This window comes from Lissotriton vulgaris, chromosome 11, assembly GCF_964263255.1.
Source record: "Lissotriton vulgaris chromosome 11, aLisVul1.2, whole genome shotgun sequence".
Taxonomy (NCBI): Eukaryota; Metazoa; Chordata; class Amphibia; order Caudata; family Salamandridae; genus Lissotriton; species Lissotriton vulgaris.
Window position 1 is genome coordinate 1,017,793,183 of NC_141699.1, and position 66,244 is coordinate 1,017,859,426.

Below are 66,244 nucleotides of genomic sequence, written 5' to 3' on the forward strand. Positions count from 1 at the left end.
TTCAGCCATCAGTCAGATCAGGGGATCCTGGCCTCTAATACCTCAGATGCTTTTTTAATGGTTTCTAATGTTTTTAGAAGGCTTTTTCACAGCTCCTGGTCATTGTTGCTTCCATTTAGAAGCAGTAAGCTATAAAGTGTCCATGACCTGCCCTTGTGTGCTGGCACTTGGTAACTCATTAGACCAAGCTCTTCCTTCAGCTGTACCTCGTGGCTCTCAATGCAGGCTGAATTTTCTACCTGCACTCCACAGGCCCCACACTTACTGCCTACTTACAGGGCACCTGTGTGTCCATCAGAAATCAGGATGGACCTCCTCCATTGTTAACAGTAACAGGATGAGTACATGTAAGTCAAGGGTACCCTCGCCTTCAAAATCCCCAGCAAGTCAATTCTCTACCATCAACCAGAGGGAGAAGTCAGGCTTGTTCTACAAGCTCTTGAGATCGAATACAAAAGTAATGGAAATACAAGCCTAGAGTCTAATGCAGGCAGAACTTCATCAGCAAACTGGTTCATCCTTTCTCTTCTGTGGTTTCCTCATCTCTCAAAGTCTCAGCCTATGTGCAGGGGTTTAATATTGGGAATGGAGAGTTATAGATGTGTAATGTGAACATTTATGCCCAGTCCAGAGATTTCACATCCCCACTTTAAGTCTGATTGACATTTCCTGGGAGCACTCAATGGCCCACCTGCACATCATCTTGTAATGTTTAAGGGCGGCAGAATTAGCTGATGAGCTGTAATACTTCTCCACGAGGACAATCCAGTGATATGTAGGTCTGAGGTCAACTATATTCTGACTGCTTGGACTGCAACAAAAAGGTCCTCGAAAACTTTGACCTATGTATCTGAGTAACTATGACAATATTCTTCCAAGTATATTTACTAGTGTTTTTACCTTTAATTTGGTAGGACGAAATATAATTTATACAAGCTTGAGATGTTTGCCCTATCAATTGACAAGAATGGACAATAAGCTAATGTTAGCTTCCTTTTTATTACCCTTTTTAGCATTTTTCTATTTAAACAACATAAAAATGGTATTCATTTTTAGCATAAATTTTATTATTGACTAGAATGTGTATCGCGGAACTAGATAAGTGGAATGTGGTGATCTTACATTTCTTGAAATGATGTTTTTTGATTTTTAATACTTTTCTGTTTATTATTGTACTAATATTATTGTTGTAAATATTATTGAATATATATTCTAAATAAGTAAATAAATAAAATAAACAAAACCTCTCTCTGTAACTTAGATGTGCCCTTAACTGGCAATGCAAACCCAGCTCCTTCTCACCAACACTTCAAATTGAAATCCTAGTGTCATTGATGCCATAGGTGTGCCAGTTCCCCCTTTGCACCCATGAGAAAGAAATGCTTGTTGGTGAGTGTCAGCTAATCGCCAAATGCAGATTTCTTCCTGCCCACTTCCTCTACCAGGAGTACATTAATCCACCATGGCAGGCAAATTGGGCAGGAAAAGGTTTAGAACTGCCAGATGATCAGCAGAGTAAGTTTTATTAGAATTGGCCCAACAGAATTCAAAACTCAAGTCTCATTAGGGCTGACTCAAAAAAGTATCATAAATAGCTAAATACTTTGCAGTTCATGTATATGACCAGATTAATATGCAATATATTTGGGTGCTTTTAAACATAGAAAACATCATGCCAATGACTTTTATATGTTTAGTCAATCAAATATTAGAATTTCTGCCATTTTTACCCAAAGTCTAAATTTTGGTAAACACTATAGACTTACAATTTAGTGTAAAAGAAATGGATTATGTTTGTTTGGATGCCAATTTAAATTGTTTGGCCTATGTACACCATAATCATTTTATTCTGGGTCTGATGTGCAGCAGGGTACCTGTGCACAGATACCAGGCCGAGTCACACAACAGGCGTCTTCTGTTTGGTTACATATGTGTGAGCAAGTTTGCACAGGTGTTTATGTGTAATCAGCTCAGGGCCTCTTAGTGGGCCTTACCATGAGTTGGCAGTGGTGGTTGCCATTCAAACCATATTGACGGAAGCTTATGGTGGGTGAGACTGCATTTGGGGCTATGGTCACAACTATTTGAGAATATTTGTTTAGCTCTTTGGTTTGCTTTCTTAAAACAGTGTTAAGTTTTAAAGCATTCAAGTATGTTAAATTTGGAGAAAGAGGTATAGGAAGTTTCTGTAACAATAACTGAAATGAATAACATTTTCTCGAAAACTTAATTTTTAAAATTACATCTAAATGCAATAATCTTTTCTGAAGTCATGATTTAGAAAGAGCCTAGAGATCGGTGCCATGGTCAAGAGGGATTGGACTCTAAGGCAAGCAGGCAAAATAGCCTCAAGAAACTCAAGACGGGTAGTACATGAAACCTATGAATTAGGTGACACTGCACCTTCTGCACTAATGATAGCTATTTCCTCCTGAAGGCAAGGATTTGAACACATGACACACAATGATTAACAAACCCAAGGTAAGAAACTGGATTACTAGTTGGGGAAGTGAAATTAACCAACTCAAGCATAAATCACAAGCCTTGCCAGGTAGAAGTCATGAGCAAACCCTAAATTAACCTTGATCAATCCTGCAGTAGCTTGGCACAGAACAGTCAAGCTTAACTCAGAGGCAATGTGTAAAGTATTTGTGCAATACTTAAGATAGTAGCATAGTAAAAGTACCACACAAAAGGATCCCACACCAAATTAGAAAATCCAGAGGAATTTAAAAAAAAAAAACCCTAAATGACAAAATTCCAATCAGTTGAGACTAAGATATGCAATTTTCAAGATCTCAGTGAAAATAGTGCCAAAAAGCACAAAGCGCAAATTGTGGATATCTGATTGTGCTAGGCCAGGACAAAGTCACAAGTTTAGGCCACCCACAGTAGAGAGTGGGTGGGTTACAGGGACCCAGTTATGCCCACTGAACTAGAGCCCCTTTGTTCCTAGTGTAGAGCTTTGCGAGGTCTCGAGTTGAGGATGAGTCGCTCAGTAAGGGTGATGGGTCAATTCTGAATGCTGCAGGGCTGCATTGCGAGGTCCTGCATCACTGTCAAGGACCCTGTTGACAAGGGCTTGAAATGCGAAGTCTACAGTTGAGGATTCATCTCACAATTGAGGTGATGCGTCAGTTCAGAAGAGCCGCAAGTCTGTAATGAGAGAACCAGCTTGGCTATCTAGGCTGCTATTGATGAGAGATTTGTTATGCGAGTCCCTGCGTCGGGGATGCTTTGCACAGTGTTGGCTCTGATGCCGGCAAAAAAGTCAATAAAGAGCTGGGTGAAACCTCACCACAGAGGCAATGCATCAGTTCTGCTTGGGTGTTTTGCCGCAGAGCAGAGGAGATGCATTGGTTCAGCTGAATCCACAAATGGGCTAGCAGAGCACATTTTAGACCACATCAAAGAGGACAGCACTAGGATGGCATCCCTTGGCAGGGTTGAACTCACAGATGAGCAAGTTCAGGTGCTAGGTTCAAGGTTGTCCCTGAGGCTTTAGTCATGAGGCCATCCAACTAGTCCTTGGAGTCACTTTGAGGTCCTGGGCTTCAGCAAATGGAGGGCCAGTCCTTCTCACCCAGGCAAGAGGGCAGCAGGCTGCAGGTCAGGACAGCAAGGCAGCAGTTCTTACAGAGCAGCAGTCAAGCAGAGTGGCAGTTCTTTCAGCCACACAGTTGTCCTTTTTCTTGGCAGAGTTTCCACAGGTCCAGAAGTGTACTCCAGATTTGGTGTCTGAGGATCAATATGTGTACCCAAATGTGCCTTTGAAGTGGGAGAAGCTTAAGCGCTGTACTCAGGTCCGCCCTACCATCCTGCCAGTGATGGCATATCAAGGCACACCAAAACTCTCTTTTGTGGATCACTGTCTAAGAGGAATATGTAAAGTCCGACTGTCAGCTACACCCAGTCCTTTCTCCCAGAGACATGCTGCAGGCACATAATGGCTCAGACAGGAAAATGCCAACATTTTAAAGGTGGCAATTTCAAGACAGTAATTTAAAATCCGAATTTACCTTGTGAGATCATTTTTATTACAATTGCAAAGACCCTAAACCTGAACTGGTTACCTTCACCCATTTGGATATTATAGCTCATTAAATGTAATACAGTAACTCCAATGTGGAGTTAGTGTGGCTCACTGGTTAGAGCAGGCAGACCCTGAAGCAGAGGTCAGACCGGGACCAGGGTTCAATTCCCGATGCGGCAGGGTGTTGAGCTCAAATGTCCACGGACTCGATAATTCTCGCTTCGGTGCCTAACCTAATCATGGGTTCACACTCTGCAACTCTGGGCATTAAGCTTGCTTAATCTCCACAATGGCCCCCGCGGCGGGATGCCTGGCTTTCACCTTGGGGATGCCCTGTAGGGGCTATCTCACAGGGAAAAACCAGGACGGGTTCCCAAGGCAAGCGCGGAGATACCCCTTCGGGGGTCGATTCTGGCGCTATATACGAATATAATAATAATAATAATAATAATAATGTTATTCTGTGGGAGATCTTGTGCTGATATCTGATTGGCTGTCAACACTTCATCAGGGATTTTAGCCAGCCATCTTGGGACTCAGTTTCAGCTGCGTCCCAGAAAAAACATTAAAAAAAGTGAAAGATATGAAAGTATTGCTCTTGTACGCAGGGAGCTGCATTTCCAGCTACTTCCTGTAATATGTGAGGTCATAAACGGTGCATTGCGGGGGTGTACGTTCTAATTAGCTCAGTTAACTATAACTGCTGAATGTATATGTTTTTTTACCAATTAAATCTGATCCTAACTATAAGGTCCCTATAACCTTCATTTTTTTCAGTGAATTTCTTTGTTTTTTAAAAATTCTATTTCCTAACTATAACATCCCTGTAACCCTTGTTTTTTTCAGTGAATACATACAGATAGATAGATAGATAGATAGATAGATAGATAGATAGATAGATAGATAGATAGATAGATAGATAGATAGATAGATAGATAGATAGATAGATAGATAGATAGATATAGATAGATAACTTTGTGTGTGACGGGATTGAGCAAATTTTGATTTCATGTATTTGACCTTTGGGATCAACTGAGACTTATATTTGGCTAAATAGAGAAATAAAAAATGGTCTGAGTGCCTCAAACAGTGGTGGAATTCTTTAGTAGATGTTTTTGCTTAGGTCCATTAAAGCTAAATCTTTTCAATGAAGGGAAATATCCAGGTTCATCTCAGTCTTACACAGAAGGAAATAAAAATGTTAATCAAAATGTAAGGACTCCGAAGACTATGTAGAATACTAGTTAGTCAAATCAAACACAGCAATTTAGTGTGTACAGGTAACAATGCATATAAAAAGAAAGTTTATTAAAAAAAAATGCTCGCCAGGTATGATTTCAAAATTCAAAGCTGGAGGAAGTGTACCGTATTCGTCACAGTGCTTTGTTTTTAATAAAACATATGTCTTGATTTTACTGACACCATGATGTTTAACTTATGGGTGTACACACGCATTAGAAACTGATTAAAATTAACAATGTAATTCTAATGCAGTATCTGCATATATTTTTCAGCTATGGAATACAGTTGCGGCCGGAATGACTCACGGGTGGGGTGGGGTTGCATGGGAGGGGGGGTTGTGCGGGGATGGGGGTTAATGTATTTTTTTTTAATTCAACTTATCTGGCCGGGTCCCACGTCTTCTCTTCTCTCCTGCTCTCCAGGAACAGGAAGCAGAAGCATGCAGCCAGGCTCCCTCCCTCCCCTAAGCTAAACACAATGCTGCGCAAGCATTGTTGTGATTGGTCAGGACGCCGACCAGCCAGGGGCTAATGGGGAGGCATGCAGCCTACATGGAGAAAAGGCAGACTGCTCATGACTGGTTTAGGTGGCCCTAGGGCGCCGACATAACAGTCTTTGCACACTTGGGAGTAGGCAGGAACACCACTCCCCCCCTCGCCTGCTCCCAGAGCAGCCCCAACTCACCCACCCGCCCACTCCCATCCACCCGCCAGCTCCCATACAAACATATAATAGTAATAAAGTAAGTTATTATCATTTTATGTTTCTGCTTCCCGCCCCTGATGGATAGGATTTTTACTGCAAAAGAAAAAACAAAGTGCATCCTCTTGTTGAAGTAGCATTCCTGAAACTACTAAAGAAATGAGTAAATACTTTATATGTCTACTCGCAGATACTCTCTGTATGTATATTAACATGTGAAATTAAATTTAAATGATAAAACTGTTTTATAATTTATAATTGCTCGTCCTGATATGCCTTTTAAGAAGGAAGATGCTTTGCTGCAAGAAGTGGTGACAACAGTATCCATCCAATCTGACAGTTTTAAAATGCAATTCCAGGCTCGATGTAGGAAACCTTGGATACATTGAAATGGCAGTAACTGAGATATTATTAAGATTAAATTAGAAATCAAAAGTTTAGACAGTCAAATGCTAAAGAGTGGACAGGCATGATTACAACAACATTAAAAGTACTGATTGCATCTCATATGAACAGTTGCATTGCAGGCCATTGGAAATTTCCATCAGTGCACACCCATTATAGTGTTGGTAATGCCGTACTACTTTCGGAAAGCTGCATACATCACTTATCATTGATGCAATATACCTTGTCCCCTCATAAACACTCTCTGTACACGTGATATTAACGCAGAAGAGAACATTTTGCAGGTACCATGTTTGTTTAAGGGTCTCTTAGGTAATAGGCTCATTATATGTAAATTAAACTTCAGTAAAATTACTAATAACTCAACATTTCTCAAACAGTGAGAACGTAAATAGTTGCCACCCTCTAGTAACACCATCCCTTTGCGGTTGATTTGACACAACTGTGCCACAAAGAGGAGGTGCAATCTGCCTCCCTAACACGGTGCTGTGCCTTCTTATGTGAAGTTAGATTAAATGCGTATTTACCTAGTTTAGCACCAGACTATTTTATTGAGTTTCTATTTTTTGTGCAATTTATTTTTGTTCAGTTTCTTATGGCTCTTTAACTTATATGTGGCGTTAATCAATTTATATACTGCTTTAATTCAGATTTGTAATACTTTCTTCAGTTAGCAGTTTGTTTTAAGTCTTCCAGATTGTTCTGATACCATTGATAACTATGACATTGCCGTCAATGTCCCCATTCTCCACCAAGATATCTTCTCTTTCTCAAATGGGTTTTGTAGTGGGGTCAGTTCATTCTCTCTAACCAATCTTTCTTGCTCTCCCTTCCCTTTGGTAACATTGGCCTTTGAAAACCCATGAAGTGCTTCTGAGGAGCTGGCATGCTGAAGGCTTGGCTAAAGCAACAATGGCTGAGGCCATCCATGGCCAATTGTGGCTAGGGCCATCCTGGGCAAAACTGTGTCAGTGGTAGCCAACATGCTAGTTTTGGAGCCCAGTGCACTATCTTACAGGTCTTGCCCTCTTTAACTTTACTTACTGTACCTACAAAGGTGACTGAATGTCTAAACCTTCTTGATCTTAACAATGAATTTAGCTTTAGGGTTAACTGTATTTTGACACTTAGTGTAAGAAAAGTGTTCCCTTTCCCTCTAAAATGATTAAAGATGTGCCCGTCAATGAATGTGTCATGCTTAAACACACTTAAGAAAGTTCTGATTTAATTTAAGAAAAATACCTTTTTGCTGAAAGTTGACTTTATGATGGCACCGTCTCTAAGATTCCAAAGACAGTGCCACCTGGAAATAAAGTTACACTAAACCCTAGATATAAATACAACCACAGTTCAGGAATAGCCATCATCATCTTTAATGTCAGTTCTGGGGCAGATATCTGAAAAGGGTCTTCAAACACATATTTAATTAATCTCTTGAATGTTGTTGGCCTTTAGCAAATAATATTGGGCTCGTTCAACAATGTGAGCCATACCTTCTATCCCATTTTCAACTCAAATCCATTTTCCCGTTTTATAATTGTTTCCCCATATCAGAACACTTTCAAGTAGTATGTTTAGGGTTGACTAAAACCTGATAGCAAAAAATATCTGTGTAAATTAGAATAAATACCTTATTAGCTCAAAACGTGGCATCATCTTACTGAAGAGGACACAAGACTTAGCACACATGACTGCTTGTCTCTGCTTTTCTTAGTGATTTAACAGGAGCTCACTCAAGGTCAGGGTTCTCCAAAGTCAGTCCTGGAGGGCGGATTCATGGCATATTTTTTGCTTATCCCCATTTAGATAAACATAGGTATCTTTAAAATCTGGCATGGATCCGGCCCTCCAGGACCAACTTTGGAGAACCCTGCTCAAGATCTTTGCCAATATACCAAGATTGAAAAGAGTGAATCAATGCCTGAACAATGGTTGCCAATGGTAAAATACATTCTCAGGTTTATGCTCAAGGAGGAAGAGCACAGAACATGCATGCTATTTTACTGCAAACAACATACACACATTAGCTCAAAAGGTATATTAATGGGGACTAATGCTAGCTTCCAATACATACTTTTTTTCTAGATGCATTCACAAGCCAAAAACCAACTGTAAAAAATTGGATTGTTATTTGAGGTCGCTGATTGCCAACATTAAGAATTAATTACAATTCCAGTCAGGGTGAACCATCATAGCCACTAAATTAACTTGAGCTCAATGCCCCTGGCCACTATAGCACAGAGCAAAGAGACTAAATTTAGGGTAATGTATACAGTAGTTATGCAATACCAAAAGAGTAATAAAGTAAAAATAACCCAACAATCAAAATACCAAACCAAATTAGAGAACATAGTACAATTTAATAAACACAGTGACAAGAGGATCCAATGGGGGAACTGAATATATTATTTTTAAGTATAAAGGGTACCAAAAACCACATAGTGCCAGTGAAAGTTAATGGTCACAGTAGATTGGGATCATAGCATGATTTCAGGTGACCCTGATGATGTCCAGGTCAGCTACACCAAATGGATTGGTCCTGGTGAAAGTCTGGTAGTCAGAAAGATTTTAAAAAGTCAGTCTGTTCTGGAAGAAAAATATTTAGAAGTTTCCAAACGTTCTTCTTCTACTCAAATAATCACAGGAGTAGAGTTCTAATGCGCTTAGAAACTCCTAGGGTGTCAGAAAGAGGCCAACAGCAGAGTCCTGTTCAGGTCCGATTGCCATTGGCCAACTTAGAACTTCCAGGAAATTACCTCTTGCAGCCTGTTCTATTAATGTACTCACAAAGGAGTTCAGCCAAGTGAACCTTTGAGCCCACTTCTTTGTCCTGAGAATTGTCTAAAGACCAGTCCCTCATGATTCCTCTCAGATTACAGTCAGCATGTTCAGACCTCTTCTGATCTTCTGCTTGAACAGAAAAGTTTCTGGAGTGGGTGCCTGAAGGTGCCACATTTATGTCTGGCACCGGCTAGTGGCTGGGGTGACTTCTAAGCATGGGCGGAAAATCCGTTACGCTCGCGGATTTTGCGGATTTTCGGTAAATTCGCGATCCGCGAACGCTCGCGAATTTACCGAAAATCCGCAAATTCGCACGCAGCGGATTTTTTTTTCTTGGTGATACAATTTTGCTGCGTGCGGCGTAAGTTCGCAATCGCGATCATGTAGGTGCGGCGGGCAGCAACAATCTCGCACTCGCGAAATTACAAAATTTGCAATTCTGCACAAGAAATCCACTAGCAAGCAGCATAGACCTTCTGAAAATGATGATTTTTATCAGAATAACTCCTCAGGTTGACATTTGCCTGCCCTTTTTTGGATTTGAGGCCTTTTGACTTTCTTTGGATCACTTTTGGATTAGAAATCAACTTTCACAAGTAAGTTTGTTTGGGGCATTACATTTGCTGTTCTGCAGAAAAACGAGTTATGCTAAACTGAAAGCACTCAGCAGGTGCAAAAGTTCAAATTCATCATTAGTAACCATTCCCCGTAGTGCTTCCTGACTGTGGCCCCTCCAGAGTTCAGTTGCTAGTTGCAACAATTGTATGACCCTGCTCTGACCCTCACAGCCGGATCATAGAATAGCTACAAGTAGGCCACAAAGGTCCTGGAAAAAAAAATTGCACTGCAACAGAAAGCAAATTACAGATAAGGAAGCAGGTGCCAGACTGGAATTTAAAAACAGTGACACATTAATAAATCAACCCCAAATTAATTCATGTCAGTTGAAGCAGGGCAGGTGTGCTTGCTTTTTCCCCCCATAATCTACAGTGATGATGATGAACCAGAGGGTGGCATTGATGTACCAGAAGGTGGCATGGGTGAAACAGAGGGTGGCAGTGTTGAAACAGAGGGTGCTGTGAACCTGTGATGATGAACCAGACGTAGAAACAACATAGTCGCGACCGTTGCGTGCCGACAAGTAAGTTCGCGATCGCGAACTGGCACAAAATCCTCGCGAACTGGCAGAAACCCTTGCGAACACTATAAACACAAAAAAATCCGCAAATTCGCGAGAATTCGCGGATTTTGCAGATTGCGAGTTCGCAAATACGCAAATTTGCGAACGCCAGATTCGCAAAATTCGCCCACGCTTAGTGACTTCTAAGCACTCCCTAACCAATGAGATAAAAGTTGTAGGGGCTAAACTTACTCACTTTTTCAGTAGTTCCTGTTTTTCCCCTGCAAACAGGCCGAAAATGCCCTGTGTCAGGGTATATTCAAGATGGCAAAAGTCTTTGACCACACTAAGCTCGGGTTCTGAGGGTAGGGGGTGGGCCAGTGTCATAAGGAATCACCACTGTCCTCCGACATCTGACACTAAAATCAAGTTTGAAGTAGGCGCTGTCCCAACAACAAACACAAGGGCGTAAATTTGGTAAGACAAAAGTAGGGGACTTTTGCAACGGGGGACATAAGAATTGTTTTGGCATCCTGTTCTCCCCCTTTCAAGTGCACCCCAAGACTTACCAGTGGCTCAACAAACTTGTTAAGCATAATTTGACAATGCGGTGTTACAGGATGCCCACAGTCCCAACTGTTAATATTCTGTAAAGTTTAGAGAAGTCATCTCTGCTGGTAAGCCTCCTGTTTGCTCGTGTGTTGGGGGGGCATTTCACACCTCTTTCACATCTATTCTTGGGCTAAGTATAGGCTGGAAGTCACTGATCAATTAATTAAAATTAACCTCCATAAACTTTAGGCAGGGAAAAGGTAAATCTCTAAAAGTGAATTGTCCTTAATATGTACTAAAAATACAACTTCCTCATTGAACAGGATTTTTAACACCTATTAAGCATATTATTATTTTTATTATTAGTAACATTTATTAAGCGCACAGCCAGCCCCAAAGGGGGTGTCCTGGCGTTATGGACCGCGGCAGCAAGAACCTCAACCTTAGAAGTCAGAGAATAGCCATGTCTTCAATTTGCCTCTGAACAGGGATTCAGATTTCAGCAAGCGGAGATTGAGTGGAAAGGAGTTCCACAATTTTGACGTGATACTGCGAAGGCTCTGCCTCCTTTTCTAACCCGATAAAATCGAGGAGGGAGTAGAAGACGGAGGTGGTTTGATCTGAGATCACAAGCAGAGTGGACTAAACTCAGTCTACCTCTGAGGTATCCTGAACCCCTGCCATTCAGAGCCCTGAAGGCAAGGACCAGGGCCTTAAACCGAATATGAGAGGCTATCGGGAGCCAGTGCAAGTTCTTTAAGTGAGGGGAGATCGAGTGGCGGTAGGGGATTTTGCAGATCAACCTAGCTGCAGCATTCTGAACGGCCTGCAGCCATTGAAGAAGATATAATGGGGAACCCGTATATAGACTATTGGAGTGGTCTAGGTGAGTGGTAATAAGGGCATGCAATACGGTCTTCAGTGCATCAGCAGGGAAGTACGGTGAGATCTTTTTTATCATATTTAACTTGCCAAAACAGGCGGAAGTCACTTTGTGGATCTGGGTTTTGTACAATAGCTCATTGTCGATCTGAAAGCCGAGGTTTTGGGCCACTTTCACTGGAGAAGGGGGAGGGTTCAGCTCAGACGGCCACCATATGGATGGTGATAGAGGTAATGTTTGATTAAAAAACAACACCTCCGTCTTGTCCGTGTTTAATTTTAAGGTGTTTTGGGTCACCCAAGATACTTTGTTGGATAAACAAGCTTTAAAATTCTGGAGTCCATTGTCAGAGTGGTCTCTAAACGAGAAAATCAGCCATGTATCATCAGCGTACGAGACCACTCTGACTCCAAAAGCCTCACTAACCTCAGCCAAAGGTGCAAGGTACACGTTGAAAAAAAGGGGACTGAGAGCCGATCCCTGTGGGACTCCTCAGTCAAGGGGCTTTCTATCTTTAGAGAAGTAGGGGCGGCACCATAGTTGTTGCGTTCTTTCTGATAGAAAGGATTTTATCCAGCCCAGAGGTGTGAAGTGAATCCCTACCTTATGGAGCCTGTCCAGCAATATAGGGTGGGAGACGGTATCGAAAGCTGCGGACAGATCGAGGAGCACCAACATGGCTACCTCGCCTCTGTCCACGCCTTCCCTAATAGTCTCTGTAACCTCTAGTAGTGCTGTCTCCGTGCTATAGCCGGACCTAAAGCCAGACTGAGAGTCATGGAGGAGGTTGCACGTCTCCAGGTGGTCAGCTAGCTGTTCCTGTACAATTGTTTCCAAAATGTTTGCAGTTTTGGGGAGGAGGGATATAGGCCGGTAGTTATTGTGGACTAAAGGATCCGCCTCTGGTTTTTTTTAAATGGAGATCAATACAGCCTGTTTCCATGCTAGCGGAAAGTGACCCGACAAAAGGGAGGCATTCCATAGTGTGATAAGAGGTTGGATGATGACTGGAGCCAAAGAGGTGAACAACTGGGCAGGAACCGGGTCAAAGTGTCATCCCGATTTACACTACTGCATTTTTACCAATGCAGTTTTAAACTAACAGAGCATATTTTCACTGGGGGGGTGAGTTACTCTGAGCTATGATCATTTCACTGGGTGAAACCGGGGGGGTTAAAAGAGGAAAAAATATCTGCAATTTTATTATGAAAGAAATCAGACAGCCCATCGCAGAGCTCTTGGCTAGGTTTAACAGGGCTAGAGAGAGCTGTCGGTTTGGTGAAATCTTTCACAATTTGGAATAGAGTTTTTGCTGAATTATCTGCAGTGTTAATTTTATGAGCAAAGTGTTCTTTCATAGCAGACTGTTTTAATTTGTGAAATTTTTTCAAGGCAGATCTATAAGTGATTTTAGCGGCAGGGTCATAGGTAACTCGCCTGGACCGCTCCAGTCTTTTACATTTAGATTTCTCTTCACGCAGCAGAGGGCAAAACCAGCGGGCAGAAGGTTTTGTACGAGCCGATGAGATGGAGTGTAAAGGGGTAATAGTGTCAATGGCGGTGGAAAGATTCTTATTGAAATTCTCAACATCAGTATTCAGACTGTCTGAAAGTTGCCAGTTCCAAGTGGTCGTCACCGGTTCGAGCGCCACACAGGTAATTTTATACAATTTTCTCCCCCGATTCTCCGTCCTACTGTAAGATGTCAGAGGTGGGGTAATGGTCAAATTAACCTGGACCAAATAGTGGGCAGACCAGGTCAAGGGGAGAGGCGGCAGAGTAGTGAGGGCTGGAAAATTCGAAAAGACAAGGTCCAAGGTATGACCTGCTTTGTGTGTGGGGCCAAGTACTCTTTGGTCTAAATTTATGCCCGCAATCGTTTCAACTACGGACCTTGCTTTTGCGCATGACCTATCATCTACATGCATAGTGGTTTAATTATTTTTTGTGCTGATCCCTTTCCAGAGTTATCAATGTAAGTATTTTAATCTGCACTCTGGTTTTATACTTAGACTGCTAGGCCTGTCCCGTGGAAATGGCTTTTTGGGTCTTCTTACTGTAGAGACATAGTAACAATAATTTCCTACACGTAACACTTTTAAATACCATGCAACCTACTTTGGGGCTACACGGCCCAACTAAGGGTGGCTTACTAATATTTAAAAGGGTAGGCTCTTACCCATCAAAAAGGGCTATTGCAACAGGTCACGCTGTAGGTTTTACACTGCAGTAATCAGACTACAATGGTAAGCTGAAGACATCTTTTCTTTTGTTACACTAGTGAATGGCACAATAAGTGCTGCAGTCCACAACCGATAGTTAATTTTCCATGCCATGAGTGTATTTACGCACCATTTTCTATGGCCTTTCATAAAGGCTTGCAAATACACATCAATAAAGAAGAGATCTGTCCAGTTCCTTGCACACTGGCCCACCCGCTGATTTTTATTTCCCTTCCATTTCAAAATATGCGAATAACAACAATATACATTTATCAGTCACCTCTTTTGATTTTGTCATCTGCCGCGAAGAGTCGACCACAGGAAATCAACCATGAATAATCTAGGGATATTACACAATCTCAGGACCCAGTTGTTATTGCTATTAATACTAAGAGGAGTACTATCAAAATGTTTTTCTAATTCATTAAGACTTCTTTGAACACTAAGGTTTATTAATAATTAAGACAGCAAGGCCATCGGCCAGCTACAAAACCTCACTCTCAGTCCCACCAAGGACTTGGGGAACACAATGGGTAATATTCATGTACCCTGGGAAGCAACTCACATATTTTGAAAGGCAGCCAGAATCCAGCCCAGATTAAGACCACTTCTCAGTTAATTACCTTAATCAAATCACAGTCTGCATCCATCAAAATCCTTTTAGTATTGTTAGAAAATATGGCATCACTAATCTCAGGTTATTATCTGGTTCTCCAATTTGCTTCACCATACTTCAGAAGATTTCTCTACTCAGACTAATGAACAAAGTTAGGAAGTCAATTAAGGGGACATATACTGTTGCCCAATTTCTTTATCCATATTTTTTAAGTAGTGTACAAGTACATAATATTGCCTGTATCTCAACATTTTTTTTAATGTTGTGGGTTCAAGTGGGACAATACCATGTTTATCTGCTGAGGCTAACAAATATACTAATACATGTTTGTCAATATTCTTTAAAACTCTATCCAAAGGGGGGATTAACTGAACATTTAAATGATTTCACCCCTGCAGATATGTTATGATGTATCCAATATATCACTGTCTTTGGCATAAGGTATAGAAATATATGAGTCTTAAATTCCTTGGTTGATTGAAATAGATGGCTTTTAGACATTTTAACCCATTGTGTGTGCCACTTTTCCCAACAGTCCACTTGCAATTTTGTTCTCTAGAACTTCACTTTAGAAGAACTAATACTTAAAACATATTTTTTTATTTCATTTCACTTCTCAAACGTTGCAATTGTGTGACATTTTCATCAGTCATTTATTGTTGATAAAAGTGTTCCCTTTATACTAATGGTGGGTAAAAGTGTTGATTTGTCTTATCAATATTAATATTAATTCTCCCAACACCCTGTGGAATGTAAACAATAGGGGCTGGCCATGTTTGTCTGCTTTTATATTGGTGGGGAGATATATGTCCTTGAAAAGACTTGGGAGTAATGAAAAGCTGGTGATCATACAAAGGTGTGCATAACACAGTATGCATAACGTCTATTATGAATGTTTATTTAAGATGTCTAGTTTCTTAGCAGGCTGTTGTAACCAATGGTGATTGTGAGTGTGTCATTAAAGTGCCAATTTGAAGCTTTGGTGCATCCAGTCATTTAAAACAATTGTTGCCTCATAGTGGATCTTAGTATGGTCACTGACTGGGTCCTGAAGAACCTCCACACATTCAACAACAGTGAATAATTAATATGTTATAAATGTATTATAGCATTATATCTCACTGTCATAGTCTATACCAGTGGATTACGTCCCTGAACCTGAGTTATAGGCCAGAGCTGCTGGTGAGGCTATATAACAGGCGAGAGTGAAGTTAACAATAAGACTAACCTTAGGAAAAAGGGCTGTACTGCATTTAGAACATTTCCCCACTAAGCGTGAAATGCTATGCACTATATAAACTGAAATACAAATATGGGAATGTTGGAGAAGATGACCTATACCGACCATTAATGTCCCAGAGTTACTCTGTTATCTTTTATGGAGATCTCAACATTCCAATTCTCTAATTTCATGGACCCCCCCAATACTGCCTCTATACGTGGAACTGGGATTAAACCCGGTATCAAAGATAGCTGCCTGAAGACCTTTCTTATATTGGATTTCATTAAACAGGAACCATCTGGCAAGTGCATACCTTCAATCTGCCACGGAATTACTCGATATGCAATGAACCATAGGTTATAGTTGGGGGGAATATGTAAGCAAACTGCTTAAGGCTAGCAATCTGAGAGATGCTGTAACGAATATTAAAGAAGAAGACTGACACCAAATTTGGAACATGTTGCTTTATTTAATAGTTGTTCTGTAAACTGTTTGATTTTGCTCGGTATAAATCGTATTTAATTTTGTTAATGTGGTGTGACTACATTATTCATGACGGCAGATAGACGTCATTATCCCTAGTAGCAGCCCTAATAAGTTCCACTCTGTACTGTTGACAATAGAGCGCGAGCTCATAACCTTCTATCTAATCCTCTATAACTGCTTAAGGAGGTAGCCCTGGGCTATCTCTGGGGGGACCCTTGTCAAATAAACAGAGAAAGCCTTGCAACCGTCAAGAAGGCATACTGGCACTCAAAATGTATTCGGGATAGCAATATGATGAATCCCCTAACTGCTAACTATTTTGACCGTTCTATTCACAGACAAACTATATACCTGTTTTTATATATACAAAATGGAAACATACGTTATACCTAATCAGGCTGGGAATATTGCCAACTAGAGTCTGCGGCTCTACATGGGTGGCACACTTGCCCAAGCATGCACATCACTTTAGGAGGCAAGGATACAATAGTATAGCCTTATAGCCCACTGCCGAGGGCTATACCAGTTGTTAAAGGCCCTAAACCTTAGTTATAGGCCCGAGTCACAGGTGAGCGCCTATAACAAGGGAGAGGGCCTTTAACAACTGGTATAGCCTGAGTCAGAAGGGCTATAAGGCTATTAGAACACTCCACCTACTCAGGGTAGAATGTTCTCAATTAAAAAGAGAAAAACGTGAAGACAAACATTGGAATGCTGGAGCTCCAGCCATATACCAACCCTTATAAGCCAGCTGCAACTCCATTGTCTTCAATGCTCTCTCAACATTCCAATGTTCTAATGCACTGTACGCTTTGTTGCATAAAAACTGTAGATCAGAGGTGTAATTGGCTCTGGCCTTTTTTTAATAAGTTTGGAATTAGGTTTTATCATGACGCCCCATCATTGTGCTATAGTATAGATCATACTGATGTAGTCTGCACTATTGCCTCCTGTTTATGCTCTGCCTAGCTTATCTTGAGGGAAAAAGTAATTGAGAAGCGATATGGAGTTCCTGCCCAGCCCTCCCTGTTGCTTGTGTCACTTTCTTCAATTCCCCGGGGTGAACTGCAACAGGCATGAGGTATAAGCAGGATTATTTTAAAAGAGCAAGAAAGAGAGGGAAGGAGGAGGAAAGTAGAGAGGAAGTGATCAAAAAGAGAGAAGAGAGAGAGAGAGAGAGAGAGAGAGAGAGAGAGAGAGAGAGAGAGAGAGAGAGAGAGAGAGGGAGAGAGAGAGAGAATGGATGAATATTGATTGATGGGAAGAGAGATAGCCCGAGGGGACAAAGGTAGTGGGGCTGGTTTTAGGATTTTTGTCACAGCTACTTCTGGTTCCCCAGACCAGATCTGAGCATTGGTGTTAGTTTTGCACCCAGTTGGCAGCCATTTCCTGTAGCTATTCTAAATCTCGGTCTCTGGACACCCTGTCAAAGACGCAAACAACTTTGAACTTTACTCTTGCATTCACTGGTCCGCAGAGGATTTTCAAGGATCTAAAAAACCGATATAATTTTTTTTAGATAGCGATATCTTTATCTTCAATCCATATGAAAGGTACCGCTGCCGTATATGAGATTTTGTACTATCAAGTTGATGGTAGATGAAAGGGTGCAGAGCTGTTTAGTTGGACGATATGATGGATGAGTAGATAAATAGCCAGCTGATCTGATTTTGCAGCAGGATGTATGCATAATTGGTTGACTTCAATGTGATGTGGCTTCAAGGAGGATCTATGACTGGCTGACTTCCAGGTGATGTGGCTGCACGGTGGATTCATGACTGGCTGACCTACAGGTGATGTGACTGCACGGTGGATGCATGACTGGCTGACTTCCAGGTGATCTGGCTGCACGGTGGGTGCATGACTGGCTGACATCCAGGTGATTGAGCTGCACAGTGGATGCATGACTGGCTGACTTCCGGTGATGGGGTTGCATGGTGGATTCATGACTGGCAGACCTACGAGTGATGTGGCTGCACAGTGGATGCATGACTGGCTGACTTCCAGGTGATGTGGCTGCAGGATGAATGCATGATTGGCTGACTTCCAGGTGATGTGGCAGCAAGGTGAATGCATGACTGTCTGACTTACAGGTGATGTGGCTGCAGGATGAATGCATGATTGGCTGACTTCCAGGTGATGTGGCAGCAAGGTGAATGCATGACTGTCTATCTTCCAGGTGATGTGGCAGCAAGGTGAATGCATGACTGGCTGACTTCCAGGTGATGTGGCTGCAGGATGGATGCATGACTGGCTGACTTCCAGGTGATGTGGCTGCATGGTGAATGCATGACTGGCTGACTTCCAGGTGATGTGGCTGCATGGTGAATGCATGACTGGCTGACTTCCAGGTGATGTGGCTGCATGGTAAATGCATGACTGGCTGACTTCCAGGTGATGTGGCTGCAGGATGGATGCATGACTGGCTGACTTCCAGGTGATGTGGCAGCACGGTGGATGCATGATTGGCTGACTTCCAGGTGATGTGGCTGCATGGTGAATGCATGATTGGCTGACTTCTAGGTGATGTGGCTGCATGGTAAATGCATGACTGGCTGACTTCCAGGTGATGTGGCTGCATGGTGAATGCATGATTGGCTGACTTCCAGGTGATGTGGCTGCATGGTGAATGCATGACTGGCTGACTTCCAGGTGATGTGGCTGCATAGTAAATGCATGACTGGCTGACTTCCAGGTGATTTGGTTACAGGATGGATGCATGACTGACTGACTTCCAGGTGATGTGGCTGCATGGTAAATGCATGACTGGCTGACTTCCAGGTAATGTGGCTGCACGGTGAATGCATGACTGGCTGACTTCCAGGTGATGTGGCTGCATGGTAAATGCATGACTGGCTGACTTCCAGGTGATGTGGCTGCACGGTGAATGCATGATTGGCTGACTTCCAGGTGATGTGGCTGCATGGTAAATGCATGACTGGCTTACTTCCGGGTGATTTGGTTACAGGATGGATGCATGACTGACTGACTTCCAGGTGATGTGGCTGCAGGATGAATGCATGACTGGCTGACTTCCAGGTGATGTGGCTGCATGGTGAATGCATGACTGTCTATCTTCCAGGTGATGTGGCAGCAAGGTGAATGCATGACTGGCTGACTTCCAGGTGATGTGGCTGCAGGATGGATGCATGACTGGCTGACTTCCAGGTGATTTGGCTACGGGATGGCTGCATGACTGGCTGACTTCCAGGCGATGTGGCTGCAGGATGAATGCGTGATTGGCTGACTTCCAGGTGATGTGGCTGCATGGTGAAAGCATGACTGGCTGACTTCCAGGTGATTTGGCTACGGGATGGCTGCATGACTGGCTGACTTCCAGGTGATGTGGCTGCAGGATGAATGCATGATTGGCTGACTTCCAGGTGATGTGGCTGCATGGTGAATGCATGACTGGCTGACTTCCAGGTGATTTGGCTACGGGATAGATGCATGACTGGCTGACTTCCAGGTGATGTGGCTGCAGGATGAATGCGTGATTGGCTGACTTCCAGGTGATGTGGCTGCATGGTGAATGCATGACTGGCTGACTTCCAGGTGATTTGGCTACGGGATGGATGCATGACTGGCTGACTTCCAGGTGATGTGGCTGCAGGATGAATGCGTGATTGGCTGACTTCCAGGTGATGTGGCTGCAGGATGAATGCATGACTGGCTGACTTCCAGGTGATGTGGCTGCATGGTGAATGCATAACTGGCTGACTTCCCGGTGATTTGGCTACTGGATGGATGCATGACTGGCTGACTTCCAGGTGATGTGGCTGCATGGTGAATGCATGACTGGCTGACTTCCAGGTGATGTGGCTGCAGGATGAATGCATGACTGGCTGACTTCCAGGTGATGTGGCTGTAGGATGAATGCATGACTGGCTGACTTCAAGGTGATGTGGCTGCAGGATGAATGCATGACTGGCTGACTTCCAGGAGATGTGTCTGCATGGTGAATGCATGACTGGCTGACTTCCATGTGATTTGGCTACGGGATGAATGCATGATTGGCTGACTTCCAGGTGATGTGGCTGCATGGTGAATGCATGACTGGCTGACTTCCAGGTGATGTGGCTGCAGGATGAATGCATGATTGGCTGACTTTCAGGTGATGGGGCTGCACGGTGAATGCATGACTGACTGACTTCCAGGAGATGTGGCTGCAGGATGAATGCATGACTGGCTGACTTCCAGGTGATGTGGCTGCAGGATGAATGCATGACTGGCTGACTTCCAGGAGATGGGGCTGCACGGTGGATGCATGACTGACTGACTTCCAGGTTATTTGGCTACGGGATGGGTGCACGACTGGCTGACTTCCTATGTGGCACGTTGGTTGAATGTTCATATGCAGAGCTATTCTGCAAAAAAGCATTGGTTTTGCAATCAACTAACAACATGAAATGCAATCTATCAAAGATTGAAACAAATACAAGTGACATCTAGGGATGTAATCAATAGATCCAAGTGTTACTCCGATTCCCTCTATAGCTTAAAATATTGATGGCTGCAATAAAAGATGCCATAATTAGGTAGAATTAAAACGAAGATAAAAAAACAAATACGAAAGGATCGTGTTCCATTGAACAGAATACAAACACATCATTTGGCAGCTGCATTTCGAGTAAATCTGGCGCTTTGCCCTGGTCCTCGCTTCGGTCATAGATCACGGCTAGATCCCATCCCAGCAGCGAGAGATCTCCGTTTTCTGGCGCGCATCCAGCGCCGGGGGGCTGGCTTCGTACAATACCCCCTCCAGTTCCCGCCGCGCCAGGACAGACCGCTCTGTGTGAGCGGAGGGGAGGCTGCAGACGGCGAGGAGCATTCCCGCACTGCATTAGCAGCACACGAGGGCTGCGGCAGGGGCCGGCCCGCCTCGGTGGAATTGAAATGATGTAATATTACTTTCAGAGGCAGTGCACTCATTGTCCGCGCGCCGCTCTCATCCCGGACGCAGAGCACACGCGCTCATTCTGCAAAATAGGCCTGGGCGGAAGTAATGCGGCTGTCGGAGGGGTATATTGCTGTGCCATTGTGAGACAAGCCATTTAGAGCCTCCGCCGAGGACGCGAGACTCGTGCACTGCTGAAAACAATATCAGGGTAAAAAAAATGATGCTGTGGCGCATTGTGCAGTTTTCTTGAGTGGCTTATACGCTTGCCACTAACAACAGGGCTTGAAAGGACGAGATATCATGAGATAGAGTGAGGTTGGTGGGGGGTGAATGGACGGACGGACAGAGAGAACGGAAGTGGATGAATTGGTGGGAGAAAGATGGCAGGGCCAATAGACTGGAAAATGAATGCAACATCGAATGGACGGGTGGAAGCCTCAATTGATGGCTGTTTCGTTTAATAATCGAAGAACTGGTCTGGATGAATGAATGGATGCTCCCACGCTGGGTTGAAGCTATACAATTACCAACATATACATACACACGCACATACTAATCTATATATACATAATGCAAGCAAAAGGACGCATAACTGGACTTTACCAAGTTTGCTTGAAGCTAAACAAATACCAACCTGTACATACATACAACCTTCCTTGCATAGATAAATACTAACATACACAAAAAACAACTCCCAAATACATACATGCATACAAATAAACATTCTGACGAAGCACACATGGGTGAATGGATGTTACTAAGCTTGCTTGAAGCTCAACACATACCAACATATACGTACATACAGCATAAATACATACATACAACATACATGCACACATAGACGCATGCAAAAAAAATTCTATTGGAGTAAACATGGATGAATGGATGTTACCAAGCTTGCGTGAAGGTAAACAAATACCAACATATACATACATACAACATACATACATTCATATACATACATATATACATACATACAGCATACATACACAAACACATGGTATTTTTGTATGTGTATGCATACATACACAAATACCAACTCATACAAACATACATACATGCAACATACATACATACATACATTTATACATACATGCATACATTCATATATACATACATGCATACAACATACATACAAACATGCATGCATACATACACGAATACCAACTCATACATACACTCATGCAAACAAATATTCTTACGAAGCAGATATGATGTTACCAAGCGTGCTTGAAGCTAAACAAATGCCAACATATTCATACATACATACATACATACATACATACACAAACACCAACTCATAAATCCACACACGCATTTAAACAAACATCCTGATGATGGATACATGGATAAATTGCACATGGATAGAATGTTGGCAAGGGAAGCAAAAAGACATCAACCCAGAGATGGGTTGGAATGGGTGTTATGAGAAGGATGAAACGTCCATGAAGCCCACTGGCCCTCCGTCTCGCGCCGCAGCCAATAAAATGGCTGTGTCTCGCCGAAACTTCGTGCTTTGTAGTGCAAACCCTCAGATCCGTCCAGCGGCGGAGCCCTCCGCGGGGCTGCGGCGGATGCTGTGTGCGCCCTCTTACAGAAAGCAATTAACAAGGCCTTTTCAGCCTCAAGCCGCTCCCCTCCTAATTATTGACCCAAATATGCAGTGCACACGGGTTTCATTACAACGTGTGTTGAGGAGCAGGTCGGCCCTGCTTGAAGCAGCTGAGCTATTCAGTCTTTCTCCAAACGTGCCCCTGTGTGCGCGTGGGCGTGTGCACGTGAACACTGGCTTGTGTGCGTGGTACATTGAACATGACGAATAATTAGAGAGCCCTCAACGTAGCAGAAAAAAACGATTTGATGTTACAATAGCTACTGGTATCAACCTTGCTTACGTCATTTGTTCTCCCCAAAATGGATGAATGATACAAATCTAACAACCCGGTTCTTTCCCTTTCGGATTATGGAGCCGAGTTCCTTCAGTGCACGCGATCAAAGGTAGCCCTGTCTTTATTCTGTGGCTACGCTCATGAGATGTGCCCTTTCCTATTTTTGGAAGGCCTTTTCCATTATTTTTTTTAACTGTGCTAGGCTAATGGCAACTAAAAGCAGTCATTCGGGTGATGGGATACAAAACGGCTCTGTAATGAAAAATAATGCCGCTGTTTTCTGCCACTTTAAGCACTTGGGGTTAACAAAACAAATAGAACATGCAATACCACCTGGTACTTAACTGCTTATTGAGAAGAGGAGCTGGTGCCCCCTGGAGATCTATGACCTAACTTAGCTAACTGATGACGTAATTGAGGTATTAAACAAACGATGTCAATGTTCATGTATCGTACATATATGTGACTAAGCTGTCCATTATGCGAAAGATTTTTTTCGTTTTGAAGAGAAAGCCGAGTGTGTTACTTGTTCATTATCTAAATGGCAATTGGTCCATTTGAATAGGTGTTCATTCAGCTAAGTCTGTGGACAAGTTTATTATCCCAGTAGCAACCTTACCTTCTGTAGAGGAAAATACAACGAAACAAATAATAAAGTCTTATAACAAGAAAAAGTGGTTCAGCGCCTTTTCATCCATCGATAAGCCACCTCGGGCTTTATTTTAGCCACTGTGGGCCACCGAGTGGTACAACCTGGCACCTGGTGACTGCTAGAGCCCAGCAGGATGGAAGGTAAGAGCCTCTCCTTGGAATCTGTCCCTTGAAGCCACTGGCCCTCAATGGTCAGCCATGATCAATAGCTCTATTATAAGAAGCCCGTCGAAGAGTAAGTGCTTTGCTTTTACCCTCAGGAGAAGGCTCAGCCTCTTGCAGAGTCTCCGATCTTAACTTACAACGACAAGCTCTGAGTTTTTAACTCCTGTAGGTCATGTTTAAGATGGTTCCTCTGAGTTTCCTCGCAGGGACACAGTGGGTGAGCGGTTTAAAAAAAAATATTCATGGTTTTTGTTCCAATATACTTCATGCAAAAAGAACATCTATCTATCTATCTATCTATCTATCTATCTATCTATCTATCTATCTATCTATCTATCTATCTATCTATCAATAACACAGAAAAAGCAATCCTTTATTTTCCATTTGTAATGTCAAAATGTGATATTACATGCTTGGATGTCAGTAATGCACAACAAAATGCAGGGGTATAAAAACCTATATTTCAAATGGATCCTTTAAATATAGGAAATACATCTCGGTTCCTTGTGAAATGTGATATTCCTCATTAGAATGGAAACCACCTAGAACCTCTACAGGCTTTATGAATGTCAGGGTCACTAGGATTATGCAGCAAGGGTACCTAAATTATATGGCAAGATTTCTAAATTATGCGGCAAAAGAGCACATCATGTGGCACATTCTTTTGCAGCATTAGGTTCATCTATTTTAGTTACAAACAATATTTTGGGGAAATCTGGAAAATATGGTGCAAATTATGTAGCACACACAATAGTTTCATAATTATCTTGTAAATGCTGCAGTCAAAGATTTGCACAAATCCACTGAAACTCCCCAATGTCAATTGTTTTATGAACAAGATCAATTTATCCAAGAAAGTTAAAGCTAAACATCCTATTAGCATCCATTTTTAGATGTGCTTTGAGGAAAATAGCTCTTTTAATCTATATTCTGCAAAATATATGCATACACCTGTAATAGGAAATAAACATAATAGGTAATATATAATATGGCCATAAATTACCACCCTGGGGTCCAGGTGACATTTACTAACCACTCCACGTTTTCTTCCTGGTTTACATCACCAGAACCCCCGATGGGCAGTTCCTATACCAGTATTATATATGTATCTCTCTATCTCTGCATTTATATATATATATATATATATATATATATATATATATATATATATATATATATATATATATATATATATATATATATATATACCACAGACAATCCTCCTTGCAGAGAAAAGAGATTAGCCGCACACCACAACGGAGCTTACATTCTTTACTTTTGTCAATTAACCGGCAGTCCTGACATGTTTCGTTCGGCTGGAACTTTTTCAAAGGTGCGCCGCTGACAAGTGTTCAAATAAAAGTGAGCCAACAGGAAATGCACTTTTAGTTCATTGTACGCCTCCGATGGAACGCCCACGGTGAGTCGCAGTGCTTGATGGTGCTTGTGGTCCACTTCTATATATATATATATATATATTACTGTTGCGCCATTCACCAATAGTTCCTTTCCTCAGGAACAAACGGAGACAAACCAAAACTTTGTGCAAGTATGTTAGTTTAGTATTTTAGTGAACAAGGATACTTTGTATTCGAAACGCGTTTGACCGTGGATCCATAAAACAAGACTTGCTGTAAACAACGTAACTATGGGTGTCTGTTTCCCGTTTTTCTCGGCGAGTCCGGCTGGAGCGCAGGAGAAGGTTCGGGACAGTACAAAGCTCAATATATATATATATATACACATATATGTATTTTCCACAATTAAGTTCAATCCAGGCGCGCTCCACTGCGGGTGCCGGTGATGTGCTAAACCCTTGGAACCCAAAAATCAATGTTTCACACAAAAACGCTGCGCTCAATAAATCCTTAGCATTCTTCTTTTAATGTTGAACAGCAGTAGTCCACCAATGCGTTTCGACCTCACAGGGTCCTTTATCACTGTGAAAACAACCCGGTGTGGTTGAAACGTGTTGGTGGAATAGTGCCTAATTTGTAAAGTAATGCCAGGGTTCTTCTTGGAAAGCATCTACAGCCTGCAACACCTACACCCTGACAGCACTTCCAATTGCAGTACTAGCATAATATCTAACCGTCACACTCGTACAAGTGTAACAATTCAGGCTATTTCAGGCCACACAAAGCTATAATAATGGCTGGAGAAGCTAGGATTATTAATGTTTCAATGCATTTTGACTTAATAAAAATGGTTGTTCTGCTCATCTCAAAATGAAAAAGACAGCACAGCCATGTGGTGGGCTGTCACTAGAGCCGGTGCTGACAATTAAATGCTGCTGCCTGAGCACCGGAAACCCCAGCACAATATAAGCCCTGGCTGTTCACCAATAAAAGAAGAATACTAAGGATTTACTGAGTGGGATGATTTTGTGGAGAAAAACTATATATATATATATATATATATATATATATATATATATATATATATATATATATATATATATATATATTTCATCAACTTGGCTCGTCCTTGTCGACCCCTGGCGCTTCTAGGACCGGTGCAGTATTCCTCGGCAGAGCCATGCCGAATTCTATGAACACACCTCCTTCTCAGGAATGAATACGCACTCGCAGGATCTGCTGTTTTTAAGTTTTAATCATTCGCAATTTCCAGCATCATATAAATACCGACGCGTTTCGCCACCAAACCGGCGTGAGCAAGCCGCCGGTTTGGTGGCGAAACGCGTCAGTATTTATATGATGCTGGAAATTGTGAATGATTAAAACTTAAAAACAGCAGATCCTGCGAGTGCGTATTCATTCCTGAGAAGGAGTTGTGTGTATATATATATATATATATATATATATATATATATATATATATATATATATATATATATATATATATATATATATATATATATATATATATATATATATTTACATAGCCATTCCTCATTTCAGTATCCCTTCTCTACATAGATGTCAGCCTATCAGCATATATTTCTACATGTTTTCTTAACTACCTACCTCTGAGTACCCATGTATCCTTCCATCGTCCAGCTTTGTTTTACATCCCATCACTCACAAAATATATCTCTATAATACAGGGTGAATTGTAAAACAGTACTTGACAGGTTTTCTCTCGGTGTATTTGCCTGCTGATTGCCAAGCACAGGGTGTCTACGTCATTTGCTTTGCAGCGAGCACTGCTGTGTCAAGCACTGCGGTGTGGGGCTTTTGTGCTCCACATGTCCATTTCCTCTCCAGAATCTTTCCAGAGGGTTCAGAGTGGGGAAAGAGATGGCGTTTTCTTTCTGTGCTGAGAGATGGGATCAGCCCCGGGATCCGTGAGGGGGCTACCGAATTGCAGAGACATTGGAATTTCGACAAAGTCAGAGTGGGAGAGGCATTTAGAAACAGAAATCTGTTCATACCTGGAAAGGCACGGAGTCTGCAAGGGTGTGCAAGAGAGAGCACTAGACAGAGAATGGGTGCAGGCACCGATAGATAGAGGCGACAAGGGAATCGACAGCGAGAGAAAAGAGAGTGTGAGTGAGAGAGATGATGAGAGGGGGCCGGAGGGTAAGGGAGACCATGACAGGCACAGCGAACTGAGTGAGATAAATGGAGACATACGGAGGTGACAGAGAGAATAAGAAAGATAGCCTGGAGAGCGGGGTGGTGTAACAATGCGCGCTAAGGGTAGGAGGGGTGAAGAGGAAAGAAAGAAAGAAAGAAAGAAAGAAAGAAAGAAAGAAAGAAAGAAAGAAAGAAAGAAAGAAAGAAAGAAAGAAAAAGAAAAAAGAGAGAAAGAAAGAAAGAAAGAAAGAAAGAAAAAGAAAAAAGAGAGAAAGAAAGAAAGAAAGAAAGAAAGAAAGAAAGAAAGAAAAAGAAAAAAGAGAGAAAGAAAGAAAGAAAGAAAGAAAGAAAGAAAGAAAGAAAGAAAGAAAGAAAGAAAGAAAGAAAGAAAAAGAAAAAAGAGAGAAAGAAAGAAAGAAAGAAAGAAAGAAAAAGAAAAAAGAGAGAAAGAAAGAAAGAAAGAAAGAAAGAAAGAAAGAAAGAAAGAAAGAAAGAAAGAAAGAAAGAAAGAAAAAGAAAAAAGAGAGAAAGAAAGAAAGAAAGAAAGAAAGAAAGAAAGAAAGAAAGAAAGAAAGAAAGAACGTAAGAAAGAAAGAAAAAAAAGAAAGAAAGAAAGAACGTAAGAAAGAAAGAAAGAAAGAAAGAAGCAATAGAGAGAAAAGGCAGTCAATGTTGATAGTTCTATGGGGCATTTGATTTTGAGGGGGCCCATTTTGCCGGACTGTTCTTCCCCTCAAATTTGTGCAATTTAAGATGTTACTTTCTGCTGTGGGTGGGGCTGTGTGCGAAGGATGACATTTTCTCACAGAAACCCTCCTTAAGGATTTCTTCGCCGTGGTGTGCTGAAGAAAGCCTCAGGCGAAATAATGATATCTATAAAAAGAGCCCCTTTCGGCAGCTCGTTATTTCGAGTGTGCTTGTAGTTGCAACGACAGTAGCGAGCGCCCGCAATTAAAAGGGGGTCTGTTTTCATTCTGTGTCACATTTGACATGGCTGTCCTACCTTGGCCCGAACGTTGCACGTGTACAATTGGCTTTTTCTTCAATTAAAAAGACTCCTATGTTGCATGTTGGTCTGCTGCTGGCACACGACAGACAGAGACACACAGACGTGAACGGGACACTCAATTATAGAGGGGGGGGGGTTACACAGCCCGTGGAAGCCCTGGTGGGTTAGTTGGGGGTGCGTGGGGGCGTCTTGTGGGTCCATGAGAGCACACGGTGCGTGGATGGGTCTGCAGCCGTGCAGAAGTGGCATTCCCGTCACGTGCTGGCACGTGAAGCGGCCTGTAGGCATCCATCACTGACCCACGTCTGTCATTCCCTGCCTGCGCCCTGCTGCGCGCAACGGGCTGTCACGAGGCCGCTAAAAAGGCGCGCCGCCGACACACCGGGTATCCTTACACTCACTCATTCCGCTGCATAATGTACTTCTAGAGAAACCTTTTGAAGCCTGATTGACACCCCCTAAAAACACGCGAGAGTATTCCTTCTGTATATGAAACCACTGAAGTACCCACTACACACCGAAAGTCACAGCAATGAAACGCACGCGTGTCATAAATGAACTCCATACATATAAAAAGCCCCAATCACTTTTTCTGATCCTCTGGGGGAAAAACTCCCCCCTGTCGTCCTGAGCGCGACCTCCTCTCTGACCTGCTTTACCTTATGAGTTGCATGCGGCATTTCGAGTTAGCCTAAACCACAAGGTATACATAAACGAGCTGGCGTTGGAGAGTCAAGGGCGACCCTGCCGCATAACTACCCCTGGGGTGTCTTCTGTGTGGCTTGCGAGCGCCGCTTGCCCTGGCTGCGGGGCTCCTAGGCGCACAGCCGCCCTCGCTCCTACTGGCGACGCCCCTCGGCGCGTCCCACGCCCCACTCGCACACATTTACCTGCTGTCCGGTGCTGCACGGGGGCCGGAGGGGCGCCTCTCGCCCGGGCTTCGCAGCGCCAGGCCCGTGGACTCTCCAGGGTCCCAGTTCAGGAGCCACGGAGGGCGTGGGAAAGTTCAGCAGCGGAGGCCGACTCCAGCCGCCACCTTCCCGCAAAAAACACAGAAAGTGCAACTCCCGGTGACTGCAGCTGGGCTCCGAGGCGCTGGGCGGAAGCCCCCTCCGCCGCCATGGATGGGGGGTACATTTGTACTAATCCTCCCGGACAATTAAACTGCAGGACGTGGACGCCGCCAGCCTCACTGAAAATACCGAATAAATGGTAAGGAATACGGCCGTAAAACATATCCCAAGAATAAGGCGCCAAAGTGTCCTCGAGGAGGAGGCTCTCCTCTGCATCCCTCCCTGTCCCCCACCCCCTCCTTTTTCGCATCCTCTTCTGCACACTCTCCCCCTCATGGCGTTTCGTGCCGGAGCATGTGTGATCTGCATCACCGCTTTTTATTTTTTATTTTAGGAAAAGTACCTCTGCAGAAATTCAACCGAAGTAACCCACGGAGGGGGGTGGGTGGGAGATACTATTTGGGATGGGTGAGGCAGGGTGCCCCTTCCTGGAATCACTTATTAAAGGTATTACAGGAATGAGATTGTCTGATATTCCAATTTCGGAGAGGTGGGCATGTGTCGCCAGCCCACGTTCAGCCGTGGCCTCATTTCTGCTTCGGAGCGTGTGCCTCCCTTGGGTCTGCCCCCGGTGCGCTCACTGAGTGGGCAGATTCCCTCATCCCACCCCCCCTCCGCCGCCCCCACTCGCTCCCTTCCCACGCAAAACACGAACCCAGTAGGGCTTCCCACTGCGCGCTCCCGAGGCCGGGCCAGGCGCAGCCTCGCGTCTTTCATGTCCCCCGTCGCTCCCTCCCTTCTCCCTTCTTTTGACGTCGTGAAAAAAAAAACCCAGCTCTGGTGGAGTGAGGAGGGGGCGGGAGAGCCGGAGAGCGAGCGAGCGCGGCTCCGGGATCTGCTGAATCCTCTCAATGATGCGCCGGCGATGAGGAGGACGAGCCGGGGAGCGGGCGGAGGGCGCCGCAGGGAGGACGCGCCGGAGCCGAGGGCGCAGAGCATGCCGCTGGCCGTGGTGCTGACTGCGGGCCGGGCGATGCCTCCACAGCCGCGTCTGCCGCAGACCGCGGCCGACCGTTGAAGCTGCGCACAAGGCGGCGGAGGCAGCCTCCGTCCGCCTGGAGGACCGGAGACACCTTCCGCATCGTGCGGACCACCTGCGACCATCACACGGCGTCGGGGTCCAGCGACCCGCGGCGCTAGGAGCCTGAACCCGCACCGCAACGGGGGCAGGAGGCTGCATCTACGACAGGGCAGGCGCAGGGCAAGAGCAAGCCTGAGACTACACGGGGGCCAGTAGCCCACACTGGGATATCCGCACCGGGAGCCTGTAACCATCACAAGGCACCTGGAGCCTGCAACCATCACAAGGCATCTGGAGCCTGCAACCACAGTGAGACTGCAATCACGCGGCAAAGGGAACCAGCAAGCCAGCACCTGGAACCAAAACAGGGCAACAGAGACTGCAACCACACAGCACAGGCTGCCAGCAAGCAGGTACCTGGAACCTGAAACCCTCACAGCCACAGGGTACCAGAGAGAGTGCAAACAAACAGGCACCCGCAGCCTGGAAGCCTCACAGCCACCGGGCACCAGGGAGACTGCAACCACACAACATAGAGTGCCAGAAAGCCGGTACCAGCAGCCTGTAACTATCACAGGGCGCCGCGAGCCTGCTGCATCAGGGCCCCAGCTACACCGTGAGGGCTGCAGCCAAAGGCCGCCTGGGAGATACCAACCATCCATCCACACAGCACCGGGCAGCGCGCACTGAACTGAGGGCAGCCACCAACCACACATTGCATTCCCGGCACGTCCAGACTCTCTCTCCCCCTTTCACCGCAGCTTCGCCGGAGGAGAGAGGGGAACAGAAACACAGAAGGGGGCAGGAACGCCGACCCCAACTCCACCGTGTGTTCTTTTCCCGTCTGGATGTACAAACATCGCGCCGACACACGGTAAGTGGCGTTTCCTTCACACCGACATGTACTCTATCTGTGAGATTAAAAATGCGCGCAGTCAGTTGTCTGTCGGCGCAGACTGGACAAAGCCACCGCAACTGCATTCGAGACCGTGACGTTTTTTCCGTTCCTCCAAATCCTGTCCATTAATTGCACTCAGCATTTCTGCCCTGCAACCAAGTAGCGTTCATCCCCGCCCTCCGCCCACCACCCCGAAAGTACCTCTCACAAACCCCAGTCAAGGGCGCCTATTTTGGGTTATTTTCTTGTATGGCGTTTGCCCTATTGAAAGTTGTGCGGAACCATTATGGGGTTCCTTAAACATGTAGTCACAGGGCGATGCCGATCGCCCCAGCTCTGAGCCCTTCTGAAATAAATGCACCTATCAGCGATTTGATATTGAAAATGCAGCACGTATGTCATTAGCCGGGGACGTGTCTCCCATTCTTTTGAGCGAAGTCTGATTTAAAGCGATAAATGCCAAAGGAAACCATGTTTTTCTGCTGGGGGATTACGGCTATTCCAATTCTGTAATGTGATATTTATGATTTGCGGTGGGTGGGTTTGAAGTGCCAACATGAACACACAGTGATCGCCTTTGAACTGGTTCCAATAGTGTGCCCAGGCGCTCTGCGTCTGCAAATCCGAGCCAGGCGAAGCATGCGCGCCCCCCACACTCGCGCCCCCACCTCCTCTCAGACTCAGCAGCCTCCCTCTGTCAGCTGCCCCTCAGATCTGCTGATCTCACGGGCATGTGCCCGACACAGATTAATCACCGCTAAACGCTTTAATCAGCTAAACTGGGAGATGTGGAGGTATGTGGAAATTAGACAGCCCTCGCGCCGCTCTGTCCCGACCCCCTGAGCGCCTGATTCAAGTCGCCGACTGTCACGGTCTCATTATCCAGGTAGGATCAAGCGCGCGCCAGCTGGTGCACTGCCGTGAACTTCAGAGCGCTCGAGCCGTCTGCCGCGTGGCCCGCGCGCAACTTTGTGGCGGGGGCCGTCCTCCGGTCCGGTGTTAAAACTGGCCCGGGCGGCCAGACGTGTAGGTCACCTTTTCCAAGACATGTTTCCAATTCCCACTGTGAAAGGAAACCCCTAAAAATAAACGAATGGGCGCCGTGTCTATGGTGACAGGATTTGATAACATTCTGCATACAGCCCTTGAATTGGTGCAAAGGAAAGAGGGACGTCTTGGTCAATTATGTAACAGTGGGTATATTACTGAAAATTGCATTGCATAATGAAATCTGACAAAATGATTGAAGCACAGAAATGCAGGTGTAAGTTAGAGCTCGTTTGAAGCCGTCGCAGGTGACAAGATGCGTGCATGTTTTCGGGCTTGTGCTGTTTGTAGTTTAATTGGGTGTTTGTTTTTCCTTCTTTTCCAGTTGGCTTTCGCCCTGCAATGGAGCCTGCCCCCGCGGAAGCCCGCCTTAAAGCAAGCATGCTGTGGGTGACCCTGCTAAGCACAATCGCCCTCTGTTGGACCACCCCCATCCCTCTGATCGAGGACTCGGAGGAAATCGACGAGCCCTGCTTCGACCCCTGCTACTGCGAGGTCAAGGAGAGCATCTTCCACATCCACTGCGACAACAAGGGCTTCACCAACGTCAGCCAGATCACCGAGGTCTGGTCGAGGCCCTTCAAGCTCTACCTGCAGCGCAACTCCATGCGGAGGCTGTACGCCAACAGCTTCCTGCACCTCAACAACGCCATCGCCATCAACCTGGGCAACAACGCCCTGCAGGACATCCAGGCCGGGGCCTTCCACGGCCTGCGCGTGCTCAAGAGGCTCTACCTGCACGAGAACAAGCTGGACGTCTTCCGGAACGACACCTTCCTGGGGCTGGAGAGCCTGGAGTACCTGCAGGCCGACTACAACGTCATCAAGCGCATCGAGAGCGGGGCCTTCCGGAACCTGAGCAAGCTCAGGGTGCTGATCCTGAACGACAACCTCATCCCGCTGCTGCCCTTGAACCTCTTCAAGTCGGTGTCTCTGACGCACCTGGACCTGCGCGGGAACCGCTTGAAGCTGCTCACCTACCGGGGCATGTTGGACCACATTGGGCGGAGCCTCATGGAGATCCAGCTGGAGGAAAACCCCTGGAGCTGCACCTGCGAGATCGTGCAGCTGAAGAGCTGGCTGGAGCGCATCCCCTACACGGCCTTGGTGGGGGACATCACCTGCGAGACGCCCTTCCACTTCCACGGCAAGGACCTGAGGGAGATCAAGAGGAGCAAACTCTGCCCCCTGCTGTCCGAGAGCGAGGTGGAAGCCAGCCTGGGCATCCCCCAGCTCCCCTCCAGCAAGGAGAGCGCCTGGCCCACCAGGCCCTCGTCCATGCTGTCCTCTTTCCATTTCACTGCTTCCTCTGTCGAGTACAAGACCTCCAACAGGCAGCCCAAGCCTACCAAGCAGCCCAGGCCGCCCAGGCCCCCGCCGACGTCTCGAGGCCTGTACCCCGGGCCCAACCAGCCCCCCGTGGCCGCCTACCAGACCAGGCCGCCCATCCCCATCATCTGCCCCACCGGCTGCTCCTGTAACTTGCACATCAACGACCTGGGGCTGACCGTCAACTGCAAAGAGAGGGGTTTCCACAACATATCCGAGCTCCTTCCAAGACCCCTCAACGCCAAGAAACTCTATCTCAGTGGCAATCTCATACAGAAAATCTACAGGTCGGATTTCTGGAATTTTTCCTCCCTGGATTTGTTGCACCTTGGGAACAACCGCATTTCCTACGTCCAAGATGGCGCCTTCGTCAACCTCCCCAACTTGAAAACCCTGTACCTGAACGGGAACGACATTGAAAAGCTGACCCCGGGCATGTTCCGGGGCCTGCAGACGCTGCATTATTTATACTTTGAATACAACATGATCAGAGAAATCCAGCCCGCTGCTTTCAGTCTAATGCCAAATCTGAAACTGTTGTTCCTGAACGACAACTTGCTGCGCACGCTCCCCACGGACGCCTTCGCGGGCACCTCCCTGGCCAGGCTCAACCTGAGGAACAACCACTTCCTGTACCTGCCCGTGGCCGGGGTCCTGGAGCACCTGAGCGCCATAGTCCAGATCGACCTGAAGCAGAACCCCTGGGACTGCACGTGCGACCTGGTCCCCCTGAAGCAGTGGATCGACACCATCAGCTCGGTGATCGTGGTGGGGGACGTGCTGTGCCGGAGTCCCGAAAACCTGACGGACAAGGACCTGAAGCTGCTGGAGGTGGAGGCCCTGTGCCCCGAGCTCCTGCAGGCCGCAGCCGCGGCCTCCCCGGCCGCGCCCGCGGGCATCGCCCCCACCAGCTCGTCCGCCTTCGAGTTCTCGCCGCCAGGGGGCCCGGTGCCGCTGTCCGTCCTCATCCTCAGCCTCCTCATCCTCTTCTTCTCGGCCGTCTTCATCGCCGCCGGCCTCTTCGCCTTCGTGCTGAGGCGGCGGAAGAAGCTGCCCTTCAAGAAGCGGCACGACGTGGACCTGGGCCTGCAGATGCAGTGCCGGATCTTCGAGGAGCGGCCCAACAACTCGCCCGAGAAGGCCGCGGGCCACGTCTACGACTACATCCCGCACCCGGTGACTCAGATGTGCAACAATCCCATCTACAAGCCCCGCGAGGAGGAGCTGGGCCGGGAGTTCACGGAGACCAAGGAAAACAACACCAACTACCGGACTCTGATGGAGAAGGAGAAGGAGTGGGCCATGGCGGTGTCCAACTCCCAGCTCAACACCATCGTCACTGTCAACCAGGCGGTGGATTTCGCGGGGTTTCACGAGAACGGCGCGCTCTTCCCCGGGGGCGCAGACAGAGAGAGGCCCCCCCAGACGGTGGGCTTTGTGGACTGCCTCTACGGCACGGTGCCCAAGTTAAAAGAACTGCATGTCCACCCCCCTGGCATGCAGTACCCAGACTTGCAGCAGGATGCCAGACTCAAAGAGACCCTGCTGTTTGCCACCGGGAAGGGCTTCTCAGAGCAAACCCAAAGCGAATACCTCGAGTTAAGGGCCAAACTCCAAACCAAGCCGGATTACCTCGAAGTCCTGGAGAAGACCACCTATAGGTTCTAGTGGGGCGAAACTTATCAGCGCCCCAAACACGCATGACACAGATGATGTACACTCGCGGCCCCCCCCAAGTTGTTTTGGGGGAAATGGGCCATAAGTTTGAGTTAACCAGATCATTGGTCAATGAAGTGCCTTCGCAGACTTTTGCCAGCAACGTTATCAATCATTATTTTTATAGGAGATTAAGAAACATGACTGTGCCATGTAAGGTATGAGGGGTCTGTGTAATGATCCCACTCAGTAATTCCATGTGTCTTTTTTGGTAGCACCTTACCTTTTCTTGGGAGGGGGCGGGGCTATGGAATCTTGGCTTTCTTATACAAAGATTTGCCCATGGCACAAATTCTGTACATTTGATGCAGTTTGCTGCATGCCTGGAAACTGCAGGGGAGGGTAATGCTCGAATGTTCTCACTCAGACACGCCCATCCATCCAGCCATTCTCCCATCACGCAGAAGCCCGGGTTTTCCTGCAGTTGTTGTTCCGTGTTTATTTTCACCCTTCACACGATTCCTAACGCAGACTCGCTATCAGTGTCCAGCACGCAGCTAGGGAAAGGCGTCCTTGGGAATCCATGCCTCTAAGGGTGGATCAAAGGATGCGCTGCTCTCCCTTTAAACAAGATAAATATGCACGTGGGCAAGTGTGTGTGTGTATGTAACACACACCGACGTATACACATTCTGGATGTGAACACATACACACACACACAAAACATAAACACACATCACAAACATACAAACACAATCACACAACAAACACACACACACCACAAACACACACAACAAACACACACACGCACACACAACACAAACACACACACAAACACAACACACAAAAACACACACCACACACACAACAAACGCACACACACAACAAACACGCACACACAACACAAACACACACAAACACCACACAAACAAACACACATCACAAACACACACACAATCACACATCAAACACCCACACACCACAAACATACACCACACACACAACAAACACACGCACAACAAACACGCACACACGACACAAAAACACAACACACACACCACACACACAACAAACACACACACGACACACACACACCAAACGAACACACACAACAAACACACACATACAAACACACACCACACACACACGCGGCTATAAATTCCACTAACGGCTTTCTAAGAATCACGTTTAATAGTTTCTCGCGCACACACACAAAGAACTAAGAAATGTGCATATATTTATTCTGTATTTTCAGTGAATATTAATTGTAAGGTAATGTTTAATCAATGTACAGTGATTATGCGTCTGGTATAGCTTTTCTAATAAAATATATCTTTTTTGAGAAAACACACAAACACACATATTTGTATACATATATGTACATGTATGTGTGTATACAAATATCTATATATTCATATATACATATATATGTCCATACATAGATACACAGTTACACACACACATACATTTATTTATTTAAAAAAATGATAGCTTCAAAACAAAACACTATCTATCCATCTATGTATCCAAACACTTCCGAAAATCTCTGAAAACCCTCAACCATTTTAAGAAATACTTTTTAAATCCACGTTTTATTAGGTTTAACTGAATGAAGTCTGTATTACCATAAAGACATACACATATCCATCAAAACTTTGCATTGAATAAAACACCACTACGACCCCGAAGGATGCAAATAGTGCAAAAGATACAATGCAAACACAACAAAGCGGAAAAAAAACAAATACCAGGCACCACATGTTCACATGATCGCTTGAAATGACACTCATATGTTGAGTGGAAAGACCAGTCTTCCAACCCAATCAATCTCTACCTTCCAGTCTCACTAGATTGATAGCACCCAGCACATTGTTGGTTCTAGCAAAGGTGCTGAAAGTAAGCAGCTAGCCTCTCTAATTTCGTAAACAATTAGTCTCCCCTTTTAACCAGCTGTTTGAAGCCTGCTACACATATACACGGCCTCTAGCATATTTCGAGGCTTTCACCAAGTTGCAGTTAATATAAGTTTGAGGAACCCTTTAGTTAAATGCACTAGTTTTAAGGCATCTTTAGGCTTGCTGTGTGGGATGAACCCTTTGTGCTAAGCTCAGCCAGGAGCTGAAGCGTGCTGCCGCAGTGCGACAGCAGAGGGCGCTCGAGCTCCAGTGTTTGGAAACGCACCGTGTCCTGATGCAGAGCACCCTCCCGACAGACACCCTTGAACTCCCGCGCCGACCCTTCCCGAATCTGTCATTAACGAATCCATTACTGCACCCTGAATGTAATCTATCAGATGTCACGGAAGCCTTACAGATCAGAGGATACTAGCAAGGCCGCCGGCCGCCATTACACATAGGCCCAGTCAACGAAACACGTCTGCCATTTCACGCAGTGCCGAAGCCCTCCCGCACAGGCAGGACACCAGAACACACTGTGCACCCAACACCGTGTACAGCGCCCCTCCCCCTCCCCCCGCGCCGCTGTATTTATAGCTGTCACTTTTCACTGTTATGTTTCTGACGTACATTCCCACCCCCTCGGTAGTAGTGCTTTACCGTATGGTGTTTATTACTGCTTTCAGCACTAATATACATACTGTATAAAAAAAAGCATGCGCTAGATTTGAACACACACTCCGAGTGCAAGGCCGGACCCCGAGACTCCATTCAACTCACGCATGCATCACATGGAACCACCACCCTGATTTGGTTTTACTTTCTTCATAATTTATTTCATTATTTTTTATTTTTTTTTGCAAATCAGGTTTCAGTGCTACCCCTAGTGTTACTGGTGCTGTGCCCATTTAATGCCCTGTGCCCATCCGCCATCTCTTAAATATTAGGGGAACGTTATAAATAATATTTATATTTTAATGGACTGAACGCAAAACGTCTTCAACAGTTAAAAAAAAAAAGTAGACTGAAGCTGTTTCGCCAGGACACGGCCGCGGAATCTATTCATTTATTGAAAATAAATTTATTCTATGAGAATGACATTTTTTTTGTATTAAAGGAGATACTTTTGGCTTATTTGGAGTTTCATTTGCCTGTTTAGTTAGCTCGACTTTGCCTGTGCGTGGTAGAGAGTGATTGCTTCAGCTCTTATACAAAATGCATAATCATACCTAATGTTACCATATTTGCTTATGTTCCTTGAGGTAAGTTTATTTGTCGTGGGCCCCAGACCCGGAATTCCACGCACCGCGTTGTTCATCTCACCTGTGGTGGGAGCCTGTATATCTAATAACCTGTGAATTTATCTGATGAGCAGTGTGGGGGGACATTTGCTATTTGGGGCGGAGTGAAACACGTGCAATGACCAATTTCCATGCGTGAGATGTTAAACGTGAAATGTTTGCAGGAGAGGCCTATTTTTAGCTTCCACCAGCATGTCCGTGGGCACGCGCTCGTCAGCAATTTATTGAATGTCTTGAACATATAGGGCCCTGCGCTGAAACATGGGTGTTTGATCATAATTTGGGCTCCCGTTTTCATGGTTCTATTTTTCTGACATTTATGTATGTATCCATATTTATTTCTTGCTAATTTGATCTGTATTTATCAATATTTTATACGGGGTTTGTGGGGGGAAAAGTGAAGTTGAAACTAGTATATTTCCACGTTTATTTAGCCCAAAATGTGCACTCATGGTTGAATGCCTGACAGGTGTCAACTACCTGAATAGCCACAGATCAGGTGATAAATCATTGCACTTATATGAAACATGCTAATTTTAGTATATTGTTTGTGTATATATACTGATGTTTAAGCCTCCTTGCTTAAAATTCCTTTCTAACTCCTTCCCTGTCAAACTGCACAGCCAATTGGCCTGACAGCATTTAGAATCACTCAAAAACAACATAATTACGGTTTTTATCCACATTTAAAAATGAATACAGACAGGAAAATAAATGGTTTTCAGTTTGCTTATATTTGCAAAAATTTGTAAAAAAGTAAAAAGGGAAACAGGGAGCATTAGTTATATTCTCATTCTGTGGGCACCGCTGTGGGAAACGAGCATGCAGTTGGCTAAAAGGACGCAGAACAAAAACCGCTTCTACCTACTGCTGTTGCTTATTAACTGTATGCAGACCAACCTACCCATAACCTCTACAGCAGGTTTCTCCCAAGTTGGTGGTGGTGGTGGTGGTGGTGGGGGGGGGGGGGGGGGTGTTTATCCGTGACAGATTTTGAGCATATCCCCATTTAGATCAATGTAGTTATCTTAAAATCCGGCATGGATCCTGCCATCCAGGACCGACCTTGGAGAACCCTTCTCTACAGAGTTGGCTCTGTTGGAAAGTCCCACTCACCAGCAACAAATGGTTCCTGCTCGGCCCTGTCACTGGTGTACTTATTTTGGAAGGACGCCCCATGTACTCCTATGGTTATCAGGAGTCTCGGCTGCAGTTGCAACTTTTCTTCAACCAGTGGAATGGCCACTGTTGTGCTGTATATCCACATAAGAATGTACAGAGTGTAATATAATATGCTATTTATTACCCTTGTTAAGTGTCAGGTCTCACGAGAGGCCACTCCCCTCTCTCAACAATTGTTAAATATTACGCATATTACCCTGGAGGCTCTTATAAATGGCTGCTGCCGTGCCGTTATGACAGTTTAGAAGTTTGTTTAAACAGTGAAAGAACACTGTGGGGCTGGGGGGGGGGGGGTTAATTTCTCCAGTAGAAGAAAATCTAATTTCCTAGTGTCAGCGAGGGCCGGACTGGGAACTCAAAGCAGGCCTGGCTATTTTGAATGGCCAGTCTCTTGGGGGGGGGGGGGGGGGGGTGGGGGGGGGGGGGGTTGCAAGTATGAAGCACTGCTGCTTTCGTTACTGGGGGGGGGCTGATAATGCAGCATTGCTACAAAACAAGCCCCCAATAGCAAAAAAAAGTCCCCCACTGCTACAAATCGGGCCCAATAATTCCAGCCTCCCAGGAAAATGCCCGCTGCCTGCTACAGCCAGTCCAGCCCTGGTGCCTGCTGTTATCCTCTGTAAAGTGATTGCAAAATGATGTCTAGGAGGACCTGGCTATGATTCCCCCAGTTAGTATCTGCAATGGTTATCACATTCCATTTGTCGTTTGCACTGTAGTAGTGATAAACACTAAGTTACGAATACCACTACTCTTGTTCCAAGTAAAAATCATAAGCTACATTTGTTTTAATTGGCTTTTGTTTGGATCACATACCTCATTGGTGACTTGGTAACTGTTATATGGTTATGATGTACGGTTGGGAGTACATTAAATATGTGTGTGTGTTTTCCTTTCTTGGTAGCCAAAATAAATGTGGCCTCAACAAATTTTTTGAACATGTAAACTGAAAAACAGCTATTCACAAACTTGTTACTGCAGTGCAAATGTCAAATTCCTTGTTATTACCACACTAACTAACTGGAGAAAGTCCAGCTTACTGCCTCAAAGATTCTTTTCTAGACTCACTTCAGGGCTACCAATAAAAAAATGTGGTGGGATGCGATGGCCCCAAACTCCTCAGTACTACTCCCGCCGGTGCAGCGTTTCATCCCTGATGGTGTCCATGAGCACGAAAGGGAAGGACTTCCCTCCTGCTCGTGGAACACAAATCCAACCAATCCTGGAGCTGCTCTCATGCTGAGAGCAGCTCCAGGATTGGTGGAAGCAGGCTGACCCAGTGCTCATTTTGAAGCTGGGGACCTCTGCCTGAATCCCCTGGCCGTTCAACAACCAAGGGATTGCTGGATCTACAGAGCACATGTCGGGCTGGCCATAGCAAGAGAGCCAGCCAACCCGACATGCGCACTGCAGGGGAAACTGTAATCCTACAATGCAGGATTCAGCCCCGCCCCCTGCCCTCACATTTGTGCCAGCCAGCAGAAAATAAAATGGCATATCAACAAAATGGCATTGTGTAATATTGTTGAGGCTGGGGATATCAGCCTGACCCACTTGAGGAGTAGACTCTTGTGAGCCACATCCTCTCCAACCCTCACCAATGACAACAAGTGGTTTAATCCACTTTACACAACTACATACACAGTCTGCAATATAGGTCTAGTACAATGCAGTAAAACTGAATAACTAGAGTAGTAACCAGGGGCTGAAGTGCTTCATTATTAGGTTATGATGTGACTCAGGTTTCATACTGAGTGAGTTAAGCAGAAGACTACTGTGCAATTACTGCACTTGCCACTGACTAACCAGCTGTGCCTCGGCTGCAACAGATCCCTTACACATGGGACCTCATGGCTATTTCATATTTATTGTGGTTGTATTGCGAGAAGAGGGAAGGCCTGTTACTCATGAGCTGGAACCCAACATCCCCTTTCATCAGGATCATAAAATAAATGTGACCTAATACTGAACCTGACACAGGATTTGATTTCTAATTTTTTAACACTTACCTAAATTCAATTGAGCACTGTAAGACCCCTACAGATGGCAGCAGCTAGCAGTATATATATATATCAGCTAACAATAGCAATAATACATGTATTGGTTATTTGAGTGTTTTGAAATGTGCATGTTGGTCGAATGTTTTCTTTGTCACCTTTCTTGTTGATAAGTGTGTGCCTTACATTTTTCGGGAAGTTTGGATTGCTGATGTGTCCTCATAGCTGCTATGCTGAATACTAGCTTAGAACTCAGAGGTCACTGGTCGAAAGGCCTCTATTGCTAGTGCAGCTTAGCACTGCTTCGCTTTGCCCTGTTGAAAAATGTAAACATGGATTATGTGTGGAAAGAGTTACAGCCCCTTAAAGTTGTATTTTTTAGAGGTTCACAGACTTTCTAGTTTGGCTGATCTTCCAATAGCAGATGGTCCTATCAATCTTAGTGTAAGATTGAGAGGGGGCTTGGTGGTGTTCATTAAATTGAGTGTATGCATGCAACTCAAGTTACCAGATAAGCAGCTAACTTGTGTTACACACTTGGGGCCTGTTGATTACAAGTTTGGCAGTGTGGCACAGGATCCGCCCTGGCACCGCACCCCCAAACTCGCTTTTGGGCAGCCTGCCAGATTACGAGTATTTCTCATGTCTGGTGAGTCTTATTTGTTTACGTTCCCATGGCGGTGCCCTGAAAATGGGCATTGCAATGGAAATGCCAAAAACAGTTCCTGCAGGAACTGTGGTGCATGCAGATGGGGGGGGGGCTCATGTGCACTCCTGCATGCACCCCAGGGCACAGAAGCATAAGGAGGCCCTGCAGGACCCTCTTTGTTTCCTCTCTGCCATGGTTTTCATTGCATTGGAACCATCTGCAAACCTTAGCTGAGAGGAAACTCGTAATGTGCCTGGCCGGACCGCTGCGGTACTTCGAAGCATATTGCGACCTCCTGACTACAGCAACGCCTCCAGAGAATTTCATTTCCCTGATGACTGCGGTGGAGCAATGGTTGTCTGACCGACCTAATTGTAATAGGGTAAACAGAAGACATGCCACTGCTGCACCCCCACAAGTCTGGCTGTCAATGGACCACCAGACTTGTAATAGAGCCCATGGTGCATTCTCTAGGCTTGGAGGTAATATATGACTGTAGAACATAAATGAGATCCTGGGAATCTCTTCTGGTAGGGTTGTTCACATCTTGAGTACCTTAGAGTGTAAATACTTTCAGTCTTGTACTCAGTATTGCATTTTAAACCATCTTTGCTCACTCTTGGGGAACAAATATTTACGATGTTGACCTTGGCCTTACAATTGAAGCCTTGTTGTTAAAGGTATAACAACTAGAGGAAAATGTGGACATGTGTTTATTAGGGAAACGGTCCAATGGCATTGATCTCTTTCTTTGGTCTAACCATGAACAAGAAGATGTAGAATAATCTTGCAAAGACCAATCTCTTTGTCAGTTGCATCCAAGACCATTAACCCCTTCGATGCTACGGTGCTCGTATGCTGATGACGAGCTGAGCTCGTCATGTAACGCGGTAATTTGAAAAAAGCCGCACACAGCAGGAAAAGCTGCTGCAGCGATGCAGTTAATAGGAAGTGTGACACCACCAGACTGTCCCTGCATTTTGGTGCCATTTGTTTTCTCAGATTTGTAGGCTGTTATTTAACTTCTGAGGAGCAGAAACAGATCTCAAATGTTGTCGTCTAAGTTGCCAGGGCTAGCAAGATTGAGGTTAGAATTAGTGCCACTTGTTTAGTGCCCTTGTGATTTGAAGTCAGAAAACATTTGTACAGTGTGTTCCCTTGCACTTTTCTAGCATTGGTGTTAATTTGAACCGTGTTGTGTAGCTGACTGCCACTGTTCGCAACAGTCTTAATCTGTAAAGCCCAGTTCTATTGGTCATATGTCATGAATTTGCACTGGTGAGAGGCACTTTTGCATTTTACTACCCATGCTCTAAGGAGGAGGATGTTCACTCCTAGATTGCCGTCTTTCTGTTGCCTCAATATATCACTATTGGTTGTCAGTCTATAGAGTTCTGTTGCCTCAATATCTCACTAGTGGTTGTCAGTCTATAGAGTTCTGTTGCCTCAATATCTCACTAGTGGTTGTCAGTCTATCTATAGAATTCTGTTGCCTCAATATCTCACTAATGGTTGTCAGTCTATCTATAGAATTCTGTTGCCTCAATATCTCACTAATGGTTGTCAGTCTATCTATAGAATTATGTTGCCTCAGTATCTCACTAATGGTTGTCAGTCTATCTATAGAGTTATGTTGCCTCAATATCTCACTACTGGTTTTCAGTCTATCTAGAGAGTTCTGTTGCCTCAATATCTCAATACTGGTTGTCAGTCTATCTATTGAGTTCTGTTACCTCAATCTCTCAACCCGGGTTGTCAGTCTACAGAGTACTGATGCCCCAATATCTCACTATTGGTTGTCAGTCTATATAGTTATTTTGCCTCAATATCTCACTACTGGTTGTCAGTCTATCTATAGAGTTCTGTTGCCTCAATATATCACTACTGAATGTCAGTCTATCTATAGAGTTCTGTTGTCTGAATGTCTCACTACTGGTTGTCAGTCTATCTATAGAGTTCTGTTGACTGAATGTCTCACAACTGGTTTTCAGTCCATCTGTATAGTTCTGTTGCCTCAATATCTTACGACTAGTTGTCAGTCTACATAGTTCTGTTGCCTCAATATCTCACTACTGGTTGTCAGTCTATAGAGTTATGTTGCCTCAATATATTGTCGTATGCCGAAGACACTCAGCTCCTCTTCACGTGTGGGAAGGGGTCTGAGTTCGACGGTGAGAACATCCAAGGGTGCCTTGGGGCTGTTTTTAAATGGTTCCAGCTAAACAGCCTCAAGTGTAACTCAGACAAATCTGAGGTGCTCTTTTTCAGCTGTCGGTCTGATCCTAGCTTGCAGGATTGGTGGCCTGCAAATATGTTTCCTCCATCGGCTGCATCTACGATGGCCAAGAACCTTGGAGTTAAAATCGATAACGGCTTAACGCTGAAGTCCCAGATTCTTGGCATAGCAGGAACATGCTTCGGCCTCCTTAAGATGCTCCGTAAGTTCCTTCCCTTGCTCTTGTTGGCACACAGGAAAACTACGGTGCAAGCCCTTATCGGATCTCTGCTTGACTAGACCAATGTCCTGTACTTGGACCTGCCGGAGTACCTTCTCCAATGTTTACAGGTGGTTCAGAACTCGGCGGCTCGGGCCATTTTTGGCCTTCATAGGGGAGCCAGAGCATCTGACCTCTTGTACACTCTTCACTGGTTGCCTATCCGGAAACGGATAGTCTTCAAGGCACTTACTTTGGCCCACAAGGCTTTTCATGCTACCGGGGCCAAATACATTCAAAAGCGGCTGGCTCTCTATCAGCCTGCCAGATCTCTGAGGTCAGAGTTGCTGGCTCTGGCTGCAGTCCCAGTCATAAGAAGAGTACGGACTGGTGGCCGGTCTTTCAAGCGCCTGGCGCCTCAGCTCTGGAATACCCTGCTGAATACCAAACTGTTGGCCTTTAGGAAGGACCTAAAATCCTGGCTTTTCGCTCAGTAGGCTCGCCCCCTCTCCGCCTGCCACCCTGTTTCCACTGTAGGTCATAAAAGCGCAGAGACACTCCTCGGAGTAGCCGAGCGCTATATAAAACACCACCTAACATTAACATTAACATCTCACTACTGGTTATCAGTCTATCTATAGAGTTATATTGCCTCAATGTCTCACTACTGGTTGTCAGTCTATCTATAGAGTTATATTACCTCAATATCTCACTACTGGTTTTCAGTCTATATAATTCTGTTACCTCAATATCTCACTAGTGGTTGTCAGTCTATATAGTTCTGTTGCCTCAATATCTCACTACTGGTTGTCAGTCTATCTATAGGGTTCTGTTGCCTCACTATCTCACTACTGGTTGTCAGTTTACAGAGTTATGTTGCCTGACTGTCTCACTACTGGTTGTCAGTCTATCTATAGTGTTCTGTTACCTCAATATCTCACTACTGGTTGTCAGTCTACAGAGTACTGTTGCCTTAATATCTCACTGTTGGTTGTCAGTCTATATAGTTATTTTGCCTCAATATCTCACTACTGGTTGTCAGTCTATCTATAGAGTTCTGTTGTTTCATTATCTCACTACTGGATGTCAGTCTATCTATAGAGTTCTGTTGTCTGAATGTCTCACTACTGGTTGTCAGTCTATCTATAGAGTCCTGTTGATCGGATGTCTCACTACTGGTTGTCAGTCCATCTATAGAGTTCTGTTGTCTCAATATCTCACACCTGGTTGTCAGTCTACAGAGTTCTGTTGCCTCAATATCTCACTACTGGTTGTCAGCCTATCTATAGAGTTCTTTTGCCTCAATATCTCACTACTGGTTGTCAGTCTACAGAGTTCTGTTGCCTCAAAATCTCCCTACTGGTTGTCAGTATATCTATACAGTTCTGTTGTCTCAATATCTCAGTACTGGTTGTCAGTCTATAGAGTTCTGTTGTCTCAATATCCCACTACTGGTTGTCAGTCTATAGAGTTCTGTTACCTCAATATCTCACTACTGGTTGTCAGTCTATAGAGTTCTGTTGCCTCAATATCTCAATACTGGTTGTCAGTCTACAGAGTTCTGTTGCCTCAATATCTCACTACTGGTTGTCAGGCTATCTATATAGTGCTCTTGCCTCAATATCTCAGTGCTGATTGTCAGTCTATCTATGGAGTTTTGTTGCCTGAATGTCTCACCGCTGGTTGTCAGTCCATCTATAGAGTTCTGTTGCCTCAATATCCCACTACTGGTTGTCAGTCCATCTACAGAGTTCTGTTGCCTCAATATTTCACTGCTGGTTGTCAGTTTATAAAGTTATGTTGCCTCAATATCTCACTACTGGTTGTCAGTCTATCTATGGAGTTCTGTTGCCTCAATATCTCACTACTGGCTATCTGTCTATCTATAGAGTTCTGTTGCCTCAATATCTCACTACTGGTTGTCAGTCTACAGAGTACTGTTGCCCCAATATCTCACTACTGGTTGTCAGGCTATCTACAGAGTGCTCTTGCCTCAATATCTCAGTACTGGTTGGCAGTCTATGTATAGAGTTCTGTTGCCTCAATATCTCACTACTGTATGTCAGTCTATCTATGGAGTTATATTGCCTCAATATCTCACTACTGGTTGTCAGTCTATCTATGGAGTTATATTGCCTCAAAATCTCACTACTGGTTGTGTCAGTCCATCTATATAGTATTGTTGCCTCAATATCTCACTGCTGATTGTCAGTCTATCTAGAGAGTTATGTTACCTCAATATCTCACTACTGGTTGTCAGTCTATCTATAGAGTTCTGTTGCCTCAATACCTAAGTACTGGTTGTCAGTCTAACTATGGGGTTCTGTTGCCTAAATATCTCACTACTGGTTGTCAGTCTATAGAGTTCTGTTGCCTCAATATCTCACTACTGGTTGTCAATCTATAAAGTTCTGGTACCTCAATATCTCACTACTAGTTGTCAGTCTATCTATAGAGTTCTGTTGCCTCAATATCTCACTACTGGTTGTCAGTCTATCTATAGAGTTCTGTTGCCTCAATATCTCACTACTGGTTGTCAGTCTACCTGAGTACTGTTGCCTTAATATCTCACTGTTGGTTGTCAGTCTATATAGTTATTTTGCCACAATATCTTACAACTGGTTGTCAGTCTATCTATAGAGTTCTGTTGCTTCATTATCTCACTACTGGATGTCAATCTATAGAGTTCTGTTGTCTGAATGTCTCACTACTGGTTGTCAGTCTATCTATAGAGTTCTGTTGATCGAATGTCTCACTACTGGTTGTCAGCCCATCTATAGAGTTCTGTTGCCTCAATATCTCAAGACTGGTTGTCAGTCTACAGAGTTCTGTTGCCTCAATATCCCACTACGGGTTGTCAGTCTATCTACAGAGTTCTGTTGCCTCAATATCTCACTAATGGTTGTCAGTCTTTCTTTAGAGTTATGTTGCCTCAATATCTCACTACTGGTTGTCAGGCTATTTATAGAGTTCTATTGCCCCAATATCTCACTACGGGTTGTCAGTCTATCTACAGAGTTCTGTTGCCCCAATATTTCACTACTGGTCTTCAGTCTATCTATAGAGTTCTGTTGCCTCAATATCTCACTACTGGTTGTCAGTCTATCTATAGAGTTCTGTTGTCTCAATTTCTCACTACTGGTAATCAGTTTGCAGAATCAATAACAAATTAGATAACACTTTTTATCACATAGTTTTTTCAACAGTCTGAGGGTGAAATTATAACCAAGGCCTCCACCACAATTTAATTTGTCTGGTACAGCAGTGACGCAGAGCTAGTGCATCTTTCCACCTGTTTCCATGTGTTTTTTTGTGATGTGTTCGTCCGTGTGTATATTTATCATCGGTTTAAGAAACAAGGATTCTGCGCACATCGGCACAGCAAGGGCACCTTGAGCCTTAATATAATAAATGAAAGTATCCCCATGCCCTGATTTTAGTGAAAGGCAGCCCTAATTGGAATGCAGTGGGCCCCTTAGACCCATGGGGCTCGATGCCACTGCATCAGATGCTCCATCAGTACCCTGCCCACCCCAGATGTGACTTCTGAGACCTGTGCTGGCATCTGTAGACAAAACATTCAAAGTGAATGATTTCCAACCAAAAGTATGCCTTTTAAAAACGCATTCACCGTTTAAAAATAGAAGAATGTATTTCTAAAAATGTGCTCATCATGGGATAAAGTATTATCTATTTAAGGATAGATAGATAGATAGATAGATAGATAGATAGATAGATAGATAGATAGATAGATAGATAGATAGATAGATAGATTTGCCTGTAAAATATATTTCTGATAATGCCCCGAGGATAATCATTTGATGCATAAATGAAAATTGAGTTCTGCTAAGAGTCCCTGTTAATGTCAGCAATTGCTGTAAAATGGAGGCTGGGAGTCAGGCGTGGGCAGGTGCAGCCGCGTGCCCTGTTTGGCTCAGCACTAACTGCATGCAGACACTGAGGCGCGAGACAGCGCGTTGTGGGTCAGTTCATGACCGTTGAGTTGGAAGCCTCTCTGCCTACAATCGAGCCCCCTTCTCCATTCCTAATGACTTCGCGCCCCAAACGGGAGAGGGCTGGCAGTTACTTTACTGTAGCCGTTTTCATGGCGTAACATGCGTCGAATGCACTTTGCAGTGGTCCTTCTATTTTACAGTGGATGCTTTATTTGTGAGATACTGGTTACAGTCGATATTTTACTGCACAGTTGCCATTTTACTTTTGAAATGAATGAAATGAATGAATGAAATGAAATGAATATTCCCATATTGCCATTGCTGATAAAATATGCATAAACCTTATGTGCAGAGCTGCAAAGTATTACACATCTGCATATATGGTTTATGCATATTTACATATTTGTTTTTAAGCAATGTATTTTTATTCAAAGCAATGGTGCCATTACATATGCGTAGCAAGATAAGATCACACGCAAATGATATTTACACAGTGAAAATAAATGTTGTCAAATAACACATTATTTAGAGCACCTGTACTAAGATATGCACATTGCAACATTTAATACTATGGTCAAAGGATCAGATTCGAGCTTATTAACAATGTACAAGGCACTTGACTTTAGAAAAACACTCTCTACTGCCTAGCAGATTACATGTAGCAATTACTTTACTCAAGTAATCAACTCTCTTAATAGTCTTAAGGTCCCCTTGCATGTGATTTCGCCATACTGCTGAAATGTAACCCCTTGCTTCCTGGTTTCGATTAACTACCCTTTGTCAAAACAATTACACATTAAGAACATCCCATGGCATAAGCCATATGTGCAGATACACCTAGTACATTATGCTTTTTAGTAGCATTGTTGAAGGAGGGGGGTCATTATATCTCACTAGAGTCTTTTCCTCTCATTGGTATGGCCCCTCCCTACACTGAGCACTCGTCATTAGCAATAAATAGCACATTCAGGGGGGTACTGGAATCATGCAATTCTGTGACTGCTGATTTTTTTTTGCATTGTTATGGATTTGCCGCATTTGCCACACAATCCATCATCTGCTGCATACTCTGCAGCTGTTGACATAAGTACATTGTTTCTAGCACAAATCGATCAACAGTTACTAAAAATGTTGGAAGATATTTTCATGCTCAGGAGAAGGCCCTTCGCAAAGATTAACTGGTAATCTTTAACTTGCTTATTTCTCCATGTTGTTGTTAAACTGGTTCTAATGAGGTGAGATCTTTGACCAGACAGTATTACCATGTGTGCAAATAACAAAAAACAAAATAATACTATCAAAAAGTGCGTCTCATTATGCAACATAATTTGGCTTTTTTTGCTGCATAATTCAGTCAATGCTGACACTTTTTTGGTGATCCCCTGCAGCATAATTCCAGTAGGCCTGAGCATATTTCCCAATGCACGTCACTCGCTCTCTCCCCACCTCTCTCTATATATACATAGTTCCTATACCCATGAATGTAAATTTGAATCCACAACAAAAGAAATCAGACCTTTGATAATAACACTATATTAAGAAGTCTGCATCATTTCTTGGTATATTTTTTATATTTGTATCCAATATTTACTGTGGATTTGTGTATAACCCGATAAAATGCCTTTTTCTCCATTAGACATATTATGGGATGGTTTCATAGCTACAAGCCAGCACTATGAAGGTGCAGAAACCCAATAAGCATGCAAAGTCTCATCCCCGGTGCCTGCAGCACTTTGATTTAGCTGGCCAGTCACGCGCCTGACAGACCTCCCCAGAATCGGTGCAGCAGGAGACAATGATTGACAGGAAGCTACCACAGCTCGAGCTCGAAAGACCCAAACTATTTCTCTTGGCAGCCAAATCTGCTGTTCAAGGCTAGAAAGACTATTTTTGTAACCCCTGTCTCCGAGGCCCCCTGCTTATCGATGGAATGACTGGCAGGGTGTTCCACCAATCCATACGCGTTTACGTGCCCGGCGGTTTTCTATTCTAAGCACACAAAAAAACGAAGGGCTTTTCCCGCCCCCACCACCCCCAAAAAGAGGGACGGGGCACTGCAACGAATGACGTGCGTTGCAGGCGGCAGTTCAGCTGCAGGAAGGGAATCCGCGTCTCCTCAGGGCCGCGAACACCGCAGTCCCTTCTTTCCAGCAAATTCGGTGAAACCCCAGCGAATCGAGGTTACATTTAACATATTTTTCCTTCGATATCCGGAGCATACGCGCGGGGGAGCTGGCAAATTGGGGATGCCAGAGTGCGTCACAGCTCCGCAGCCTCCGGGTACTTCATGACTGATATTTCTGCTTCCCGTTTTTTTGTATTTTAAAATTATGATTCACGCGCGCTCCTACCCGGCCGAGCGCGCGGAGGCGGCGGGAAGCTCCTTAAAGGTGCATTCGAAAGAAAATGAGCTCAAATGATACAGGTAATGTTTGTTTAAGAGGCGAGTGGCAGAAAATCGTTCCGTAATTCCAAAACTGCGATGTAGCCGAAGGCAAAAATATAAAAGCAATTGACCTAAAAACACAGCGTGAAAAACAAGTCAACAGATAAAAGTCGTGATATTACGAGGGCGTTTAGAATGCGCCCTTTCTCGGTGATATATGAGCACTTATGCTTATCCCTTGTCTCGAGAGCGCTGGAGTCATTCGTTGAAGTGTTTTCGAGGCTTCCAGGCGCATTGGTGTGTTGTCTGAACTCAGACATCTAATAAACCTTTCTGGCGACCCCGCACTCGTGTGGCCTCTGGCGCGAGCCAATCCGGACCTCACGATTCCCAGCGAAGGAAAAGAAAACGCTGTCTGAATTGTCCCTTAGAAAAGTGTTGCTGCCTGAGCGTGTAATATGGAACTTAACGCCTGGGCGTCCTCTAAATATGCAGAGATGCAGGATATGTGTTTACTTGAAAGTCATGGGAGGGGCTGCCCTGAGGACCTGTCTGAATCCAAAATCAATACCTTGCAAGATAGTGGCTTGATAATAAAATAAAAAATACACACACACACACACACACATATATATCTATATATATCTATATATCTATATATATCTATATATATCTATATATATATATATATATATATATATATATATATATATATATATATATATATATATATATATATATTTCATAAATATATTACACTGGCAAACACGCGAAATTGACACAAAGATACAAATTATTTGAAATATCAGCCCTTACCTGCATTACGATTACGCTAAAAACATAATAATGCCAATAACCATCACCAACAGTAATAATCAGCTAGATGAACACGTTAATATTCGACTTCTTACTCCTGCCCTCCTCCCTTACTTCTCCATCTCCATATTCTCTTTCTTGTTAATATTGTTTTAGTGCAACACAACAATACTCGCAATTGTAATAATGATAATTTATTATTATTTTACTGACAACATGACAATAAGAATAGTGTTAACAAACATCATAATAACTTTATGTGCAAACACACAAGTGACACAAATTAATTTATTTCTTCTGTAGTATTATTATTATTATTATTATTATTATTATTATTATTATTATTATTACTATTACTATTATTAGAATTATGATAAATATTAATAATAATGATAATATTATAATATTTGTACCATTAATGTTCATCTTCCTATCACAGTGAGTCACACAAATAATATAATCCTATTACTACACCTACACCTACCACTACAGGGACTACTACTGATAGCAATACCATTAATGTTTATGTTCCGAAATAATGTAGTGCGACTGCTACTACTACAGCTACTACTAGTAATAATAATATAATAATATTCGTACCATTAATGTTCGTATTCCTATCAGAGTGAGCCGCATAAATAATGTAATGCTGCTACTACAACTATTAACCACTTCCATGCGTCGGACGGGCCCTGGCCGTCTGACGTCACGGTGGGCGTGTGAGGAGTTTGGGAGGGTCCGTCCGAACTGGGCACGCGTAAAATTCTCCAGCACCGCAGGGGAATTCTGGCTGAAGTCGAGGAGGTTAATAATATTGCAATTATTATTGTTAATATTAATAATAATACCATGAATGTCCATCTTCCGATAACAGCGAGCCACACAAAAATTGTAAAGCTGCTACTATTACTACTACTACTATTACTATTAACTACTATTACTACTTATAATAATAATAATACCATTAATGTTAATCTTCCTATCACAGTGAGCCACACAAATATTGTAATGCTACTGTTACTACTACTACTACTATCACTACTAATAATAATATTATTAACCTCTTAAGTGCTGCGTCGGGGCGTTGGCCGACGGCAGCACTACCTCCCCAGTGCTGCGCACGACCATTGGACGTCCATTCAGCACTAGTTCCAATGGACAGCGCAGCACTGGGGAGGGATATTTGCGCCGCATCTAAGGTGTTAATATCATCAGCAACAACAATAGCAACATGGAATGGGTTTTATTGTGAACCAAACCATGCTCAACAATTTGGAAAGCAGAAGGAGTGCAGGCCAACACGTGGTGGATTACAGCTAGATAGAGGCCCAGCCGGGCGGGGGGAGGGGGGTCCAATGATTTAAGCTATGGTAAAAGGCTTCATTTTGCAGCAAAGTTCCAGAGAAGTTGGAGGTGTTGCAAAGGACTAATGCTCGTTCCATAGTATGGTCCAGATGTACGAAGCCATTTAGCATTTCTTAACGGGCCAAATTGCTATTTCGGCATGTTAAGAAATGCTAAATGGCCATCTAAGATGTAGAAAAGGCCAAAACAGGTTGAAATTTCCGATTTTTTCACAGTAGAAATCACAAATTGTGACCGTGATTTAGGAATCGTGAATAGGGATTAGCTATTTGTGATTCCTAAAGCACATTTATATGCCTGTAGCATTTTCTTAATGCAAATTGGGCATTTAGGAATTGCTATTACCATCAACTTGAAGCAAAATGTAAAAAGGCATTTAAAAATGCATCCTTTAATGTTATGTGAACTGCACATGTGCCCCTATGGCATATATGCTCTTACATGAGCTCTAGGAATTTGGGGGTGCCTCCAGGGGGGCTTTTAGCCCAGAAGCACCCTCGGCTTTGCATTTCTTAAATTGCGATTTCCTATTAGGGAATCACAATTTAGGAAGTGCAAATTGTTTTCTATTTTGCCCATAGAATGGAATGCAATGGCATTTCCGATTTGCGATTCCTACTTTGTAGGAATCGCTATTAGGGAATCACAAATTTAGTACATATGCTTTTACATTTCTTAAATAGCGATTCTTCAGACGGGAAAGAAGTGGAACAATGTGGTTTTGAAACAGTAGCAGGACTTTCACTGCAGTAGCCCGGCACAGGAATCCAGGGTCTTAAGGCCAAATTTACAAAGAATTAGCATAAGGCAGCACAGCAAGTAATTTTGCTGCACTGCCCTATGCCAATTTGAAAGGGCAGGAATGCACCATATTTACGAGATTCCTGTCCTTTTCAGCCAGCGCCAAAGCACACTTTGCAGTTGAGCGCCAACTCAGGCCTCGTTCTACCATGGAGCAAATGTGTCTGCGTTGGCATGATTGTTTTTGCGCAGCAATGGACCCCTTCCTGCACAAAATCAATCCCAAGAGTCATTTTCCTCATTCTATGTGTGCTGCAGAATGCAGTTCACGTGGAAAGAGGAGAAAATGAGAAGAAATTTAAACATTCTTCTCGTTACGCCTGCTCTGGGGAGGCGTACATTTTTGGTGCTGCTTTAGGTTGACATGATGTTGTAAATATGGGGCAGTGTCACACTCCATGGGTGTTGAGTGGGAACACCCACAGAAATGCCCATGGAAAGCCACCTTGATGCAGAGTAAGGCAAGGCAGCACTTTACGCTGCCTTGCCCTGCTCCATATCTATGAGGCCACGCAGGGTGACTTTGCATTGCGTCATAGATATGACTAAGAGGCCTGTGCCACCGGATATCATAAAAATTGATGTGCAGGCCTCTTATAAATGAGAGCCTTAATTTTTCCAGAATTCACATAGTAGCCAAAGCTCAGAATGAAGCGAGAGGATGAGGAGGCTGTACTGTTGTTCAACGTTTTTGATAAAAAAAAGTATACCTAACACCCCCTTACATATTTATGCAGACACCTCATTAGCTACAGGTATTATGAATGCAACAAAGCATGATTGAAGAATTCTTTAGGGAAAGCATTTATCTAATGCCAGACTTTTAAGAACCCCAGGTACACACCTTGAAGGAAGCGGTGTGGTCAATGCCACTTGGTGATGTGCTATCATCCAGGTAAATCTTACAAAACCTGCAGGTTATGAGAAAAGTGTAAAGATAAAAATGACACTGACGTAGTTGAAAGGTGGATGAGTTCTATTTGTGGCTCATGGAAATTCGTGTTTTGTGGCTATATCTATAATTGCCAAGATATCAAGATGTTATGATCACAGCCTGCATGAATGAGTTGTGTAAGACTATTGGCTATTTGTAGATAGCTTCAGTGTACTATTGGGATCTGTCATATCAGAAGAGCCCATTCTGTATATTCTCAAATGTGGATTGGAGAGCAACCTATCACCTCTTTTGGCATCCTGAAAAATACTTTTTTTTAATGATAGTAAGATTTGTTCTGTTTGATTCAGAGTCCACAGGGTGCCAGACAACTTCAAACCCCATCTGTAGTTAGTTAAAAGATGTTAATCTGTTGTAGGTCTTGTAGCTGACTTTAAAACAATAATCCCACTGAAACATGTGTTCACTATGTATGAGGCTCCCCTGACTATGACACGTTTAGGAAGAAAAGGAGAATGTCCTCCATATTGGGTCAATAGGAGTTCTTGAGGCGGTGCTGGGTGCTGGTGTGGACGAAGTATAAGTAGGAATGCATGGTATGTATGAGAAAGATGTGAATCTTTTTTTTTTTAATGTCATCAGTGATGTCACTGCCCATGTCATGAGTGATGAAATATGTGAGATCATAAGCCTAACTATAACATCCTTCTAACCTTTTTTTCCCAGTGTTTTTTAAATGCTAACAACTATAACGTCCCTGTAACATTTGTTTGTTTTCAGTGAATTTCTATGCTTTTGTAAGTAGTAGTTGTGATGCAGAGTGGTGGAGAAAGGGGACGGGCCTCCGAAGACCTCTGAGAAATCCTGCTATGTGGGACTAACTGGAGGCAACAGGAGGGTTAGTTCGGTTCAGCAGTTCGGGCTGTAGTTGTGTTCATAGAATGAAAAACCCCTTTGGACGTAACATGTGGAAAATGCACTTTTGGAACCCCCTTTTTTCTCAGCCCTCGCTTGACTGATCACCCCGAAACTTTCAACACTACAGCTGAACTAAAAAGGGGACGTTTTGTGAAAAGTTTGAAGAGATTCGACAAGCTGCACCAAAGTTATTGGCAAGCTCCAGCCCCCCTTCCACACAGCCCCAGGGACCACCACCTTTATGACCTTTCGGACTCATTAGAAGAGAACGAAGAACAGATATGATTGGCGAGAGCAGAGCTGTAGCTAATCATTTTGACAAAAAAGTGTAGCCAAAATACAAAATACATAATGACATATACAGAATGCCTTGAACTCAATGCATTTATATACAGGGACCAAATGAATATCTTTAAGGGAAGATGTGTGTTTTCCTATCTGAACACCTTAGACACAAACCATGATGCCACAGTCTTCATCTAGTGGAGATGTATTAACCGAGAAATTGGCTTGTCCGGGAAAAGACAGATAAAGATGTTTGGCTACGTGGGCATTGTTGAATGTAATGGTTAGGCTATGGGACAGTATTCAGTGACATTTTCATCAGCATTTTTGGATGAAAACGTATTTCAGAGGTGCTCTTGCATACTTAAAATGAAGGGTTCAGTTTTCTGTGGTTTCACTCAAGTTACAATACTATATACAGTTTTCACAACCATCAGAAAGAGGGTGGATTCAGTTGATCCCCTTCATTGTATAAAAATATAATGATGTATAAAGAATTTTTTATTGAAATAGTAGATGTCTTTTGGTCGATGCTAAAATCCAATTAATTACAATACTTGGGTTGTAAGAAGCAATGAGTGAGAATCACTAATACCAAGCACTACGAAACCTATTTTAAATGATCTTAGCTAAAATATTGCATAATAATTCATTTTTATGAGATCAATTTGGTGGTCAACACTGATTACAAGTTTGTGTTCTTTACAAACAAGAATTGGATCTGTAGGCAATAGGAAAGGTTGAGATTGCGGAAAGATTGTGCATTTCCCATGGGCAATACATGACCAACGATTGTGATTTATCAATCGATATACATTTAAAGAGCATTCAAAAGTGTGATTTAGCACATCTCTGCTCCCCCACAGACACAATGTTAGAAATTGGGTTTCTGGTTGGCTAGCGTATGCACCTAAGCCAGGGAGAACCCACTGCTCTAGTCAGGGCAACAGAGTTACACACCCAAGATAACCCAACTCACTCCCTTGGTAGATAGGCAGAGCAATCAGGCTTATCTCACAGGCAATGTGTAAAGCATTTGTGCACACACACACACACATCAGTGACACAATAAATACAACACAAAAGAGACTCCACACAGCTGTATATAAAAATATCTGATATATATTGATATATTATATATAACACATTGACCCCAATCACATAAATCATAAATCACTTTGCCAACTAAGCAATTGTCATAACATCTCAGTTAGTGCAATAAAGTGAATACTTATAGGTTGCACATGTCATAAAAACACCCTACACCATCACGGTACACATTCTGCAGGTCAGGAAATGGTATTCGCTATCCTGTCATTGCAAGGTAAACAACATAAATCATAATAACAGGGCATGAAATGCAATAGTTAGGTCATGCATAAATCACCTATCACCATGAATACATAGGATGCAGCGTACCTGACTCCTACTACTCTTTATATGGCAATTCCAGTACACCAGGTAAGGCGCCAGAACTCCTATGTGTCTTTTATATCATATGTGGTAATTCATGGTTCTCCATCAAGTTCTCACCTGTCATACTAAATAAATGGAATGGGTAAGAGTGAGTGCGCCAGGTACGTTTCAACAGGGTCGAGAGCCTTGATGAGTCACTTGTGTTTGAATTAATCCCCTGTAGCTACCCGCAAACTTGCGGTGTAGCTATTGCCAATGTCATTGCCCGATAACAGGAGGCTGAAGTGAAGGGGGTCAAGTCAGGGCTCCCCAGGCCTTGACGACTACATAGCTACCTCCAATGGAGTGCTGAATGACCACTAGACTCCACAGGACCTGACTCACCCTCTTGGCTCCTGGGATGGTGAGTGGGACCATTTTGACAGCTCAAATTCACCTGGTGATGCTCTGGAGGTGGGGATGGGCTGACTTCTGGGCAGGCTCCTTTTGTTTCCAGAAGTGATCCAAAGTACTGGGGTTTTAGGTTCATTACTTATACGCATTTTCTCTTTGTGGCAAGGGTCTCTGAGCATAGTCCAAACCAGTTCTGCCCTCCCATGTTGAGCTTGATGTCAGGAGGTGGAGACAGCATTTTGTAAAGGAGACACAGCCTAATTAGCTGCTATTGAAAACTCCTCCCACCACTTTAAATGCAAAAAGGTATATTCAGCCTGGCTATGAGTCACCCAGGAAAGACAGGAAATCTCTGAATGTCTGGAGTGAAGCACAACCCCAGCTCCTATCACTCCATACCCATATTTTGAATATACACAAACAGGCGGAGGCACACTGAATGGTAAAGCAAGAAAATGTCCACTTTCTAAAAGTGGCATTTCCAAACACACAATTTAAAAAACACCTTCACTAAAAGGTGTGTTATAAATTATGAGTCTAGTGAGGCTAAACTCAATTTCTCTACCCTGTCCCAATGGAAAGTTACATTTGTAAGATGTTACAAGGCAGCTCTCATGTTAACCTATGGGACAGACAGCCTTTCAACAGTGAAAAATGAAATGCACAGCATTTCACTATCAGGACATGTAAAACACACAAGTACATGTCCTACCTTTAACAAACACTGCACCCTGCCCATGCGGGTACCTTGGGTCTACCCTAGGGGTGACTTACATGTAAGAAAAGGGAAGGTTAGGGCCTGGCAAGTGAGTGCAATTGTCAGTTTACATGGCATTTAAAAACTGAGCGTGCCTACACTGCAGTGGCAGGTCTAGGACACATTTGAAAGGGTACTTGTCTAGGGGCTCGACAGGTCTCTGGGACTCAAAGTCCCTAGCAAAATTCTCCCCACAGTGCTAAATAGTGGAACCCGGTTGCTGGCAGGTATGCGATGGTAGCAGGGACTGCCTACAGGGCCCAAATGGTTTCTGGGCTTGAAGTCCCCAGCAGAAGTCTCCCACACAGCAGGTCTCCATGCAGCTCTAAGTAGCATGACCCGATTGCTGGCTGGTGTGCGGTCATAGCAGAGACGGCGTCCGGAAGCCTGACAGGTTTCTGGGACCTGAAGTCCCAGTCGGTGATTTGGCACATTATCTCCTTTTGAAGTAAATATGTGTGTTTACAGCATACATTAAGTTGAAGCTGCTAACGAGGTTGTCCAGTAGTGTGAGCTAAAGGCACATCTGCAACTTAGTATTAGGCACAGTTTATATCCTGCAGACCTGGTTATCTACAGGTGTTTCCATTTCACCTCGAGGGAGGAATCAGAGCAAGAACTATACCATGGGTACTTGTAAACATTTGCCCAGGGGCCACAAAGTATGGTCGGTGGTGTGCCAGCAGATTGATGGTATGGGATCTGGATGATTCTGGAATTGAGTAAGGAGGTCTACATTCTTTTATTAAATAAACTGCCATTTATTTGCTGGTTAACAAAAGTTAAGTGGTGCAGGATACTTCCATAGTTACTTCATAACTTCATTTAACCTGCAAATAAATACTTGCCCTTTTATTAAAAAAAAAATCAGAATATTAGTGCTCAGCGAGCAAACAGCGCCTCGAGCTGCTGTTCACCAGGGCGGCCTCCTGTAAAGGTCAAAAATGCCGCGAGCGGCCCCCGGGCTGAAATTTGAGTATCACTGATCTATACCTATGTACTGGTGAGTGCTGCAATGTATTTAATTAATAAATAAACTATTGACTGATGTTTGTGACTAAGGAAGGAGGTGAATGGGATCCTATGTGTCTGTTCAGCTGTTGCTTTGCTGGACAATGAATTAAGTATGATATTGTGATATTGTGTTTAACAATGTCAGTGCGGGTATTGAAAGGTAAGAAAGATCAATAATGTTTGATTCCCTATATCAATGATTTTTACACTTTCCTCTTTGGAGCTAGTTTTAATACTTGGCATTGGAAACAGGAGTCGAGGTTCTTGCATTTATTAATATCCATTGGTGGAGCAGAACTGGACTGTGAAATAACAAAAAAAATCCAGATAAGATAACATTTTCTAAAGTTGTTGGTGAGTCCTGTTTAGCAAACAGTCAGCACATTCTCAAATCCGATTACACTGAAATGTTCACTATATCACTGTCAGACTTTGACACCAGTAGTTGCTGGTGGCCTACATAAGATAATTGGATATGTTATTTTCATAGTTAATTAGAACTCATATAAAGTGCAGAACCTGGCATTATTATTAGGGGTGTATGATCATTGCATAATATGCTATTATGTATTACACAGAATTTCACCACAATTGCGCAAAGTAACTCATAGTTACGTCAAATATAATTCAGTCTTTTGTGTTATATGTTAGGTAGCAGTGCGTCCTCAAATACATTTTTAGTGCAAGGACACGGTGTGGCTAAGCACGGCAAACAACAGCTGCTCTCATTGGCGCCATTTTCAGAAACTTTTACAGGAAATGGCGCATAATTACACAAAGTAGCGTAATGGAAGCATAGCTTGAAATTCCCCAAATCATGTAAATTATGTAAATTGTATCCAAGCCCAATTAATATGTTGTTGCAGTTCATTGATTGACCAGTGAAACATCATTTATAGTTTATCGAAATCATTATAACTTGCGCCCCTCATGCACAGCTTCTGGTCTCAAATATTACATCACTCTTGACATACATACTTAACCCATTGCATGTCCTCATTTCCCACCTCCCCACTGACTTTTTCCGGATGTATGACATTACAACGCATGCTTTTACCGCGCATGCTTTTACATCGCAGGTTTTACAACCCATGCTGTTACAACGCATAGTATTGACGGGTGCTGAATAGTGAATAGTTTAATTTACTATTCCAACTCCAGTCCCCGTGGATAGTAGGGAAGGTTTTGGATAGTAAATTAAATCTATTCCCTATCCTAGAGCGCCCCCAGCGCAATGTGTTGTAATGGCATGCGTTGTAAAAGTTGTGTCGTAATGGCACTGCGTGGTAAAAGTTGCGTTGTAAAGGATGTTTTCCTCTTTTTCCCCTTAAATTCTTTTTTTTGGGGTGGGTGGGTTCACAGTACCCAGTAATGTAATCAAAGTCAGTCTACCATAATGTTACCGTTTTAAAATTAGGGTGCTGTTAAGTGATGCAGAAGATGTGTACGGTGGGTAAATAGACGTTTAAAGGGCATGCTGTCCTTACGCAGATGTCTCCCTCTTTAACTATTTTTAACACTTTTAAAAACCGATACCTCCCTTCACAGTTTTAACCCTCTAGTTTCACGCCTGCATGAACATCTGAAAGCATGGTTCACAAACTGCACATTGTAGTACGTTTTGTAGTTCTAATATATTACTACAGCACTTCCTACAAAGTGCATTTTTGTAGTTACTTAAACGTTTGCAGTAACTTACAATTTTGTAGTAAGTCCCTACCTGCATCATTTTCTGTAGGGGGCTAATGCAGTACCAGTGGTTAGCAATTTATAGCACTGGACTTACTACAAAAGTGTAAGATCGCTATAAAAGTGAAAGTCACTACAAAGTACAGTTTGTAAACACCATAAAGCAGTAAACTTACTCAAAAATGTAATTTACCTTTGTTTATCTGGCACTGGATATTCATTTACATAAGCCTGCTGCTCAGTAAAGCTTTTTAATTCAACAGCTCCTAATCTAACAACTGGACACTCAAAGCAAGGTGCAGCCCTGCTTTAGTTGCAATGTTGAGCATGGGACACACATCTGGGCATACCATGGCCATTTGGGGTGTAACATCAATCACACAAAAATGATAGGAGGAATGCTTGCAAATAGTCTAACCACTGGCAATTGCTTGTGGGCCTTGCTTGGCAGTTCGAGCTGGTCTGTTCTTATTAGACCAGGACCTAGGCTGAGGTGCTTATGGCTTTCTCTAATCTGAGGTTACTTACTGGGCAAAGAAACAATGGGTTTGAATGCTACACAAACGATTGCCATTGACCTGCCTGTGCTTTCTCTGCCACTGAAACTAAGCTTCACCCAACTGAATAGGTCTAAACTAGTCTTGGGATCTTGAGATCTGGTACAGGCAGAACTTGGCTTAATAGTTTAGGCTGAACTGTTCTTATTGGAATAGTACCAAGGCTGATCTGCACACATCTGGGGCCCATCTGAGGGTAGCCAAGAGGGCAACAAAACAGTGGGTTGGAATACTACCCTGAGCAATTGCCAGTGGCTAGACTATTTGCAAGAATTCTCCCCTTCACATTTTGTGTGTTTGATAGAAATTGTTCTTCAGCTGCCTAACACACAGAAGGAGTTAAAGTAGCAGTGTGTACATTGTTATGAGTTTTACATTACGCTGTGCTTTGACATGCAGCTACTGAACTATACATGATTCTAAATGTTTTGGTTTAAGACTTAGGTACAGTCTTCAGAAAATTTAGTTTGTGATGCTAGTTTTCAAGATGATGGCAATATGGTCAATTATAAACATCAATAAAGAACCTACCTTGAACTTTATAGAACCTGGATAGCCAATTCATATATAAACTAAACTTAAAGCACAGAGGTGTTTATTTCCATATCTTGATAACAAATCCACAGATTAATTCCTGGTTGACTAGAATCATCATAGATGGCATAACCCCATCCATGGGAGGAAAGCTGTCATACTCTATATTGTCTCACAATCCTCCTTTAAAGATTTTAGAAGTAATGTTCACAAATTGCTTGGTTTCAGCTGAGCTTCATGCCCAACTTAAAGCTTTGCCTTTCCATCACCTATTTATGCTCTGTATAAGGTCCCACATTCTAACCCTCATCAAAGAGGCGGTGTACCCCTAACCAGCCTAACAGATGCATTACCAACACTTCAATTATCATATTAATGGTGTTTGAAGCCTGTTCATTGGGCAAATGAAATTAAATGACTCACATCATCGATTATTAACTCAATTCCGATTCAAAACGAATAATGTCTCTGCAAGGCATTTTGATTTTAAGAAATTGGACTATTTTCTGCTCTGACACATTTACACCACTTTTTCATGGTGCAATACATGATTTAATGGCTTAGGGTTACAAATAAAAGAAAAATGTGGACTTTTGCAAACAGGGAGCCAAAAATTGAATGATAAGGGTATCCAAACATGTAAGGGTCTTATCACAAAGGTAAACTTAACTTTACAACCAAAGTTACCTTTCTTATATCTGCTAGGAATTCACAAATGGATTCCTGAAAGGTGTTAGCTGAGTTACAGGTGCTGAGACATCCACTGTCAGTGCAAAGTTTTCTGCAACTGTAAATTACACTTAAGGGGTGGTAATACAGGAGTTGGAAAGCATAGATAGCCTTGGAATTTTGGGTACACTCCCAAAGAACTTTGGGCCTGATTACGATCGCAGAAGGCCCGCTACGGCAGCCTGTCGGTGGCGGGCCCTCCGCCATCCCACTGTGCTTTTCCGCCCACCATATTATGATGGCGGGGGGAAGCATTGGGGAAGCGTGGTGGTCAGAAAAACCGACAGCCATGGTTCTGACAGGCGGTCCTTTTCTGACCGCCTGTGGAAGCACTCACATTGTCCAGCATTGCGGCAGTGCCTGCCAGGCACTACCATTGGAATTATGATATCCTTTTCCCGCGGTCATTTTACTGTGGTCAATCTGCCGCAAAACGTCTGGCAGAAACTGATTTAGGGGCCCATAGCTAGCCCAAATTAATCCCAGGTGCAGGGACATGTATCCTGGAGGGCACCTATGGTGCCCCCCTACATATCCCTACGCCATGTGGCAGGCATCGCATGGTGCCTACCACGTAGAGCAGGGATTTGTCTGCACTCTATATTTTGTATTGCCTTGGGGGGCTGCTGTCCGCATCCCCTCCACAAAGCAAAATATTGCATCATAATTCGGATTGTGGGGAGGCCACCTCAGAGGAGGCTGGTCCCAAATCCAAAACGATGGCGGACGGACTGAAGTCCCTCCGCCATAGTAATGAGGCCCTTTGTTTGTGGACAATCACAAAATCCTCACATTCCCCATTCTAGCCTTGAAAGGGTAGACATTCTGTTCCACCACTTTTCTGAAATAAATCGCTTTCCAAAGGAGGAGGGAGAATGAAAGATCCAGAGATTTGGAAGCAGTTTAGAAGAAGAGGTTGCTCTTATCTAAAAATATGCTTGCAGTAGAGAAAATCAAAAGTGCATTGGGGATCCTATTCCCTTGTGCTGAGTTCTCTGCCAAGAATATGAATAATTCCATACAGTGGAAATGGGACCTTCATTGGAAAATCCATGACCTCCCTAGTATGTTCATAGGAAGCTGGGAATGGAGTAGCATTCCAAGTGGATTCCTGTGAATTTACATGAGCTCCACAAACTACCTTCAAGCATAGATGTAAACCTACGAGTGTAGATTTGCTACTCTGTTTGTCAATTGGTCCCATAGTATGTCCCTTCACTAGGTGGGAGCCACCCATTGCTATTTGGCCACCACCAGTTCTTTCCAGACTCAATCATTTTCCTGTGCACCTTCAAACTCTCCCTATCGCTTCATCAGTTAGTGGACTGGGACTTATTTTTTATCATTAGACTTTGACTCAAAGCAGGAGAATGAAGGACAGAAAAGGGATAAAGGAGAAGGAAGAGAAAGAGACACAAATATTGACAAAGGAAACAAGCCTTGGTAAATGCAATATGTTTGAATGTAGGCTGTTACAACGCATACATTTACAATGCATGCACTTACAACACAGTTTTTACATCGCAACATCCACTACAACGCATTCCATACATCGTATGACACTGCATCGCATTTTAAAAACTACCTTCACAACACAATACATCGCATACTACCTTTAAAACGCATACCATTACAATGCATTTAAGGTAAGTATTGGATAGTATAGGGGTAAAAATTACTATTCTAACTCCAGAGGGTGCAACAGTAGGGTAAGAGTTGGATAGTTTAGGGGTAAAAGTTACTATTCTAACTCCAGGGGGTGCAACAGTAGGGTAAGTATTGGATAGTGTAGGAGTTAGAAATTACTATTTTAACTCCAATGGTATGCGTTGTAATGGTATGCATTGTAATTGCTGCGTTGTAGTGACATGCGATGTAGTGTCATGCATTGTAATGGCATGCGCTGTAATGCCTGCGTTGTAGTGTCATGCGTTGTAAAGGATGTTGCGATGTAATGCCTGCGTTGTAAGTGTATAGTGATGTAATTAATGGTTGCGTTGTAAAGGTTGTTTCCCATATGTTTCACATATGTGATAAATAATAAGCAGTTTTTTCTGTAAGTTGTAACTTGGTGAGCAGTTTTGCAATATAGGTTACTAAAACTCTGTTAAAGTGTTTTGACTTGTTTATTGAGAAAGGCAATATATTGTGCTGTTACTGGGGGTACTATAAAGCAGGGAGATTAAGTAAAGGGTGGAGGACAAAACAACTGTGCTCTCGTCAAGTGTGCTTGAAATGGGTGAAACCTCGGTCCAGCTCCTAGAGACTATCGATTCTCTCAGTATATCTGTACTGATGTTTTCACATTCATTTTAGTCCTGCTAGTGACGCAGTCTATGCCTCTTACCACCACTCCCCCACATATATTGGCACCCTTGCCCCATACCCAAAGAGTGTCACACTTTGGAGACCACTGGCAATAACCCTGCCCCTTTATGAAGTAGAATATAAATCACAGGTGACAAAAATAAGTCACATGCCTTTCTTCATCTTACACTTGCAATTTGTACTGTTACAAAGGTGCACCTATAGAAGGAGCTATATGAAAATCACATTTTGTATATTCGGTTACATTAAGATGCTTAACAGTGAACCAAACAGGCAGGCCACTGATGCCACACAATAACTTTATGAGAGAAGCTCTCTTTTTATAACATAACTAAGACTGTCTCTGCTTAACACTGAGGACTAATTAGATTTTTGGCCTATCCCCATCCCAGAGCTCTCAAATTCAGCACACAGTTGCAAATTACCTCCATTTTATGTGAACAACGCTTCTGATGAGGGCTGATTATCATCAGAAACAACACTGAAATTGTATGAAGGCATGTTG

General features: G+C 43.7%; 1 protein-coding gene across 2 annotated transcripts; it reads left to right on the forward strand.

The window, feature by feature from the left end:
- Positions 1–30,695: 30,695 nt before the first annotated feature.
- SLITRK3 (SLIT and NTRK like family member 3) lies at positions 30,696–38,470 on the forward strand. 2 transcript variants are annotated; one of them, XM_086944337.1, is made up of 2 exons: positions 30,696–31,385; positions 32,782–38,470. In XM_086944337.1, exon 2 carries the CDS (start codon positions 32,799–32,801, stop codon positions 35,451–35,453), a length of 2,655 nt encoding a protein of 884 aa, XP_086800463.1. In that variant the 5' UTR covers positions 30,696–31,385; positions 32,782–32,798; the 3' UTR covers positions 35,454–38,470. The 2 variants fall into 2 exon arrangements, with proteins under 2 accessions (XP_086800463.1, XP_086800464.1); XM_086944338.1 differs by lacking the exon at positions 30,696–31,385 and adding an exon at positions 32,172–32,295.
- The last annotated feature ends 27,774 nt before the right edge of the window (positions 38,471–66,244 follow it).

What these genes read in the sequence shown, in the direction of transcription:
- SLITRK3 (XM_086944337.1), top strand. Translation starts at nt 32,799, where the DNA reads ATGGAGCCTGCCCCCGCGGAAGCCCGCCTTAAAGCAAGCATGCTGTGG.